General features: G+C 40.0%; 4 protein-coding genes across 4 annotated transcripts in view; 2 read left to right on the top strand and 2 right to left on the bottom strand.

The window, feature by feature from the left end:
• yipf4 (Yip1 domain family, member 4) overlaps window positions 1–1,992 on the bottom strand; it is a 6,394-nt gene extending 4,402 nt beyond the window's left edge. The window contains exon 1 of the mRNA XM_071543476.1: window positions 1,772–1,992. Within this exon, the coding sequence (XP_071399577.1) occupies window positions 1,772–1,829 (58 nt within the window). The 5' untranslated portion in view covers window positions 1,830–1,992. The remainder of the gene's footprint in view (window positions 1–1,771) is intronic.
• A 945-nt stretch (window positions 1,993–2,937) lies between these two features.
• Window positions 2,938–18,751, top strand: exo1 (exonuclease 1). Its single transcript, XM_071543477.1, has 14 exons — window positions 2,938–2,978; window positions 3,879–4,069; window positions 4,214–4,333; window positions 4,699–4,822; window positions 5,734–5,871; window positions 6,820–7,032; window positions 7,136–7,323; window positions 8,498–8,600; window positions 9,534–9,759; window positions 12,954–13,149; window positions 13,934–14,507; window positions 14,627–14,716; window positions 16,579–16,775; window positions 18,613–18,751. Exons 2-14 carry the CDS (start codon window positions 3,909–3,911, stop codon window positions 18,728–18,730), a joined length of 2,448 nt encoding a protein of 815 aa, XP_071399578.1. The 5' UTR covers window positions 2,938–2,978; window positions 3,879–3,908; the 3' UTR covers window positions 18,731–18,751.
• Window positions 18,752–40,367: 21,616 nt separating this feature from the next.
• Window positions 40,368–48,457, top strand: LOC139664585 (neuroblast differentiation-associated protein AHNAK). The gene is made up of 4 exons (XM_071543473.1): window positions 40,368–40,392; window positions 40,594–40,712; window positions 41,618–41,793; window positions 43,167–48,457. The coding sequence occupies exons 3-4, from the start codon at window positions 41,713–41,715 to the stop codon at window positions 48,054–48,056; spliced, it is 4,971 nt and encodes a 1,656-aa protein (XP_071399574.1). The 5' UTR covers window positions 40,368–40,392; window positions 40,594–40,712; window positions 41,618–41,712; the 3' UTR covers window positions 48,057–48,457.
• Window positions 48,458–48,569: 112 nt separating this feature from the next.
• On the bottom strand, window positions 48,570–61,870 carry edaradd (EDAR-associated death domain). Its single transcript, XM_071543474.1, has 7 exons — window positions 61,696–61,870; window positions 54,903–54,961; window positions 54,405–54,447; window positions 52,648–52,718; window positions 51,377–51,422; window positions 51,214–51,216; window positions 48,570–49,944 (listed from the first exon to the last, which is right to left on the bottom strand). The coding sequence occupies exons 1-7, from the start codon at window positions 61,727–61,729 to the stop codon at window positions 49,559–49,561; spliced, it is 642 nt and encodes a 213-aa protein (XP_071399575.1). The 5' UTR covers window positions 61,730–61,870; the 3' UTR covers window positions 48,570–49,558.
• Window positions 61,871–72,089: the final 10,219 nt, after the last annotated feature.

Below are 72,089 nucleotides of genomic sequence, written 5' to 3'. Positions count from 1 at the left end.
TGTAAATATACTGTAGGTCTTTTTGGAACTCTGAAGAACTGGTCCCCACTGACTTCAGTTGTTTTGGAGAAGGCTGCTATGGAGTTGTGCTGGCAGCCTCCCTGTGTGTTATATGGACAAACTTCACCTGTGTTTCAACTGGCATGAGGGGGAGGAGATGAGGACAGAATTTTCATTTTTGGGTGAACTATTCCTTTAAGAGGCAACTCGAAAGCTACAATTTTCATACCTTGTAAACATCACCGTACCATTTTGGGTGGAAAGAAAAACATGACCTTTTCAATGTAACCCTTGCAGGCAGAGGTAAATACTTATCTTGTTTCTAGGTAACAACATAGTCAACTGTACTGCAGCTTGCTGAAGGATAGCCCCGATGAGTAACTTTCTTTTGTATGGCGAGAAAGTATCAAATCATAATGGTCTACTCCAGTGATTCTCAACCTTTGTCATAACAAGGACCCCTAACTTAGTACTCATTAGGGAAACGGACCCCCATTTGATGAGATTTTTTTCTCTTGGACTCAAATCTGAGAATATTTTTATTGTTAGATATGAATTTGTCCAGAATTCCATGACTATCTGTATTGTAGGTAGAGAGATAACAGTGAAACAATGATCAAAACAGTCATTCTTCTACATTCTCTAATTGTGTTAACTTCTTGTAAATGAAATAAATGGAGAAGTTTAAAAATTCATCAATTTGCTGGGGATCCCCTGGAATCCCCTCAAGGACCCCTGGTGGTCCCCGGACCCCACGTTGAGAACCACTGGCCTACTCAAATTCAAATCTCCTTTATTGGCATGACAGAGAAAGGATCTACTGTATGTTGCCAAAGCATTTGCAAAAAAATTATACAGATTCTGCTCATATCAACAATAGCACGTGAAAGCTTATAAAAGCAATACATTCAGTATAATTGAAGTCAATGTATAACAATATAGGACACTGGGAGGGACAAGACAACATTTACAAGATCATTCCCAATATTGTTTTGTATGTATTTTATCCCGTATTGGCGACATTTGGACACAGACTTTTCAGCAAGATTGATAGATTTTTTTTCCCCCTTTTCTCCCAATAACACCTTGCGCTTTTCTTTCTCAGTCAGTAAATGACATGTTGACTGGCAGAGAAGTGTACACCTCTGACTTCCTCGTATTATTTACAGGACAGCAGGAAGCAACTATGTTTCTATCACTCTCTGCAAGTTGATGTAAGGATCTAGTCTTCAATTCGACATCCAATAAACCAAGCACTACTTTTTTCAATTAAAAAACAACAACTTTTGCATTTGCTTTGCCTGTCATTCTCACTATCCTCATCCGCCACACAGCACAACAATTGTTGAAAAGTTGAAATTTGGTTGAAATAAACTGCTGCTAGTTGGATTATATGTAAACCGAATTGAAGAGTGGCTCCTAACGATTAAGATAAGGTCTTTAGTCATATTTTATATCACTTGTATCTTTTCCAGTAAACAAAAAAAACTTTAAACTGCTAAATTTTCATTGGAGTGTGGTGCTACGTTTGCTCCTTGCGCGAGTTATCGGGCTTGCTAAATGATAGCCTGTGTTGTATGACAGCTAATTTGAATAGCACAGTTTGAGCTGACGTAATGCTACTTTTAGTAGAGTGGTTACATTTATGGATACAATCTGATCACAGTCAGGATCAATAACATTGTGACAAATACCATGAATCACGTAAGCATGTAAGTTTGGCTATTCTGAGGCCTACTAGCTGGAAAGCTATCCGGGGCATTACTGTTACCTTCAGCTTCTGTCGAAGAGACGAACGTGAAATCTCCATTGGTGGGAGAGAACTGCATTGTTGTTGTTATTGCAACACGCCTCAAGTCCTAGAAAATGACATTTAAATGAGCGGTCGCTCTAATTTGATGGCAAAGCGTAGAAATAACGCTGTCATTGACGCCAGTTCGCCTATTAAGTAAAAAAACTATTCCATTTTGTTTTCGTTGCGTCTGTCACTGCTGCGGTGGAAAGCAGGAAGTGCAGAGGAAGCTGGGAAAAAAGGAGACACGTCTTATGCCGCATTCAAGTAGTGTAAGAAAAGTGGTAGATACGAACTGCCTACTACAGTCGAGGTTAACTATATTTTCTAGCAACTAGAAAATATAGTTAACCTCTGCTTTCAGGTGGCAAACAGACTGTGTAGGGAACGTTTATTTCCATTTCAAAAGAAACCAACAACATGAACGCTTTATATCGCATAAGTTATTTTGTTATCACAACTATAAAATAAAATAAAATAAAATAAAATAATAATGGCGAGACACAACTGTTTGATGGATTTTTTTTGTTTGTAGTTGACATTACAATGTTTGGTATGCTGTTAAACACAAGTGTATCACTCACAAGGTGGATGTGTCTTAAGTGAGACACAGCTGATCAGTTTACAGAAAACTCCAATCATGGCGTCTTGAAGGATACAAACCATACAAACGAGTCTGAAAGTTTGGGCAGTTCCAAGTCGTTGCTTTTACTGTAGCTGTTTAGTTGTGGCGACGATTTTGCATATGACTTGAATGCAGCAAAATCCCAACACGACAGAGGGACAACTGTGGATCACAGCCATTCTATCTCAATGGCTTTGCTATGGATGAAGCCCCGCCATCTAGTGAACGTATGATGTAACGTTCAATGAACAACATGGATGCATTTGTTTTGTTAATATTTCAAATGTGAAATCTATTGGCTATTTTATAACCAAAAGTGTTGACGACCCATGCAGTTGCTGATATATTGTGTCCTTGATAAAAATGACGTTTATCCGCGCACGAATTTACTTATGTGCAAAAGAACTCTTTCCCTTTAACACGGACCCGCCTCCTCTGTCTATCTAGCCAATCCTAACAGCTCGTGTTCAGCCTCCACTTTTGCCGCTAAAAACAAAGTCGCTGCTGCTTTGCTCTGTCAGACAGACCGCATTTATGAAATAAACACTACAAGCAACCCCGGTGAGTATTAATTTCACATTCAGTAAGATTTAGTTGACTTGTATTTGATTAACTTGTGCTGGCTCTGTGTTCTTTCAGACTGAACGGGGCAAGCGTAATTTGTAGTAACGTTACCGTTAACTAGCTTGTTGTATGTGAGCTAAAAAAAAATGTCCACCTCAATACATGGACAAGGGCGAACTGGGTCTAAAAAAATTTGCATTTTGGAAGTACTTATGCAATTTGTAAACAACCTACTTTCCGTTGAAAAAGAAACGAGAACTCGAAGACGATTGTTATTTCAGTTTGTCAACGGTTGAAAACGCCATTCAATTTAATGTTGCCTTATCGGCAAACTTACACAGGCCGTACAACGTGACTTCAGACCTTGTACGAATCGTTAAGGTTCTCTGCTAAATTCGGCATATGGACGGCCTGCCAATCGGTCCTTTATTTCAATAAAATCTCAACTTTTAGAATTTCTTCGCAATGCTTGCTACCGCCCTCCACTGTGTGAGAATTGTGGGAATAAGAGGCGAGCCACTCCTAAAAAGTTAATCATTTATTGAAATATGTGCTTCTTGTTGTGTTGGATGGGTTCCGAATTGAAGAGGAGATCCTAGCGATTCTTAATGGGCCTTAAAGTGATGTTCTACCAAGTATGAACGTTTGCCACTGAGTATGGCAACACAAAATTGACAGATTTTTAAATGCAGTTTGGCTCAATGTCTCTCCTGGTTGAAGATGATAAGAGAGAGAATGGAACGAGTAACGTAAGTCAACGGTTCGGTACTGAAACTCCGTGGGAAACTGCCACCATCAAATGCAATCTTTGGGCGGTGGCCAAACCTTGACTAACAAGTAGATCTTTATTATTGCAAGTCAATGTGTTTAATATTAACTTCACATTTTCCTGTACAGGTCTGGAATCATTCTGAATCAAAACCAAAAATGGGAATCCCTGGATTGCTGCAGTTCATCAAAGATGCATCAGAGCCCATCAGTGTGAGAAAATACAAAGGACAAACTGTGGCTGTGGACACTTACTGCTGGCTGCATAAAGGAGCGTTTTCATGTGCTGAGAAGCTTGCCAAGGGGGAACCGACCGATCAGTAAGTATTATCAGTCAATATTTTAGCTGAATAGCACTTGAGATGGTGGTTGGGAGCCGCTGAAGCTGTAGTATGTAGTTTAGCTGCTTGTAATGAGTGTTGCATGTCAGTGACAATGCTGTTTTTTAATTCTTCCAATCCTAGGTATGTCTGGTACTGTATGAAATTTGTGGACATGCTGTTGTCCTTTAATGTGAAACCAGTTCTGGTGTTTGACGGACGCAATCTGCCTTCGAAAAAAGAAGTGGAAAAGGCTCGCAGAGAGTGAGTATTATTATTATTATTATTATATTCACAGGCTTTCACTGGTTTACTGTGTGTATGTGTGTTTGAGTGTGTGGAGATCCTCGGAAAAGTCTAAATATGTCTGTGAATACTGTTGAATACAGCCTTTAAGTGCGCAGTTCAGTTTCACAAATCTTAAAAATGCTCTTTTAAAACCAGTCCAGTCATGCATTTTGTTTTTCCATGTTCATCTCATTGGCAAAATCTTGTATTTTATTCTAACTGCCATTGAAAAGTCTTACATCTACCTTGATGGCAGATCCAGACAGTCTGGATCTGGGATGTGTTCGTCCTGATTATGACCGATGTAGCGCGTGTGTAATAAGTCTAATTTTCCTTTCCAGGCGTCGACAAGCCAACCTTCAGAAAGGCAAGCAGCTGCTGCGTGAAGGAAAGCTCTCCGAGGCCAGAGACTGTTTCACCCGCTGCGTCAACGTCACCCCGGCCATGGCTCACGAGGTCATCAAGGTCAGGACTTCTCCTCTCAAGGCAGGGTGTCCCCAGGTCCTTCAGCAATTAATTTCCCGGTGGCCTTTTTCCTATTCTCAGGGTTCCTACGCAGGTCTGGAAAAGTATTAAAAATGAATTTGATCATTTCCAGGTCTTGAATAGTTTGGGAATTTGAAAAAATGTCTGGAAAAGTATGGAAAATGTTGCGGTTCAGGTCCGATACACACATCATTCTAGCTTTTATGTTGTTGTAGAGCCACTTTGAGTCCACAGTTTTTGTTGATGTGAAGAATAATGTTCAGATAGAGGGACGCTCTTATTACCCAGCCGCTGTCAGCATGCATTATATCAAATACCCACCAAAATCAAATCCAGTCAAGAACATAGGGTCTGGGAAAAATCTGGAATTTTAAAATGGAAAGCGTGTAGGAACCCTGCCAATCATCTCACATATTGTGATATTTGTCGCTGTGAAGAACAATCTTAATCTATACAGTGATATGACCTAGGGGCAAGATGTCTATCTGCGTAAATCATATTGAACACCCGACAAAATCTTCAAAACAAATCAAGGTCTGGAAAAAGTATGGAATTTTTTAAATTGAAAATGTGTAGGAACCCTGTATTCTGCCTATTTATAGTTTCAGAAGATTCATTAGCTAAGTTCAATCTCAGAAACAGGCTGGTCTTTTGAACTAGGCCACCTTCATCAAATGCCTTCACACAGCAAAACCCAATAGAAGCCCCCTCTATCCTCTTCTTATCCAGGCAGCATTAAAAAGGTCTTTAAAATCTTAAATTTGGCAATCCTCCATCCTCCATCTTTCTGTGTCACTTTACTTTGTGCATGGTGGTTATGCCCGGCAGTGATGCGTTTTCGCTGAAGCTAGGCATGTGATACAAAATGATTGTGTGTTCTTTTCCATTAGGCTGCGAGGACCAGAGGGGTGGACTGTGTTGTGGCTCCATACGAGGCCGATGCCCAGCTAGCTTTCCTCAGTAAGTCTGGCTTGGTCCAGGCTGTCATTACGGAGGATTCTGACCTGCTGGCATTTGGCTGTAAAAAGGTAGGGTTCACCAGACCCATTTTACACACTCTAACCTTCAAATTCCACTAAATGTGTCACGTTGTCATCAGCATGTCTTCAGTGTACGGAGGGCTTTTATTTTGAAAGAGGACATTGATTTCAAACAGGGTGCCGATGGTCAATAAATTACTGTTTAATTGACACAAAAACAATCATTATAAACAATCATTCAATACCTTCATGCTGCCTGGACAATATTAGTGAAAATTCTGATAGAAAGAATTATACTAAATTGATGTAGCACACTTATTTTGATTGCTGATGTGTAATTTATTTATTTTACATAAATATTTTAATAAAAAATAACGCCATTTTTTTCAATAGCTTCCATGTAATGTGACCCAGTGACTCCAAATCAGTACCAGAAATTATTACTATACAGGCCACATCGGACACACCTCTTCATATTGGATTTTAGTGCTTCTTGTATTTTATATTAATATGTTTATGGAAAATTTATGATTTTTTTTCAATAGCTTCCATGTAATGTGATGCAGTGACTCCAAATCAATACCAGAAATGATTACTACACTGGACAAATAGGACACACCTCTTTATATTGGATTTTAGTGCTTCTTGAATTTTATATTAATATTTTTATGGAAAATTTGTGTTTTATTTCAATAGCTTCCATGTAATGTGATGCAGTGACTCTGAAGCACTAAAATCCAATATAAAGCGGTGTGTCCTGTTAGTAATAATTTCTGGTATTGATTCAGTCACCGCCTCACATTACATGGAAATTGTATTATGTATCCTTGAAAAGTCATGGAAAAGTTTTGAAATTTTATCCATGAAAATGTGTGGGAACCCTGTTCAAAGGAAGCATCCCCTCTGTGGCTGATGGCTGTAGTGGAGCTAGGGGGTTACCATGCCTATACATTGCCAGCAATTCAATAAACCAACCGTCTCACAAATCACACACAGGTCATCCTTAAAATGGACAAGCAGGGCAACGGGCTGGAGATAGACCAGAGCCACCTGGGCCGCTGTCGATCTCTGGGGGACGTGTTCACCGAGGAGAAGTTCCGCTACATGTGCATCCTGTCCGGCTGCGACTACCTGGCCTCGCTGCACGGCATCGGGCTGGGCAAGGCCTGCAAGCTGCTGAAGATCGCCAACAACCCCGACATCCTCAAGGTGAGGCCCGGGGTCAAACCCCCGCGTCATGGATGTTTCACGCATTCTGTAACGTCCCCGTAGAAGACCGTTTCGTGTGAGCTGTCCTCGTCCCTTTCGTCAGGTGATCAGGAAGATGGGCCAGTACCTGAAGATGAACGTGGTGGTGCCGGAGGAGTACGTCGAGGGCTTCGTCAAGGCCAACAACACCTTCCTCTATCAGCTGGTCTTCGATCCCGTCAGGAGGAAGGTCGCGCCCCTCAACCCGTACCCGGAGCACATCGACCCGGCCGCCCTCAGCTACGCCGGACAGTATCCTTCCACCTGACCTAGCTTCCTCTGTCCAGACTTACCGCCCGTCTGGAGGCTACAGTGATGTGCGGCACATCCATCCACACATCCTACTTAGCCCTGACCCACCTGCTGATAGGTCATTTTCATTTGTTAAAGGCGAAATGTGTGTCAAAATACCATTTTAAGTTATATTGTGGTGCTGCAGAGATGTCCTGGCCTACACCTCATATTCTACAGACTTAAGAAAACATCTTTGTTTGGTACAGATCCCTGCAAAAATCACGCCATAATCATTTTAAAACGTTTTTCAATGAAATTGAGAATAATGATGTAAAAATTATCATTCCCTCTAATATTGCAAATCATATCGCAATTGCAATATCAGTCAAAATAATCGCAATTAGATATTTTTTCAAAATCGTTCAGCCCTTGAGGAAGGCTGTACCTTGTCAGCATTCCCTGAATTGCTGCTAGATGCATGCAATGTTTAGTCTCCATTTGCAACCAGGACAAAAATACTATAATAAACATAATCATACTCTTTACTTGTATAGCACTCTTTTAAAGGGGCAATAAGTAAGATTTCTCCTCCCCCATAGCACAAAATGGCCATATCTGCTGGGGTTTGATAGGGTTGTTGATCAATACCAGCGACTTAATGATTACTTGGCCAGGTGCTGAGGTGCTTGGCTAGGCGCCCGTTTTTAAAGTAGTTAATGATGGAAGATGGTGCTATGAGCGAGCGACTGGCACCACCACACATTTCAGCTACAAAGGCTTAAAGGCCTTTGTTCTCAAGCCAAGAAAGCAAATGATAAAGCAGTATTATTATTCCAGTATTTAGCATGGTGATGTATTGCCTCTTCTTTGTTGAATCCCTGCTCTAATTGGCTGCCTTAAATGTGACTATTATTTATGTCAATTACAGACTACTGTAGCTCACGGGGATGGGCAGGGTGGAGATCAGTTCTGTCAGTGTTGTTGCAATTGCTATTGATCACCAATAGAGGGCGATCAAGTTCATAGATTACTTACTGCCCCTTTTAAAACAGAATTTATAAAAGTGCTGTAACAAATAAAAGCAGACATTGAACGGAATGTTTTGGGGTACAGTACTAATTTTGACATGAATATATTAAGATTTGATTTGGAAACTACTTGCAGAGTATGCCATCCTTGATTTTGATTCCAGTAATATAGGAGATGACAAAGGCTTGCAGATGGCCTTGGGGAACCTGGACCTCAACACCATGGAGAGGATAGACGACTTTAACCCCGACAAACCCATTAAACAGGTATGAGATCACATATTCAGGTAAAGGAAAAATCCACCCTTGGTTACTTAAACTGTTAGATATCATCAGTGTGTGACGGTCAATGCATTCCAAGGGTTATTTTGTGATAAAGTGTTCAGTGTTTCCCACACATAGGCTTTACCTGGGTGGGCCGCCCAAGTATATTAGCTGCAATCCAGGTCTCATATCTTGTTGCTGCATTGCATTCTGGTCTACTGAAGCTACGTTCGTGAAGAAATTGGTATCTCTGCCACTTCTACAATGGTGTCTTCCTGTGTTGAACGTTGGTGCAAAATGGCAGCTCTAGAAAAAAGCCCTTGCTCTTTGATTCTGATGGGCTGACACCAAAGCCTGATGTTTCACGCCATCAATCAAACTCCACTGTAGCTGTATTGGAAATATCCTGACATGACGTCATGTTGTCTACTAGTTATCCACAGGAATAAGTCAAATGCAGCAACAAACAGCAAAATGCACTCAAAAATGCAAGGTACATCGCTAATAGCTGTTTTTTAAGTGTTTTAGGGTGGATTTTTCCTTTTAAAATCTAGTTTTAAGTGTATTGAATTTGAATCAGAATGAGCATTTTTTTTTCAAACTTTATGTTTATTGGGCAAAGTTAAACAAATACACATTCCAGTTGTTTTTCCTTTTAAATTCTACTAAATAAAAATCCAAAACTTGTAATCTGTGTAGATTTCCTTTACTTCCCTGTCCCCATTTTCCGTCATTTCCCCAACCCCGTCAACTATTTATGCTCAACTCTGTCATCATTCAGTCTCTCGACCAACCAGTCTGCATGCCTCCTTCACCTCTACTTTCACCCACACACATATTCAAACACACACCCCTACACATGCACGTCTTCATCTCTACCCTCATCCCCTACCCAAAAACTCTGCATTTCTGACAACTTTGCCAATATCTTTTCAGCCGTCTAAGCCGCGCAGTCGCGGCTGGAACGACTCGCCGGCCTCCTCCCGGCTCTCCGCCGGGCCCAGTATCTGGAGTACAGGTTTCAGGCCGGGCGCCGCCGCCCCGCCCCGGCCGGCCGCCTCTCCGGACAGGCCTGCCTCTACCAGGGGGAAGGAGAGGGTCGTCAGCCTGCAGGGCCTCCGCTTTCCCAGCAGAGAGCTGCAGGTGAAGAGACCGAGAGAAGGTGAGCCGGTTAGATATCACTTTTTTTTGTTTTCTATGTTTTTATCCTTAATGCAGGGAAAGACGAGTAAGCTCAATGCTTTACATACATACAGTTACACCCATTGGCACACACCTTGAGCTGACCAGTACAACCACAGTCTTATAGTGTTGACCACTGAGCTTCACTGTAGCAGTCGTTGGGGTAACACTTTACAATAAGGGTCACAAGGTTAAGGGTTAGTTAATGCTTAATAAGGGTTAGTTAATGCTTAATGAATTAACAGTTAACTAATGTGTAATTTACTAATGGTGTTCATGTTAAGTAAGGTATTAATTTATACATTATTTAATAGTCATCTTATACATTATTTAATAGTTTATAAAGATGACTATTAAATAATGTATAAATTAATACCTTAGTTAACATGAACACCATTAGTAAATGATTACCAGACACATTAGTTAACTGTTAATCTTAATTAAACTCTTAATTAATGTACCCTTATTGTAAAGTGTTACCGTTGTAGGTTAAGTGCCTTCTGGTCACAAGCCTGCTTCCCTGACCTCAGTGCTCCCACCTAATATTCACACCAGTTTTTAAATTTAAGTCTTATGTCTTTTAAAATATTGTCATGATTATGGTCATGTCATATTGTTTCAATTTAGACAGTTACTCACTGACTAAAATGGCATGATTTCAGTCAACAAAAATTGGAATTGGAAGAATTAGTGGGAAAGTACCAGGATTTTTCCTGGCTCAAAAATAGGCGGCGGTGCCTCAGTGCAGCCGACCTGGCTTTGTCATCGCAGCCAATTGAATACCCAAACCCCTTCTATTCCAATGTTATGCTTTTATAGACACCAGCTTTCATGATGTCCATGTCTGTGTGATGAACAGCTAATTTCATCCGCTCCACAAAGGGTTAACTCACTCATGTTCCACCTCCTCTCAGAACAAAAATATTTTTTTTTTATGTATATATTTTCTCTCAACTCTGTTGCTGCAACAGACACAGGAGGGTTTACCGGCTAGAAAGTCCCAAAGCGTTAACACTTCCAGCATGACCTTGGCTTTATCGCCATCATGCACCACTCATTTCTTCAAAGGTGGAAAGAAGTTGTTGTTGTCCATAATAACACGACCTCTTCTAGACGCAGCTCACTTTGGCTCACTCCACCTGCGGCTCTATCCGGCTTCTTCTCCTTTCACTACCATGACAGGAGAGGAAGTACTATTGTCTTTTTTTTTTTTTTTTTTTACAGTCGATGGTCACTACTGACAGAACGCCATGTGCCCTCTGTCGGTGGAAAATTGAATCGCCACTCTTGCGTCTCTCTTAAACGGGGCTTATTTAAATGCAATTTCTGAGCCAATTAAAATTCACTTTAGGTTCCTCCTTTTCTTTAGGCGGCTCAGAATTACACTTAGGTGGCCCGCCCAAGATTTTACAACGCAGGAAAAACCTTGAGTACATAAGGAGAGTGTAGGGGAGACACAGTGGAGAAAACTCTGGCAGGATTTGATCCCAGGTCAGCGGTGGCTCATATATAGCATCAGAGCTGAAGGATGTAAACATTCGACTACTAAGTTGCAGAGAACTGGGAGGCTTTGAATGGCCAGGCCGAACTATTGTTCATGAAGCAAAAAAAAAAATTGGTGCTTTCACAAAATATTTACACAATGAGCTTTTTGTTAAATAATCATCAGTAATGTGGATATAATGACTAAGTGGGTAAAGGCAAATAATAGAACAGCTAGAACAGTCTGGTAAGTTCAGAAAATGACATCACTTTACTGTAATGCAGCCTTTAAAACCAGGAAAAGACACTTATGCCATATCACAATATTACCATATCCAAAATCTAAGACGATATCTAGTCTCATATCACGATATCGCTATAATATTGATATATTGCCCAGCCCTAACACACGGTCATTTAAAAAAAAAAAAAATTTTCCCAATACAATTTTATTGAATTTTAATACAATTACATTGACAGTAGAATCCCCATCACCCTTTCCCCCGCTCCCTCCCTCCCTCCCTCCCTTCCTCTCAAACATATAGAACATCACCCCCCACCAAACCCAAACAATCCTTGGGTCTACACTGAAAATAATGTTAATCATAATAAAAAATAATGATAAAAAAACAAACTAAATTCAAGTAGCTTACAGGGCATACATAGGACCAAATAGCCATTGGTAAAATGGACTAGTATTAATATAACAATTACAGAATGATAGATAAGAGATGTGAAAATAAAGAGATAAGTCAAAGCTCATGTACAGGCTACTTCTTAAGTTGCATACATGTAGGACACATCAACATTTAGCACACACACATATGCCACAGATCTTATATGACTTAATAGATGTGCAAAAAAGCCAATATGGGAACAACAAACTAGCGGTAAGTAAACAAAATGACAAGGACTAAAAGGGACAAAACAATAAAAAAAAAAAAAAGAATTAACAAATAAAATAAAATTAAATAAAATAGTACTAATAAATAATAAGTAAATAAACAATAATAATAAAAAAAATAAATTACTTGGGATGAAAAGTAATCATTAGGACATTATACTAGTAAGATAAGTAAGCTAGTTATGGCTGATCAATCAGAAGCCTTTTTAGATTGCTGAAATGTGATATTAAGGGTTGCCACCTGACATTTTTCTTTTAAACAAACAGTAACTGTTATAGTTCTTGTAATCCTCTCCCATAGTGTTGTTCATGTTGTCATATATAAAAAAATATTTTATTAAATACAATAATGTCTTCGATTGTCTCGGTATAGAAATTCTACTCGTCATAGTCACGGTTGACTAAATCAATACAAAAACAGTTTGTTTTATGAAAACCCTTTGGTAGGATTTGACTAAAACGGAAGCAGAACCTTTGCTCGTTCCTCCTCCTCCTATGAAACTTCTGCTGATTCTGTTGATCTTGATACAGTTATAGTGTGAGAAACACGTAGGCGTGAGAAAACTGAGAATATGAAAAGGGGGAAAACATTGTGAAGTTGCAGCATATGCTTTAGCAGGTCTATAGAAGGCCATACGGATGTGCGTTTGTCGTGAAATGTATTCACCTTACCAAATATATTCAGTTGATACTCCTGTTGATAAATGATTTACAGGACGTGCAGTTTTTGCATGTTTCCATCCTTTCTACGGACCTGATCTCGACTCCTCTTTTCCTCCCCCCCATAGATTGCGGCGTGTCAGACCAGGAGGTGCTGCAGCAGTACTCCTCCTCCGGTCCGAAGCGGTCCAGACCGGAGGAGCGGTCCGGACCGGAGGACAAGCCGACCCCGACCGCTCAGCCCTCGCCGCGCAACCGCTTCGCCACCTTGCTGCAGAGGAGGAACCAGGACGCCGAGGGAGACGGCCAGGCTACACGCAGCAGGTAAAATCAAATGGACATTGATGAGTTTATTTGAATGTGGTCACTAGTTAAAATATCATAATCCTATTAATATAATACATGCATAAAAGTTACGACCAAAGAACTTTTCCGTACATATTCATCCCCCTGTAGATGCGACACCAGACATGAAACCGAATGATGTCAGAATTATTTCGGTAACAGGGAAGGAGTTACTAGGATTATTGTAGGCAATTTTTTATCACACTGATGAGAAATGTATTATGTCAACAGGTTTATGACACTATTAGATGATTACATTATTATGTTAATGGAAAGTTATTACATTAACAGATGTAACATATGTGTTGTATGATGATCATATAAAGATTTACCTATATATTTGGCCATGTATCACTTTATGACAGCAGTCCATGTAAACTAATAGATTTGTATTTAATGTTTAGTTTTCACAGTAATATAACTTTTACTTCCTTTTATTAATTAGCTATTGCCCAGTAAAGAACATATAATATATAGAAAATGAGATTACCACAAAGTGATGTAGTGTGATAGTGTTCAGCTAAGAGGAGTGATGTAGTTCAATAGTGATTAGCTGTAGAAGAGTGTATTCCAATTTTCTCCTTTTATAGACACCAGTTTTTGGCATAGACTAACACGGTCCTAGTTGAGGCATTCTTAAGCTTTTTAAATCCATGTGTTCCTTTACCCCATACCGTATTGAGACTGATACAGTAGCCTATTGTAAAATACTGTCTAATAATATATTGGTTCTCATGTGGTTGATGTATCCTTCCCATCCCAGGTTCTTCAGCAGCTCCTGTGCGGCTGCCAGTCCCAGCGCTAAAGAGTCGGTCCAGGAGGATCTATCTCGGGATGTGGAGACCAGCAGTTTGAATCAAGCCGGCGAGTCCTCTCCCGGCACCCAGGCTGAAGACGGCGACGAACCCGAGGTCCCATCTCTGGACACCCCCAGCCCTCCTCCGTCACCCGGCTCCTCCCCCTCCCCCCGGCCGGCCGGTCGGGGCCTCGGGGCGTTCCGCTGGCCGGGCTCCTCCTCCCCCTCCGCCGAGCGGTCGGGAACCCCGACGCCGGCCTCGGGTTTGGCCGCCCTGCAGCGGTTTCAGCACAAGAAGCAGAGTGTCCCCCGGAGCGCGAAGGCCCAGGAGCCCCCCGGGGCCACGCCGCCCCCGACGCCGTCCTCCATCGGCAGGCAGCCAGAGGACGAGGACGGCCCCCCGGACTCGCCCCCCTCCCAGGACAGCGCCTACTTTTCCCAGTCCCAGCCTCGCCTCGCTTCCTGCCACGAAGAAGAAGTTTCCACCTCCTACTGCTTCCCCTCCCCTTCGTCACCAGCCCACAAGGAGGATGCCGTGTCTGTACGATATCATTTCCCCCTGACCTAATAAGTACATATGTGTCATTTGTGGGTGGGGTGTTTCTTGGTTTGGTGTTTGCATGTGTGATGCAGCCGCTTCTCTTTCATGTGCTTTCGCAGGAAATGAACTCGAGCAACGATTCAGGGCCAGGCCGGAGTCCTACACACTCCCCAGAAGCAGATAAGAAACCCAGTACAATGGGATCAATGGTATGTTTATCATTTGGCTGATGTTAGCCCTTTATTAAATATCAGATATCAGCCAGTCAGTGTCGTCCACCTCCGATATGATGGAGGTTCCTCTCTCACCACGGCTACAGAAAAACAGTCCGGGAAACCTGACATGAAATTTTATTTTCTTTGCACATTTTATTCATTTAATTGTTCGATTATGTATTTCGAAAGTTGATTCTTCACTTAAAGGCAGTAATGTATCCCAGAGTTTCCCTACCCATTGAATAGGTATAAATAGGTCACCTTGCCTTAAGGAGCTGCTAACCCTTTATGGATTTCATTAGTTTGAGTTTCAACAGAGAGTTTTAGTGAATAAATAAATACATTTAGTAATAAATGAGAATTCACTCATTTCCAGGTTTTGATGAGTTTAGAAATTCCACAAAGTTTGGGAGAGTTTGTAAAAATATAGTTGTCCTGCTCATTTTCTGTGATATTTGTCAAACAATGATCTTCATCTATAGAATGATGTGGTATAGTTAGTACGGGCAGGGTTAGGGTTAGATCAGATGAAGAAATTCGGGTCAAGGTCAAAACATTACGTATAGCAGGGTTCCTACGTAGGGTTGCAAAGGGGTGGAAAATTTCCGGTAAATTTCCGGAAAGTTTCCGGTAAATTTCCATGGGAAGTTAAGCTGGGGAATTTTGGAAATATTCCAAATTGGAAACTTTCCATGGGAATTATGGGAATTTATGGGAATTAATGGGAATTTATGGGAATTAACGGGAATTAACTGGGAATTGAGGGTAATTTAATGGAAAGGTATCATATCCAAGCATAAATATTTGTTTTGTTATAAGCAGACATCCGTCCAAAATAATACAATTAAAACAGATTTATTTGTAAGTAGAACTTTATCAAGTGTTAAATATTTTATTGAACAATCAATTCTTTCATTGAAGAACAAAAACATGAATGTTGAGTTGCATGTAGGGGGCGTGGCCTCAACAGCCCTGCAGTAAGCAGTGTGCTATGTGTGCATGTGATTGAGGAATAGCATAGATATTCAACTGTACTTGCATGATATCTGGTTGTTTTAGTCAGGATTATGCTAAAATATATTTTCCCCAACTATATTTAAGTTCCCTATTAAGAGCATACCTTCAATTTAGTAAATTCCTGGTTTATTCCCGTTTATTCCCATAAATTCCCGTTAATTCCCGTTAATTCCCATAAATTCCCGTTAATTCCCATGGAAAGTTTCCAACTTTGAAAATTCCCGGAATTTTGCAACCCTATTCCTACGCAGGTCTGGAAAAGTATTAAAAATGAACTTGATCATTTCCAGGTCTTGAATAGTTTGGGAATTTGAAAAAATGTCTGGAAAAGTATGGAAAATGTTGCGGTTCAGGTCCGATACACACATAATTCTAGCTTTTATGTTGCTGTAGAGCCACTCTGAGTCCACAGTTTTTGTTGATGTGAAGAATAATGTTCAGATAGAGGGACGCTCTTATTACCCAGCCGCTGTCAGCATGCATTATATCAAATACCCACCAAAATCAAATCCAGTCAAGAACATAGGGTCTGGGAAAAATCTGGAATTTTAAAATGGAAAGCGTGTAGGAACCCTGCCAATCATCTCACATATTGTGATATTTGTCTCTGTGAAGAACAATCTTCATCTATACAGTGATATGACCTAGTTAGCAGGGGCAAGATGTCTATCTGTGTAAATCATATTGAACACCAGACAAAATCTTCAAAACAAATCAAGGTCTGGAAAAAGAATTTTTTCATTGAAAACGTGTAGGAACCCTGGTATAGCTAGCGAAATGATAACTTTTGTTCATTTCCCTCTGTTTTCTCACTCCGTCTCCCCCCCCCCCCCCTCCAGGTGGCAGGTCTGCCGAGGCTGAAGCCCGGCAGCCGGGCTAAAGCGGCGAAGGGCCGAGCGCTGGGCCCGGCCAGGGCCAGCGGCCTGAGGAAGAAGCCTCCTGGCTCCGGGAAGAAAGCCGCCGCCGCCAATAACGAGAACAACCCGGGCCTACAGGCTACCATCAGCGGCCTCTGGAAGAACTTCGGCTTCAAAAAGTAAAAGAGAAAACACTCGCGTTACAGACTGCGGTGTCTACAGGTCCTTTAAAAAGTCAGGAGAAGGTCTTAGGTGGCTTTCACCCCTACATGGGTTAGGTGTGGACTTTGAACTTGGCGCTGAAACAGTCACTGCAGCAGCTGGTGTCACTGTTCCTCCTCTCTTTGGTTGAAGGTGAAATAGGGCTGGGCGATATGGACCAAAAATCATATCTCGGTATTTTTAGGCTGAATGGCGATACACGATATATATTTCTATATTTTCTGCGAAGTGGGCTAAATGTTCAGTTGTAAGTCAAAGCCACATGTGAGCCATGTTTTCTTCCCTGGTTTAGAACAGTCTGGTAAGTTCAGAAAATGACATCACTTTACTGTAATGCAGCCTTTAAAACCAGGAAAAGACACTTATGCCATATCACCATATTACCATATCCGAAATCTAAGACGATATCTAGTCTCATATCACGATATCGATATAATATTGATATATCGCCCAGCCCTAAGGTGAAATCAGCTGCTGTAGCGATTGGTTGGAATGAAACCCCGCAGACTCTTGGGCCTCGATGGCACATGATCGAGAACCACTGCTCTTAAGTTCCTGTAGTCAAGCGCTCCAACCAGCAGGGGCAGCATCCCCAACATGTTAGAGCGGTGTGACTAAACGCTTACGTTGGGGGAGGGGGGGGGGAGGGGGGGAATAATTTCTTCTGCTAGATGTGGTTGACACTTGTTGAATGGAATGTCCTCTCTCTCTCTCTCTGTGACTCGGAAGCACCCACAGATCACGGTGGCATTTATCAGCAGGTACAATGATTTCACTGTGGTAAATCGGCGGCGCGATGAGGTGAGACATCGCTCAGCCTCTAACGGAACTTTGTCACCCTGTTTTCCAGAAAGGCCAGGTGCTTTTCGTCCGTCACGCGGGATTCCCACAGTCGTGAAAATTTTTTTTTTGGAAAAGTTACGGAATTTTGAAAGCTAAAATATCTCTAAACTTTGCAAAAGGCATGACGTTTTAAAAGAATCCTGCAACCGTTTATCACATCAAACTTGAAAATAAAGTTCACTGAATAATTTGGAAAAAGTTTTGGAGTGTGGGAACCCTGGTAAAGGGTCCGATTGTCCTTCTTTGTCAGGCATCTCAGACTCTCAATCCCCCAGTTTTTTTGAAAGTTTATGAGAAAACGGGGGGATTTCTGAGTTTTTATGTAACATTGTCCGCTTTCCCCTCAAGCACTTGCCATTTGTCACACTGTCCCGATCGGAGCGACATCCAGGCTTCCCACTGGTTATTGAATGCCTGGATAATATAGTGGAATTTTGTGAGGTTATATTTGACAAATTCTCTGGGGAGATGGGGGGAATATCAGGGAATTTTACAAATGGATTACAGGAATATAGCAGAATGTATTAAAATATTTCCATCAGAGCCATGGTGGGAACCCTGGATATCTCTTCATTGGTAACAACTGTTAACCAATATGTCTGGTAATAATTTACTAATGGTGTTCATGTTAACTAAGGTATTAATTTATACATTATTTAATAGTCATCTTTATTTATTAAATAATGTATAAATTAATACCTTAGTTAACATGAACACATTAGTAAATTATTAACAGACACATTAGTTAACTGTTAATTAAGGGTTAGTTAATGCTTATTAAGCATTAACTAACTCTTAATTAATGTACCCTTATTGTAAAGTGTTACCTCTTCATTCACAGCCACATTAAACCTGATGGCATCAGTCTGTTATGTTGCAGCTTCTCTGACTGTTTCGAGTGTTTTTGGGAAACTGCTCTAAAACCAAACCTTGTCGTTTTTTTTGTTGCAGAGAGAGTCAGAAAATGAACCCCTCCAAGAAAGGAGAGCCCATGTCTCCGGTGAAACAGAACCTGCCGGCCAACGCACCTCAGACAGACAACGGCATGAACTTTATCTCCAGCTTCTGAGTTAACGATGTGCATGTTTCACACAGTGCTGAGCACTTCGTGCGGGAGCTTTAGTTTTAAAACATACCGTGTATGTTAGATTTTCTCATGAATCAGTATTTCTAAATCCTGTAATGAATGAATTTTAGTTTGAATAAAACAACTTTATTACGAATGTTGTGTGACCTGTATGTGGTTTTGAGTTTAAGGGTAACACTTTACAATATGGGTCACTAAGTTAAGGGTTAGTTAATGCTTAATGAGCATTAACTAACCCTTAATTAACCATTAACTAATGTGTAATTTACTAATGGTGTTCATGTTAACTAAGGCATTAATTTATACATTATTTAATAGTTATTAGTAAATGATTACCAGACACATTAGTTAACTGTTAATTAAGGGTTAGTTAATGCTTATTAAGCATTAACTAACCCTTAACTTAGTGACCCTTATTGTAAAGTGTTACCAGTTTGGGTGGTAATCTGCAATATCCTTTTTTTTTTGGTTTGTTTTAAAATTTTGTCTGCATCTTTGGTGCTAAGCGCTCATTGCAGTGGTGTCTCTTCCCAGACATCACCTGTCAATCAAACAGTGTGGGCGGGGCTTGGATTTTGTTTGAGTTTCTATAGGTGGCGCTCATTTCTTTGTCTGTTCAGCCAAGGTAGCGATCACTGCTCCTGCTAACTACCCAGTTCTTCTTTTTCTGTTTATTCCAAACAAACCGGAAACATAAAACGCATCACTTCCTGTGCGCCAGAGTATTTGTCCCAGGAAAGAGCTACCAGACAGAAAAGCCTTCATGAACTGGATATAGGTTGAAGTCCTCCCTGAAATGTTTCATAACCATACACATGCTGTATAGATAGCGTCATGTTTGGTTATTGCTGTTGACAGGATGGCTTCAAAAGTAGTAGAAGAATGTGTCACCTGGTGAGATGGCTGAAAAATGAACAATGCATACTTGAGTGTTTACTCAAAATGGCCTACCTACATGTGTCTAGTGTCTCCAGCTCTACCTGCAGAGGGTTCTCTGTTGGTTCCGGAGTGTGGCGTTGAATTGATCCATGAGTCGTCAGGATTTCGGTGTCTAGTCTCACTTGTCTGTCATGCTGTGGCTGTTGTGATGGCACACCTTCCCTGTATGACATAGACTACACATTGTTTTGGAAGGAGAAAAATGCAATGCTGTCTTGTTACAGGTGTTTTTGTAATGCTGCTTGCAGGTTGATATATCACCTTCCACGCTCTGGGGCCGGATTCACCAATGTGTTCTTAAGATAGAGCTTAAGAAATGACATAAGACGAAATTTTAGGAAGTTCTTAAGAAGGCTCTTAAGTGCAATTCCTCAATATTTTCTTAGTAACAGTCTCATTTCTTATGAATTTCTTTAATTTTCCAACTTAAGAACTTCTCAAAATAGGGCCTGAATTAATTCTGGTTAATAAACTTTAGGCTTACTGCCATTGAGGCTAGGAGACAAGGCTAGGAGGCTAGGAGACAAGGCTAGGAGGCTAGGAGACAAGGCTAGGAGGCAACCCAAAGTGCTTCCATCTACAAAACAATTGGGGAAAAACCTATTTAGGGCAACTAGAGCAAAGATTTAAACATTGGTTGCTCTTGGTAACTGTAAAATTTGCTAGCTTAATTTCAATAAACATGAGACAGAGGCCTACCTGGCCCTACACCAAATAAAGCTTTACAATAAATGTTCCTCTTAATGTTAGGTGTAGGGGAACCTATGAAGACTTTGAACTATAACCTACTTGTCTAAAATGTGTTTAAATATATGATATTAGAGGCTTAGCTTTTCACTGTAGGAGTTTTAAGACAGGTGAAGGACTGTCTTAAAAAATCAAGAACAAATTTGAGAACATTAATTTCAAGAATACCATTTATTCGTAAGTTTTTTCTTAGGAAGAAACATGAGAAAAAAGTTAAGAAAATATATAAGAACTGTTTTTGAGAATAGCATTTTTTCCTATTTTTTTTCTTAAGACTAAAGTTAAGTAAAAAAATGGCACTCGAGAATTTTTTTTTTCTTTAGAGGGTTTTGTGAATCCGGCCCCTGGTCTGTAATAGCAATTAATGAGTTTATATCAAATCAAGTTGTCTTATACACAGAAAAATAAAGGTGCTGAAAATGGTTCTTTGGAGTGATGCCATAGAAGAACCATTTCTGGTTCCCCAAAGAACTTCTATAAAGAACCATTTCTGCTCTCCTTTATACATCTGCAGTGTGGTTTTGCTTATCTGCCCTTGTACAGCCTCATTTGCAATTGCACAATATATACTATGGAGGGGTGTGGTTATCTTCCACATTTATGCCATCACCCACCATCCAAGAACTAAGAATTAACAACCGGGATTCTTAATTCTTAGTTCTTGGATGGTACAGGAATATAGCAGAACGCATTTAAAACGTTCATTGTATCAGAAGGTTCTTGAAAGGTTCTTTGTGGAACCAGAAATGGTTCTTCTATGGCATCACTCTGAAGAACCATTTTCGGTCCCAGTTTGCACCTTTATTGTTCTGTGTGACTATCGCTGACAAGAAGCAATGATGTTGTGAAAAGTAAAAAGGTGGGTAAACTATGACCTCCTGTCAGTGATCATCAAACAATCAAAAATCAATTATATTATATAAAAAAAATGTTTTCCCCTCATAAGACCCTATCTACATTTACAGTTATTATGATGTAGAAAATGGCTTATTGTGGTAAACCAACTTGGTTTACCACAATAAAAAATTGGTGGAGCAGTTTTGCAAGTTAATCCTCGTCCTGCACTAGTGGAAGAGGCGGATGTGCATATGAATTTATCCGGTAACACTTTACAATAAGGGTCACCAAGTTAAGGGTTAGTAGTTAATGCTTAATAAGCATTAACTAACCCTTAATTAACAGTTAACTAATGTGTCTGGTAATCATTTACTAATGGTGTTCATGTTAACTAAGGTATTAATTTATACATTATTTAATAGTCATCTTAATAAACTATTAAATAATGTATAAATTAATACCTTAGTTAACATGAACACATTAGTAAATTACACATTAGTTAACTGTTAATTAAGGGTTAGTTAATGCTTATTAAGCATTAACTAACCATTATTAAGCATTAACTAAACCTTAACTTAGTGACCATTATTGTAAAGTGTTACAATTTATCCAATATACTTAACCTCATTAAGATTTCTGTCGGCCTCAAAACTCGAAACTTGCTAAGAGAGATGTGTATGGAGTGAAGTTTACGACATTAGTCATTCCTCGGCTTGGCTCTGGAGCAGAATACCTGAGCTAGTCCAGATACCAGGCATGCCTTCTTCTCACCCAGCCTTATTTATTGCACAAGGGACAGTGACCTCACCGCATTACTGACAGCTTCAGCCTTGACACTCCAGCTTCCTGTTCAGGACACGCTCTACAATACAAGAGGCAGTGTGAACAGACGGCGACAGTAATATTCATGTTTCGGATGAATTTTGTCATTACTCCGAGACACCGCCCGTATCGATTTTACCATTTCCCTTTTCGAGTAAGATTTCTCATTTTACGCCGTGCTGTCTCAAAGCATCACCCTGGTTTATGGGTATATTCATTTCACGTCAACAGTGCACTGTTGAGAATCAAAGTAGTCTATAACCCAGAGCTTCTGTATCAGCTGTGAATAAATGGCTAGAGATAGAACATGCTGCGCTCCACCTGCCTTTGTTTTCCTGCAATTAAAAGAGGAGTAAAACTTGTTGCTCCATTGCTGTCATCGTTGAAAATGTATTAGGCTATACAGGTTGACTGCAACTGGAAACTTGGAAACAAACATCAACATACTTCAGTCTTACACAATTTAGACACATGCATTCTAGCCCACTGTTATAAGAATACAACTCTGAAAATCATGTCATTATTCCATCTGTGATTTAAAACAACAACAACTAAAAAGCCCTATAGGTAGCTAAACACAAACCAATAATACTGCAGCTGAATGGGTGTTAATGTAATGTTAGTTCATTTAACATGCTTGTGCTGGTTTAATGCAGATACAATTTACTATTGGCCAGTTTGTGATGCAATGCTAATGGCGACCAAATCTGTACTCTGTAATGTTAGTTAAGTACAACAATTACTGTACATACTAACTAAAATTGCATACTTAAATAAAATTCCAGACTAAAATACTCAAGTATAAGTGCAAAAAAAGCTACTCAACTACAGTAAATGTAATTGGTTACTTCAACCTGCAAACCTATACACAGGATATTTGTACCAACAATGTAAGTCTAAGCTGTGTAAGAGTTTAAGTATTGTCTGAATGCATCCCCAGCCTGGCAGCTTGACTAGGATGTAAAAGACAGTGTGGTGAGAATGCAGCTTGACAGCATTCCCTCAGGAGGACTTGACGCGACCAGAGACTGTATCAAGATTCGCCTAATTGACTGACACAAAGTAGGCCTAGATAACAAAGTGCAAGTCAAACATTTAACAGCAGCAATCCAAGATCAATCATACAATCAGTACAGGTCACTTACCAAGAACTTTTAGAAGGCCCGAGGCTGTACAATATGTCAAATCGTATTTATTTTTTCATAACATAATTTTTTAGAGTGCAGTTGTTTTGCAAAAACTCTTCATGAGCCTAAAAGATGACTCCATTAAATACCTGAATTCAGGACATGCACAGAGGGGAATGTGAGCAGCCTATTTCCGTAAACAGGTTTTTTTTTTATATGTGATTGACTTAAGTGCAAACACACGAGTTCACCTTCACTCGAAAGCCTAGGATTGAGTCAGAAAAAAGGTTATTCCAGGGTTTGAAGCAAATTCAGGAGTCGGCACAGCGATTGTATGAAGCCAATTGAATCTTCTGGCCCTTTTTACACAAGATCAACTATTAAACCTAAAACTAGAGCAGAAGTGCTGCTCAGCAGTCAATCTCAATCGCAGAAATCTGCCCAGTAGTCCAGTTAGTCCAGGAAACCAGTCCAGATGGAAAATGATATTGCTCTTCTGTAATGTTTACCATTGTCTTCTGACGTTATTTGTTTTAACAAAACCGGCTTAAAGCAATTGATATTGTTGTAGAGTCCATGTCCAATTTAATATCACACTTGTATTTCAGTGTTCGGAAGCATTTCATCTTCCATGCATGAACTTTTACGTGTTAAAATAAAGGGATTGGTGGTCCAGCTGAAAGTTAAATTCTATCTGTAATTGCTATAAATCTATTCGAGATCATCTTCTATTTGTAATGTTTATTGTGTAATGGTATTGTGTGTTTGTAAAGGATGTAAGTAGTCTGTATCTGTCTTCGTTGCAGTCAACTTTAGTTAGCTGGCTGCCATCATCAACACAACACAGAGACTCTTGGCTGCTACCACTATCAATCTTATATGTAATCAGGGGTCTCATGAACTATTGAGAAGAGAGACTGAGGCATTTTAATTGAGTAAAAACATCCACTTACCTATGCAAAAAAACAAATGTTAGATAAATGCAGTGTGAGAAAAAGTAAAGTTAAGATATTTGTTTAGAAATGCATTGGATGGTATTGCTGGAGTAAACATATTTAGTTGATCATCTAACGACATCTTGTCTGCAAGGAAGTTTTCTTATCACCTATTTACCACATCCTCAATGTTAGACGTGGGGGGGGGCATCAGGATGCGTTTGCTGGTCGACGTTTCCTGTACGAAACCTTGTTGATTTTTCACTGGCTGGTTACTTACCTGACTGACTAATCAGAATACATCAGTGCTTAATGTTAGTAAGGGTGGAAGTAATGAATTACAATTACTCCTCTTAGTGTAACTGAGTAACAAGACGTTGACATTTTTGTGTACTTTTTTAAGTAATTTTACTTTTATTTATGCACTATTGACTGAAATATTTGCTTTACAGTTCATATTGCAGCCATTACAGAGTACATTGCAGAGTGTATTGATATCTTTCCACCCCTGAATAATCAGGTGAGGAGGAGTTAAGAAATTGTGAGCGTTTAGTGTCTGGATGGCTGGTCATACAGCTCTTGAAACAGAGCTGTTGAGGAGGCGGGTGGTCTTGGATTTAAAGGGATACACCAGGTTTTTGGTAGATTGTCCAGTTGGTCAACTTAAACAATAAGTGATGAGAACATTGACACCAAAATCATCCATGTGTCACCAATAGATCATTGGCTCCAGTACTCCATGCTAACATACACTATGTTGAGTGATAGTAGGCTCCATGCTAACACTGAGACAATGCAGTGTACACCCAAGGAGGTTTTAGATGGTTTTCACACCTGCATTGTTTAGTGTGGACTTTAGGACCAAAAATTGCTGGTCTCGGTCCTCTTCCATTTGGACTGTGGTATGGATCATTTCTGGTGGAAAACAATTTCCGTAAAGTCTAACCTCAAGAGAAGAAATGACCATATTTGCACAATGTTTTGTTGGTTTGCGGCGGGTCAATCTCGGAACCCATCGTCTATTGGTCTGACGACGATTAGACTCTGGGGGCGACGGCCAATATTTCGGGGTTTCCGGTGTAGCCAGTGGACATCCGGGCCAAGACTGTTCCGTGCACCGGTCATTGTTTACAGTCCGATTAGCAACTTGAGACACGAGAATGGATTTGGAGTTGAGAGACGATGTCTCATATGCAGATATCTGTTTATAGAGATTAGCCGAAATGTCGTCTGGACCTAAAACACCTACAAAAAGTATCAATGTTTGTGTATTGTGTGGAGAAACGTTCGACTCTCGATGTCCGCTGGCTACACCGGAAACCCCGAAATATTGGCCATCGCCCCCAGAGTCTAATCGTCGTCAGACCGGTAGACAATGGGTTCTGAGATTGACGGCGCGTTTTTTGTGTTGTTTTTACCCAAATTACAACAAAGAAGAAAGCAGCTAGGGAATTTCATCCCCAACCTGGCTGAGAAGAACAAGCCTCTGAGAGACTTGATTCAAAGAAAAAACAGTGGTACTGGGGACCTGAGAACATTCCCCAGTCTCAAGATTGAACTCTCCTCTACACCAGTCCTCCAGCAGTATGACCCTAACAAGGAGCTGAAGATATCTGCGGATGCATCACCCTATAGACTGGGGGCTGTGATGCTTCAAGACCATGGAGACAATTGGTCAACAGTGCCGTATGCTTCCAGATCACTGACAAGGTGGAATAGGAAACACTAGCCTTAACCTGGGCATGTGAGAGGTTCACTGACTTCATCCTAGATCTACACTTTGAGCTCAAGACGGACCACAAAACCTGCGTTAGCCTAGTGGGAGGACAAGCACCTTGACTCTCTGCCACCAAAAATACAGAGATTCTGGATGAGGCTCATGAGGTATTCCTACACGTCTTACCATAGCCGTCACTCTGTCCCGCTCACCACTGAAAGGGGGTGGCACCAAAAGCCAACAGTGAGCTGTTGATGGAGGAACATACATGTCAACTTAGTACTGAAAAACGTACCCGCAAGCAGCCATTACCTAACTGAGCTTTGAGAGCAGCTGAGCACTGAAAATGTATGCTCAAGTAATGAAATACTACATGGAAGGTTGGCCAGACCGGTGCCAATCTCGGAACCCATCGTCTATCGGCCTGACGACGATTAGACTCTGGGGGCGACGGCCAATATTTCGGGGTTTCCGGTGTAGCCAGCGGACATCCGGGCCAAGACTTCCTCTTCCGTGCGCCAGTCATTGTTTACAGTCCGATTAGCAACTTGAGACGCGAGAATGGAGTTGGAGTTGAGCCGAAATGTCATCTGGACTTAAAAAACTTGTGAAACAATCCAGTCGTAGACGTCGTCTCTCAACTCCAACTCCATTCTTGCGTCTCAAGTTGCTAATCGAAAGTGAAAGTAAATATTTACTCATAGTGGACTACTCTAGATATGTAGAGGTAGCCCAGATTAGCCCAACAAGGGCTACAGACTACTACGGTTTTGACCATGTGACTTGTAGCTCCAAACTCCCTCAGTCAAAAACCTGCTAATGAAAACGACAGACCCTTATTGTGCTTTGTGCAGTGCTTAAGGGCTGTCATCTTCGTACCACCTGATGTACATTTCCAGTGATGTTGGAGCTAGCTCTTACTGACCTGAGGATAGTCGAGCTCAAAGACAGGATAAGGAGGTGGATGGATTCTCAACACTCTGACCAGAAACACGGGGTGAGATTTTATCTGATCAGTGGACCACAAGACACTCAAGAGGAACCAACATCATCTAGTGCCAATGCCCGCACCACAGCACTGAGGTGGAAACCAACAGGAATACCTGAGGTCGACACTCCTACTCCAACAGCAAACACAGAGACTGTCACCTACAATAAACTCTGCCACTGTGAGAACAAGGTCAGGCAGAGAAGTTATCAAACCAAAGAGACTTTATCTGTGAAGAGAGAGAAAAAGGGAAAAAGAGACTAATAATAGCTGAAGTAGTCTTTATTGTCTCAACACAACAGTAACAACCTAGCAAACTCTGGTTCAGACTTTGAAAGGACTATTATAATGTGACACCCTTATAGTAGATCTCTGTACACCATCCCATTGTTGTATGACTCATCATGACTGGGATGATTCCAGGTCAGTTTTTATTTAATGTATGGTTTGTTTCTTTTTTCTATGAAGTAATACCACTATGAGCAAAGCTTTCTTGGCATGGTTTCTCCTTTCTGTACCATGCCCACCACATGTTCCGAAACAACCCAATGGACAGAATATCCATACACATATCCATTTTCTCATGGATCAGTCTAGTGCATGCTAAAGTGTTAGCATGGAGCTTACTATCACTCAACATAGTGTATGCTAAAGTGTTAGCACGGTGCCTACTATCACTCAAAATTGTGTATGCTAAGCATGGAGCCTACTATCACTCAACATAGTGTATGCTAAAGTGTTAGCATGGAGCCTACTATCACTTTAGCATAGTGTATGCTAAAGTGTTAGCATGGAGCCTACTATCACTCAACATAGTGTATGCTAAAGTGTTAGCATGGAGCCTACTATCTCTTTAGCATAGTGTATGCTAAAGTGTTAGCATGGAGCCTACTATCACTTAACATAGTGTATGCTAAAGTGTTAGCATGGAGCCTACTATCACTTTAGCATAGTGTATGCTAAAGTGTTAGCATGGAGCCTACTATCACTCAACAAAGTGTATGCTAAAGTGTTAGCATGGAGCCTACTATCACTCAACAAAGTGTATGCTAAAGTGTTAGCATGGAGCCTACTATCACTTTAGCATAGTGTATGCTAAAGTGTTAGCATGGAGCCTACTATCACTCAACATAGTGTATGCTAAAGTGTTAGCATGGAGCCTACTATCACTTTAGCATAGTGTATGCTAAAGTGTTAGCATGGAGCCTACTATCACTCAACATAGTGTATGCTAAAGTGTTAGCATGGAGCCTACTATCACTTTAGCATAGTGTATGCTAAAGTGTTAGCATGGAGCCCACTCAACATGGTGCTTAAATGTAAACACTGATCAACGATTTACCAGGGACACATGGATGATTTTAGCATCTATGTTCTTACTGCTTAACAGCTAAGTTGACCAATGGGACAATCAACCAAAAATGTTGCATATTAACAGACTGGTTCTGGTTCTGTCTTTCAGAGGAAAGTTTGAGGAAGCGATGGATGCCTGGGTGGGCCAGGTTGGCGGCAATCCTTCCTGCCTGACAGCGGCAAAGCTAACCGCTAATGATCCAAACAGAGGGAGCGTAACCCTTGGCACACTTCAGAGCTTGAATGGCTTCATCATCATGTAAGTGTCGGTGTTAGCATGGAGCAGCATGGAGCCGTGAAGAAAGCTCACCTTCTTCCCCATGCTCTAGATTCCTTTCCTCACTATGGGTACCACTTAGCAGATCGCAATAACCGGATTGACAATGTCTAACCACTCACCCGTCAACACAGACAAATACACTACCCCGACCCCCCCCCCCCCCCCCCCCCCCGCTTGCTGCAGCATTCGCTCACTGCGAAACGAAGAATTTCGCTTTGAACTTAAAGGAGGGCCAGGTATGAGGGGAATGCTGCTAGGTGGCGGGACACAAAATCCTCTACTACAAAGTTTCCAATATGTTTTTTTTTTTTTTTTTTTTTTTTTTTTTGTGAATTAAGGTGACTGATGGAAACATAACATTTGTGGCGTGTACTGTTCAGGCCTGCAACAGTAGAGGAGGTCTGTGTGTGTTTATGTGTGTGCCTTTGTTTTACAGGCCCCCGCTCACCTGACACCATTTCATAGGCCTTCATTAAAAGGTACAAGTTTAGACCTGAAGTCAAGACAGTGAATGAAACATGAATCAAGGAGCCATGTGTTTTTTTTCTCTCTCTCTCTCTCTCTCTCTCTCTCTCTCTCTCTCGTCTGATTCCAGGAGAAGCCTCCCTGCAGGCGAAGCCATTTGGACTCGGCTTCTGGACGTGTACGAACAAATTCACCATAAACCCCCATCCCCCACTTGCAATGATGTGAACATCTGGTTATTTTGTACATACAGTGTTTCTTTGGTCATTTGATATTGAATATTCCTCAGCATTTGGTTGTGGAGGTTTGAAACTGAAATTGAATAATCAAAAGTTGTCGGTGGCATGATGTTGCCACAGCCTGCCCAGTCCCTGCTGGGGTTAAGGTTAAGGCCAGGCACCATGAAATATATGTTGAATATGGACACAAATACAATACACTTTTTTGCATTATGACATTTATTTTTCTTATTAACTTATTCCAATTAGCTAATATTTCATCAAAATATCAGATGGATCTCAGTGGATAAAGTCAAAGTGCATTTTCCAATTTCATTCTGATAAATAAAAAGTAAGTCATTTAAAGAGGGATTTCTAGGAATGTTTTTTTTTTTATGAATTATTTACAAAATGCTATGTATATGGCAAAAGATGACAAAAGATATCATACAAGGAATATGTTATTTTGAGAAAATGGGGGAAAAATAGCTAATTTTGTGCTTGGTATACTTGACTAAGTCAGTACAAAAATGTATACATTTGTTTTGGGATATTTTATTAAACTATTGAACTACTTAATTCATTCATTCATTCAGAGGGGCTGGAGTCTATCCCAGCATGCATTGGGGGAGGGCAGAGAGACACCCTGAACAGGTCAAAATGAAAGGTATAAAACACAGAATCAAAAATATTTTAATATCTCAAAATTGACCAAATCCAACCTGAATCCACAGAATAAAATGCTGTTTGTTTAAGATTTTTTTTTTTTTTGCTTCTTTTGACTCAATATTTTTTTCTAAGCCTCATAGGGTTTTATGTGTCACCTGCAAAATCTCTATTTTTATCTCTTCTTTACCTCTTCTTTCTGTGTTTTATCATTTTTATATGTGTAAATAAATAAACCTGATGGAATATGAGTAACCTAAAAACTTACTAAACTTTTACTTGTGGAATAACCCAGAAAGTCGGTTAAAAAGGGGGAATTTTTTTTTTTTTTCTGTTTAATTTTTGCTGGAGAAAAAGGCTTGAAAGCTCCTGCTGTTTATGAATAGAGCTCCTTAGCATTCATTCACTCGCTGAACAGCTCACATCCATTGAAGACTGCTCAGTGCTGTAAACACAGAGCCGACAGCTAACAAATACCTTTAGAGGAATTCCAGAAATGAGGCCTTGTAAAACTACTGTCCTCATGTCTGAATCACTGTGTGTCCGCATTGCTGCCAACAAAAAATAACCATTATGGTGTTGCGGCCAGCCGTATATTAACCAGACTCTCATAAAAACAGTGCCTAGCGTCTAGAATCACTGATCTGGTGTAGTAGCATGGGTTTATAAGGGATTTATTCATGGGTTGATTCACAGGGACACTAGAAATTAAGGGATTTTTCATGCCTTTTGTGCAGGTTTACAGGTTGTTAAGTGGAAATTAATGGAAAAGTTCCTGTGTCCCTGAATTTCACATTAAATTACAAAGTAAGCAGTCAAACATTAAGGTGTTTAAGGTGGTTTTGATGGGGTCTCCTCCATTAATAACTCCCTTAACTAATTTTAAGGGGATTTTGCATGAATTCAGGGGTGAATTTGTGTAAATATGAGGTTATCTTAAGGGATTACTGGTGCCTAGTGTCTAGAATCACTGATCTGGTGTAAATAACCCCAAATGAGATGCTTTTGGAGTGGTGGATCACATTACACAGTGTGCATTCAATTCAAGGTTAAGGGAAAGCGGCTTACACCAGTATAATGAAGTATTATTTCATTTCCCTGTCTCTACGAACCAGTAATCCCTTAAAATAACCTTATATTTACACAAATTCACCCCTTTAATTCATGCAAAATCCCCTTATAATGAGTTAAGGGAGTTATTAATGGAGGAGACCCCATCAAAAACCACCTTAAACACCCCTTAATGTTTGACTGCTTACTTTGCAATTTAATGTGAAATTCAGGGAGACAGGAACTTTTCCATTCTTTTCCACTTAACAACCTGTAAACCTGCACAAAAGGCATGAAAAATCCCTTGATTTCTAGTGTCCCTGTGAATCAACCCATGAATAAATCCCTTCTAAACCCATGATACTAACCTTACTTTTTAAAAGCCATGTTATTTTTAAATTGATAATTCATTAAACATTAATTATCCATTAAAAATAACATTGCTTAATAGTGGAGAAATTTCTGACATTTCAGGGATAAAATGAAGGGGTTTGGTTTTGTAGTTCTTCATTTAGCAGCCGGTCCAATGAGTATAGAGAAAGTGCATATTCTGATGTTAGATTTCACTCTCCCCATTATTGTAATATATATATGAATATGAAAATATTCATAACGGTACCATCTAATACCTCACTAATTGCTGACTGGTTGGCAAAACTGACTCAACTTTTCGGCTTCGAGGTGCCAACCACACAGCAGGCGAAACCACTTCAGTGTCACAGTGCCTTGCAATGTAGCGTATCTGGGTGCTGCCCCATACAGTTCTTATCAAGAGCAGGTATGTGTCACAGCTTTAGTTTCTTACAATAACAAGCAATCAGTGTTGAATATCTCCACGGTCAGCAGTGCAACACCGGTGCATTCCTAACACTGAAGTGGTCCGCCTGGGGGACTGGGAGGACAGAAACTGCACTTTACAAATGACTCAAATTCATTTACCCATCAAAGGACCCCCGGGCATACACATGCAAATCGGGGCCTCACCAAACCCCCCAGTAACAGTGTCTTATGAAAAGAGTAGGGTTGAATGACAACAAAAAAAAAGACAAATTTAGATCTGAATGCAAACAGATTGGAGTTTTAGTTCTACAAGCGTTTCTTGAAGGCTGAAATAATCTCACTGGTTGAGTTAAACCTCGATGGGCGGAGCCAGAAAGTTTGGTAAGTTAGCTAATTGGCAAATCTGAATGGCAAAGAAGGAACTCTGGTCAATTTATTATATAAATGGCAATGACTTTTTTCATTCATTCATGACCATGGAATGAATGTTGGAATGTTGGAAGGTCAGCAGGTTTGTTAACTAGCTTACCCAGATAGCTATAGGCTTGTATGCAGTGGTGGAAGAAGTACTCTGATCCTTTACTTCAGTAAAAGTACCAATACAGCAATGTAAAAATACTCCATTACAAGTAAAAGTCCTGCATGAAAAATCCTACTTAAGTAAAAGTACATAAGTATTAGCAGCAAAATGTAGTTAAAGTATTAAAGTAAAAGTAGTGGTTTGGTCCCTCTGACTGATATTTTATTATATATGACATCATTAGATTATTAATACTGAAGCATCAGTGTGTAAGCGGCATGTTACTGTTGTAGCTGCTGGAGGTGGAGCTAGTTTGAACTACTTTATATACAGTTAGCTAGTTTAGTCCAGTGGTTCCCAACCTAGGGGTCGGGCCCCTCCAAAGGGTCACCAGAGAAATCGGAGGGGTCGTGAGATGATTAATGGGAGAGGAAAGAAGAAAAAACAAAGTTCTGATACACAAATCTGTTTTCAGTTTTTGGACTTTTTCTCTAATCTTTGATTTTTGCTGAAATATTGGATCATTTGAACATTTATTGAAATGAAACCATGTGAGGTTTAGAGGGAAAAATCACTATTTGGTGGAGCTGTTAACAACTCATAGACATCTGAAATGTGACCCGACTACACACTGCTTTTTGTAAGACGTCAAAAGCCAAAAAGGTTGGAAACCTCTGGTTTCATCTTTAACAATGTGTTGTATTTTAAAAGCTTGTTATATTATCCATTGTGTCAAATCTCCATCTGAAAAGTAACTAAAGCTGTCAAATAAATGTAGTGGAGTAGAAAGTACAATATTTCCCTCTGAAATGTAGTGGAGTGGAAGTATAAAGTAGCATCAAATGGAAATACTCAAGTAAAGTACAAGTACCTCAAAATTGTACTTAAGTACAGTACTTAGTAAATGTACTTAGTTACTTTCCACCACTGCTAGTATGGCTAGTTTGAATTTGGAAGGTCAGCTAGCTAACTAGCTAACCTAGATAACTTAGATAACAGTTATCAGCAAGAGCACTAGGCTTCATAATATCAGCTTCCTCCTGTCTTACCTCTGGTCTTTTTCATTGGGCCTCAGTCTGTTACTTAGCCACAAACACTGTGGTTCACCCACTGAGGTTTAAGTCAACCAGTTTTTGAGTTTATTTCTGTCAGAGAAGCTATGACTCTGAGAAATGTTGGTTAGCAGGCTACCTTCCAACATCATGAATGTCATGCTCATTGACATGATATATATGTATAGGCTATATACTGTATATTGACCAGAGTTCCTACTTTGCCGTTTAGATATGCCAATTAGCTAACTTAGTCAAACTTTTTGGCTCTGCCCGTCCACCTCAACTCAACCAATGAGATTATTTGTGCCTCCAGAGCAGCTCTGCCTCTGAGAAATGTTTGTAGAACTAAAACTCCAATCTGCAACACCATTGACGCGGTAAATATATATATATATAAAAATATAAACGCAACACTTTTGGTTTTGCTCCCATTTTTCATGAGTTGAAATAAAAGATCTAAGACTTTTTCTATGCACACAAAGGGCTTATTTCTCTCAAATTTCGTTCACAAATTTGTTTCAATCCGTGCATTATCATGCTGCAACGTGAGCTCTGGTGGACATTCCTGCAGTCACAACTTGCGACATCTGTGGCATTGTGTTGTGTGGTAAAAACTGCACACGAGGCAACGCCTGTGCAATAATCATGCTGTTTAATTAGCATCTTGATATGCCACACCTGTCAGGTGGATGGATTATCTTGGCAAAGGAGAAGCGCTCACTAACACGGATTGAAACAAATTTGTGAACAAAATGTGAGAGAAATAAGCCTTTTGTGTGCATAGAAAAAGTCTTAGATCTTTTATTTCAACTTTTTTGGGGTTTTTTTTGGTTTTGCTCCCATTTTGGAGCAAAACCAAAAAAAACCCCAAAAAAAGTGTTGCGTTTATATTTTTGTTCAGTAGATAAGGGTAAACAACAAGGAGGATGCTCTCTGGGTTATGCAATGCACTATTGCGGTCTATTATATCCTCCAGCTCCTAAAGGGAGTGAAAGGATAGGCTTAATATGTAGATACTAAGCATCCTGGTGCTGGCAAAGGCACTTAACATGAACTCAGTGCAGTTTGTCCGGGGATATTATCTTAAACGGAAGGAAGGCTCCCATATGCCGACTGACTTCAGTTTCATAATTGTGAATTCTTTCGTAAACTGAGTTTCTATTGCTCATCCGTTTGCTATCGCCTTACACTGACAACACCCAGCCAGGGAGGGAGGGAGGGAGGGAGGGAGGGAGGGAAGCCACCAGTCCATCTTTAATACACTGTCAGTCTCTCCTGTACACAGTCATCACATGGTGTTTAATCGGTGTGTTACGGGTTGGGCAGTGACTCATCCCGCATAGCTCGGTGTGCATCATATTAGTAAGGAGAATGTTGAAGTGATATTATCTGCGTTCTTGTTGACTATCAGTCCAACAATGCGACGCTGTGAAAACACAAATCAAAAGCACAATTAAAGTGAATATGAGTATGACGATGATAACGGCAGGCCATGCCAACGATGATGAGGAGAACATGGGAAGCATCAGTTGCACAAATGTGAAGACGATGCCCTCCGAAACCGAATCCCTTAATTTTATCCCTTAAATGTCCTTCATTTCTCATTACGTAAACATGAATTATCCATTAAAAATAACATAGCTTTAAAAAAAATGAATAGAGATTTATTCATGAGACACTAGTGATTAAGGGTTTTGTCATGCCTTTTGTGCAGGTTTACAGGTTATTAATGAGTTATTATTATTTTACATTATTATTATTTACATTACATCAGAAAGCAAGGAGTCAAACATTAAGGTGGAGTTTAAGGAGGTTTTAATGGGGTCTCCTCCATTAATAACTCCCTTAAGGAGATTTTGCATGAATTAACGGGTGAATTAATTGAAATGTAAGGATGCTGAGTCATCAACAGTGGGACAGGCAAAAATCAACCCAAAAAAGAACACAAATTTTAAAATATGATATTTTATGGTAAAATATGATATATAAATTCATACTAAAACAGCTTGAAATGATATCAGAAAGATATTTAGGTCTTGATTTCACAAAACCATGGCCTTCAGTGTTGGTGCAGGCTGCCGTATCAACATCTATCCAACATCTGGGCATCCTGGTGGCTAAGTTGCATACTGTATACCAGTGGTTCTCAATGTGGGGTCTGGGGGCCATTCCAGGGGGTCCCCAGCAAATTGATGAATTGTTAAATTTCATTATTTCATTCACAAGAACAATTAGAGAATATAGAAGAATGACTGTTTTGACCATAGTTTCACTGTACCTCTCTACTTACAATACAGATAGTCATAGAATTCTGGACAAAATCATATCTAACAATAAAAATATTCTCAGATTTGGGTTCGAGAGACAAAATCTCATCAAATGGGGGTCCATGGCCCTAATGTGGACTAAATTAGGGTCTTTGATGTGAAAAAGGTTGACAACCACTGCTGTATACCTATGACTTCCTGGATTCAAATTTGGCACAGGACCTTTGTCACATGTCATTCCCGTCTCTCTTCCCAATCATTCCTGTCTCTAGTTGGGGGGGGGGGAAGGGGGAATATATTCATGCTTAGCAGTGCCACTGCTGTGGACTATCAAATAAAGCAAAAAAAATGCGAGAAAAAAAACAAAACCACAACAATTTATTCAACATCCAACTCTGCTGGGAAATCACAGATGGTCGGTGGTCGGAATAGAAACCCAATGTAGTGTGTGAGTGTAAGAAAGTGTGTGTGTGTGTGTGTGTGTGTGAGACAATATGAGACAATGTTGCTAGGTGTTTGCTTGGCCTCTGTTTCTTCGTAAACCTGGTCAAGCCTGTTAACAAGGAGTGGTGTGTACCTCTCTCTCTCTCTCTCTCTCTCTCTCTCTCCTCTCTCTCTATCTCTACCTCTCTCGCTCTTCCTGGGCAGGTTTCGGCTGTCAAAAAAAAAAGCCTCGGCGTGTCTCTGTGATTGGGGCTCGGAGTCGAGGTGTGTGCACGCGTGTTTGTGTGTGTGTGTGTGTGTGTGAGGGAAAAGGGGGGGGGGGGGGCACCACTGGGAGAGGCGGTGCTGATGTGGCCTAACCTGTTCTCCAGGCTTAGGCATTTAACTGGCAGGTCCATCCCATCCTGTCCGACAGAGCAGGAGTGGTACACGGCGGAGAGGAGACATCGCTATCTTGGGCTTTTTCCTCAGGTGGCATCGCAGGTGAGTCTGTCCCCAACGGTCGAGATGAACTAGGAGGCAAAAACTGCTGATTGATGAAAAAAAACGGGAAAAAAAAAAAAAAAATGGAATAAAGGTTAGAGTCCGCGCACTGGAAAGCTGGTGCCAAGGCGGATAAATTTACTTTCGAGATCAGAGTTTGATAAATATAAATTAAAAAAAACAAATGCACTGATGCATATCTTAATGCAAGGATATTGATTTGGCATGAATATTAATATGTTAAAGGTTATCTAGGTCTGTACGGTTTGCATGCTTTGGACTAAAAAAAAAATAGCTGTGCATTGATTTGCAATGGGATGAAATGTATTTATTTGGATTTATGTAAGTCTAGGTATTCCAGATTTAGACTGCAGCTGGTTTTCAAATCAGGTCTGATTAATTGAGAGTGATACTTGGGTACAACAGAGGCCAACGGTGAAGTCAAGAGCTTTGGAAAGATATTGGAATACTTGATGGCACATTAACACTCAGTTAAACCTCTCAAAGCGACTGCTGCTGTCATGATTAGGAGCCGAGTTGAGAGTTGTGAACCTGTTTCCTGTAGTGTGTTTTTTTTAATATTAGAGGATACACATATTTACCACACAGCTCTCAGCTTGGGTGTGTTTTGGTGCAATTTCCTGAGCCTACATGTGATCGAGCTGTCAGTCTTGAGCTCAAATGCGCATCGAGGACTATGGGTAGGCTGTGTGGTTTCAGTCAAGAGTACAGAGCCACTCCATCCACTCCATGTTGACTGTCAATGTCTTTTTGTTTTTTTTGAATTCCTGCTATTTTTCTGCTTCTGGGAATTATGCATAGTGGTTGAATCTTGCCTGCCAGCCAGGTCATCAGAATATATTATGACTGACTTTTCACCATCATCTGCACCCTGTTGGATTTTAACGCTATGGAGATGTGCCTCAGCTCTTAATGTACACCTTTAGAAAAAAAAGGCACTACATTGGCTGTGGAATCTAGAAAGATATTGTTCAATCCTCATCATACGCAGCAAATTTTCCAGTGTGAACAAATGAGAATGGAGTGTTGCTTGTCCATCCATAGAGCTGATCTGGCTCTGGGGCGGCTGGCCAAAACTATCTAAAGTGTTAAATTGACTCTGATGGGTGTGGACTGGTAGAGACACTGGCCGAGTTAAATTAATACTGAAGATTTTGTTGTGTAACATTAGTGGACTAATGAGATTTTCCTTGACAGTATCATAAAAAAAAAAAAATCCCCACATTTTTTTGTGTTTCAAAGCCAATATACAACCCAGTATTACCATGCTTACAACCTTTTCTCTATCTCCGCACCTTTGCACATCCCAATGCAAATGAAGCGCATTACCATTTATATATGAAGGTAGCGGGGTGTGGCTGGAGGGAGGGCTCTGTGGCGGTGGGATGAGTGGCGCGGCACGTCAGCTTCCATGCATCTAAACCGACTGGTTTGTGGCACATTCCCCCCCGAGCAAACCTGGCAGAGGCCTTGGATTCCTGAAGTGTGAGGTGGTGTTTTTTTTGCGTGGGTGTCACTGTCACCCTGTCAGTCAGCCAGACAGCAGAAATGTAAAGAGTTCTTCGAAGTCAGGGTTTTGCCTCGAAAACTGATTAAGAACGTTGTGAGCATAGGCATGGAGTTGGGGACCACCATGTCCTTCTCAATAGGAGAGGGATGCAGCACAGTTGAAGTTGAGTGAGACACATTATGGGATTGGCTTTGGTACCAAGCGCAAACACACCTTACTCTTTCAAAATATGGAGGCCTAGCCCTTTTAAGAAAGTTGGCAGAGCTGGTAGGGAGGCAGAGAGAAGAATCTAAAATCTAAAAACCTGTGTGGTGCTAACAAGGTTATTATCGTTACCGAAAACTAACGAAATAACGAAAACTAGGTGTGAAAAAACATTTTCGTGAACTGAAATAAAAATAAAAACGAGGCTTTACAAAAAAACAATAACTAACTGAAACTGTATTGTGTGTTTACAAAACTAACTAAGATAAACTAAAATTATAGAGAAAATGTCTTTAGTCAATTTATTTACATAATACATACATAAGCCTAGTATTTTGGGTGGATATGAAATCTATCTTCCAATTTTTGTTTTTTCAAATTTTGTTTTACCTTTTTGAATCTCGCCCCTGACAAATACCCCATATTACAAAAAAAGGCTAAAACTAACACTGAAACGAATTAAAACTAAACTAAAACTAAGCATTTTCAAAACATAAAAACTAAACTAAACTAGCAAACCCGCTTTAAAACTATAATAACCTTGGGTGCTACAACAATGTTTGCTAGTTAACATTGAAGCTGGCGCTAGCTACACGTACACTCGTAAAAATGACTATTTTAGCGAACTTTTTTTCGAGCCAGCTACACGAGAGAATGATTATTTTAACGTTTACTTTAGCTAGAGCTAGCTACACGTTAACTGCTACACATTAACTTGTGAGAATGATTATTTTACCAACTTTTATTTTAGCAGAGCCAGCTACATGTGAGAATGATTATTTTAGCTAATGTTTACTTTAGCTGGAGCTAGCTACATGTGAGAAGCTTAAAACAATTTAGCCAGTGCTATGTAGAGCTATACAGTATATTTGTGTTGTATAGGCCTATGTCATGTTGTTGTGATTTTCAATGGAAGTAGGTGTTTTTTTTTCTTCACTTTTTTGTTCTGTCCTATGGGGTCAAAATCAGAATCAGCTTTATTTAGTAACATACAAGGAATTTGACTTGGTGGGTTGCTCATTTAGCTCACATTTATCATAAAAAACTACACAAAATTTTTAAAAGTATATATAAAAAAGTGACCGATGAAATGTAGGGAACAGTATAGGCTATAAAATAATATACTTTTTTTTTTAATTTATCATGATTTTTCCTGTTTCGCAAATCAAATCAAGCTGTACAGTGATTCTCAACGAGGCCATTGGCTGACTGGTCTATTGTCAGCACTCAGAACCTCAGAACACGAGTGGCTGATACCAGTTCCCCCACATTCCCGGAGGTTTTTTGACATTAATATACAGTATCCTCCCTTGTTTGATGATCTAAACTTCAGTAACAGATTAACAGCATCACCACCATAATATTCGCTATGTTCCTGATGAGCAGTGGCGTGTCCAGGCCATTTTGACTGGGAAGGATGTAGGCAGGTCCCAGGTCAGAATTCTGAATTCCGAGTCAGAATTCTGACTTTAAACTCAGAATTCTGACTTTATTGTCAGAAATCTGAGATTAATCTCAGAATTGAAATACATTGGCGTGTTTCTTGGAACTCAAGGAGCATAGTTTTGGAAAAAGAAATTAACTGGCTTGATGGTCCCACCTCTAACATGGCCATCAGCCAGTCATAACCTTGGCCACCCCCTAGACACGCCCCTGCTGATGAGGAGTTGGAGGAATGAATGCAATGAGGAATAGTTTTTCTGAACAATGATGTGGGTATTTTAGTTTTGACTGCCAACACATTTAACCACTAATCTGTTTCCTGCAAAGTTCAAATGTTGATTTAAACGAATAGCAGTCATGCCAATGCACATTTATTGACTTGGGAAAAGACTTTGGCATGTTTACTTCAATGATTCAAATTCTGCATTAATTTCCCTGCAGCTTGATCCTGCATAACATAAAAACTGGTGGTGTGTTATTGATTAAAGTTATGCATTAGTGTGTGTGTGTGTGTGTGTGTCTGTGTGGCTTGTTGTAGCTTAACAAACATAATAATTCACACTCATGTTAGAAAATAGCCATATCCCTAAGAACTCACCATCTTTGCGAGAGAAAATATTCTTAAGAGATTGTGTAATTATCAAATAAAATGTGTAACCACTTGTTTTTCTGCTGTTTTACAGATTATCTGAGGTTTCTGTAGTTTCTATGGTTTCCTGTGGTTTTCTATAATTTCCATGATATGCGGATGTAAATACACCTAAGACATCATGGTAAGTAAATCAACAACCAACAAAAACCCCCACCTAATTGTTATACTTCATAGCACTTGTGTAAATCCAGACATTTATCATCCATATATTTGAGTTTGAAAAGTTGCATTGTGAACTGAGCAACAAATGACATGGTGCAGAGTCGATGTCTGGGATTGTCTGACACGTGTGTATTGTAAACAACTATTCATCCAAAACCAGGACAGTCGGAGCGGAAGTATCTCAGAAGGGCCTGGTCCTGGATGACTCTGAGAAAGGAGGAGTTGTCATCACAGGAGTCACAGATGACAGAGTCACTGCAAGGAGTGGCCTGAAAAAAGGTAAGGTATTCAAAGAAAACCACAGGAGTTTTGAAATGAATATGTTATTCCTGTAGTAGGACAGTTCATCAGTAGAGAAGGAATTGGGGGGGGAAAGGTGTAAATATGACTGTAAGCACACCAGGGTGATTTTCTGGGGATAAGATAAAAATATATTTTGAGTTTGATATATTACTTTGCCATGTTGTTTTATTAAAGGCTTCATGTAGTTTATAAATCTGAATTTGTAAAATAGTGTCACTATGACCATTAGAAATGTATCAGTTGTTTTAAGTATTGTTTGTTAGTTTCTTCTATAGCAGTGGTTCTCAATGTGGGGTCCGGGGACCACCAGGGGTCCTTGAGGGGTTTCCAGGGGGTCCCCAACAAATTGATGAATTGTTAAACTTCAGCATTATTTCATTTACAGGAACGTGAAACCAATAGAGAATGTAGAAGAATGACTGTTTTGATCATAGGTTCTCTGTTATCTCTCTACCTACAATACAGATAGTCATGGAATTCTGGACAAAATCATATCTGACAATAAAAATATTCTCCGATTTGGGTCTGAGAGACGAAATCTCATCAAATGGGGTTCTGTGGCTCTAATGTGGACTAACTTAGGGGTCCTTGATATGAAAAAGGCTGAGAATCACTGCTCTACAGCACTTCTCTACCGTAAAGTTACAAAGTAACTATAAAATAATAACATAATAATAAAAATAAACTGTGTTTTAATACTACTACTACTACTACTACTACTAATAATAATAATAATAGTAATTATTTTCCCAGGTTGAGAACTGGCAACACAACTATAAATTATAGCTCATTTGGGAATGAAAACCGAAACAAACATTCTGTGGGTCTACTGTAATATTCACCTCAATCCGTTTAAATTGATAATGTCTTTCTTGTTATAGGAGATGAAATTGTGGCGGCCACCATACACCTTGACCACCTCAAGAAAGAAGAAGTGCTGAAAATCCTGAAGGTCTTAGAGCCATATGATGACAACATGAAGGTTGTGACAAAGCAGGAGCTGAAAGCCAGTGCTGGCCTTGGATCTCTGGGAGCGAGTCTCAGAGACCCTACAGAGGTAAACTTCGAAATCCAACCCAAGGCAGAATTCATATTAATACTGTTGAACACCTCGTAACTCCAATGTTGGCTGTTTTTCATGTGCTTTCAAGAACTTAATGTGTTTCAGTGGAGAGTTTTAGTGTCCCATGACTGTCTAAATACTGTTTCAGAGGATTTTCAACCCTGCCAAGAATACAATTCAGGGGTAACACTGGCATGAAAATGGAAATATTGAATATTGAATATTGGCACAAAATATTGGCTATCGACAGCTTCAGTTCAAAAATATTGGTAGCGGCTTTCAAAAACACGTCGGTCGAACCCTACTAAAGACCCATGAAACGCATGAAAAACACATTGCCTAAGTCTTGTCAATCTAAAAAGTTTTTTCCCTATATTTTCCACACACTACTCTTGTACAATGTACACAATTATTTTACTTACTAATGTTTCAGTCCAGTGTGCAGTCTACACACCTGCACAAGATTGGAACATATTTTCAAAATATATTATATCTATGGTCTTGGACAATCTGCTCAAAATTAGTGTACAGGAACAAGTCTCTCCCAAAGCCAGAAAACAGAGAGCCAAGACTCAAATCTGGGGTGTCATCAACTGACACTGTTAAGGACTGCTGCATTGACATTAACTAGGGAACAAACTTTGTACAGACAGTGATATTAGAGTTAGTTAGCAGTCCATTCCTACTACAGTCCATTCAATATATTGTAACTGAAAGATGAACAAGTTGCTTATGTGTATCACAAGTTGAAAATGTTTGTTACAGTGTGGAAATGTGTATTGTGGTGTTTATAGCCACACTATAATTGGCAAAAATCCAAGTTGTAACATGTACCTGTAATTTGAATATGAGTACCAAAGCAGAAAGAAAATCAGTCTGCAAATAATAGTTTCAAATACCCAACCAACTTGCTTTCAGGTTTTAAAAAAAACCCAAAACAGTATATATACTTTGAAGTGTTCTTAGGATATTTTCGGAAAAACAACTATTACCTGAAATTCATCATTCACTATCCCTAAAATATAGAGCATTCAAGTCTTTAAAATTATTATAATTTTCATTTGGTTGAGACATAAATTACCTACCATCCTCCAAGATGTACCACAATCATTCTGTACACTCACTTTAAATTGTAGATATCTCATTCTGGAATAAAGTAGCTCATTTATTTCAAACTGCTAATATACCACTGAAATAATAAAATAAGGATACAGGCAATAAGATAACAGCTTAAATCCTGTTTGATTATAGAACTTCAAAAGACTGACAAAAATGACACAATGACTGTTGTAATTTCTGTTGTAATTTTAGTTGATAGAGTTGCAGCGTCTTTTAACCCAATTTGTTTACCACTTGATTATCTACAGATGCTCACTGCTAGTTACAGCCAAAAGAGGGAGCTGCCAATGGATGCATCAGCGGAAGCACCAGTTCTTGCACTTGATGGCCTAAATGGGGGGTTGGGGGATGAAATCAGTGGTCCCACTCTCAACGGAGACCTGCCCAGTCTTACTCTAAACACACCTTCAGCTGACGGTGGTGCCAAGTTCACAATGCCCACCATAGGAATGACTGGACCGAATGTAAAAGGAACAGGTCTGGATGGCACCCTCAGAGCACCTGATGTCAGTGTCTCATCTCCACAGCTCAACACTCCCGATGCCTCACTTGAAATTGAGAAACCAGAAGTCAAGACAGGCACATTGAAATACAAGGCCCCAAAATTCAAGATGCCACACTTCAATCTGCCTCACATAAAACCCAAAGCACCAACCGGCGAAATTGATGTTGATTCCCCTGCTCTCAGTGGAAATCTAGAGACACCAGACCTCAAACTCTCAGCTCCTAGAGTAGACATGACAAATGCAGATGTGGATTTGAATGGTCCCAATGTGGATTTGAATGGTCCCAACGTGGATTTGAAAACCCCTGATGCTGATATAGAGGCTCACACAGGAAAAATCAAGTGGCCACATCTCAAATGGAAAAGTCCCAAGGTTAAAGGAACAGATGTGGACATAAATACTGACCTGTCTGCACCTGATGTAAGCCTTTCTACACCAAAGATTGATGGCGACCTAAGCACACCGGATGTAGGCCTTAATCTGCCCGAAGCTGACCTTAAAGGCCCCGATGTAGATGTTCAAACCCCAGATATTGACATTGATTCTCCATCAGGTAAAATCAATTGGCCTCATTTGAAGTGGAAGAAACCGAAACTTCATGGTCAAAGACCTGACATGGACATAGATGCAGACCTGAACGCACCAAATGTAAATCTCTCAGCTCCAAAGATTGAGGGTGAGATAAATGCACCGGATGCTGAATTGAATCTCCCAAAAGCTGATCTTAAAGGCCCCAATGTAGATGTTCAGGCCCCAGATATTGACATTGATGCTCATCCAGGGAAAATCAACTGGCCTCATTTGAAGTGGAAGAAACCCAAAGTTCACAGCCCAAAAGCAGACATAGATGCAGACCTAAATGCACCAAATCTGAATCTCTCAGCTCCAAAGATTGATGGTGAGATAAATGCACCTGATGTTGACATTAATGCCCCATCTGGCAATATTAAGTTCCCAACACTCAAAAAGCCCAAATTCCGGCTTCCTGGGCATAAGATAACAGCCCCAGATGTTGACCTTGACGCAGATGTGAATGCACCTGACCTCAGTCTCTCTCCTCCTCAAATTGGAGCATCACTTGATGGACCTGATGTGGATCTTGATTTGCCTGGTGCACATGTTGACCACCCTGAGGTGGATTTGGACACTCCAAATATAGACATTGATGCTCCAACTGGCAAGTTCAAATGGCCCACTCTTAAAAAGCCAAAATGGGCACTGTCAGGTCCTAAGGTTAAAGGACCAGATTTAGATATAGATGCTGACGTTTCAGCACCTGATTTGAGTCTCTCCACTCCAAAGATTGATGGAGAGATAAGTGCACCAGCTGTAGATCTAGAATTACCAAAAGCCGACCTGGAAGGCCCAAAAGTAGACATTGATGCTCCAAATGTTGATATTGATGCTCCATCTGGAAAATTCAAATGGTTAAACCTAAAGAAACCCAAATTTGGCACACTGAAAGGACCAAAGGTTGATGCTGATGTGAATACGCCAGACTTGGATCTCAAAGGGCCTGATATGGACATGAGTGTACCAGATCTTAACCTTTCTGCACCGAAAATTGAGGGTGGCATTGATACTCCAGATCTTGATATCAGCTTGCCTAATGCTGATATCAAAAGTCCAGATGTGGATCTTGATCCACCCTCTGGTAAGCTGAAGTTGCCTAAATTTAAACTACCAAAAATCAAAGGGCCAAAAGTAAAAGGTCCTGATGTGGATGCTGATTTAAAGGCACCAGACATTGATGCCAGTGTTGATGTGGATACACCTAATGTGGACCTAAAAGCACCAGATTTCTCCCTGTCCATGCCAAAAATTGAAGGAGGTATTGATGCTCCAGATCTTGATCTCAAGGGCCCTGATGTGGACCTCCAATCTCCAGAAGTTGATGCCCCAAAATTCAAGCTCCCTAAATTGAAATTGCCAACGTTTGGCTTATCAGGGCCAAGGGTGAAAGGACCTAATCTTGATGTTGATACTGACCTCAAGACCCCAGAGTTGGATGTCTCTGTTCCTGATGTAGATGTGAAGCTGCCTAAAGCAGATATAACAGCACCTGATGTTAATCTAAAAGCACCAGACCTGAATCTTACAGGCCCCCAAATTGAAGGTGACCTTGCTGCTCCAGATTTGAGTCTCAGCCTGCCTAAAACAGACCTAAAAGGACCAGATGTAAGTCTTAAAACACCAGATATTGACACTGATGCGTCTTCTGGAAAAATAAAGTTGCCAAAATTCAAACTGCCAAAATTTAACATAGGATCAAAGACTCAGGCACCAGAAGTTGATCTTGATGTTAAGGTCCCAGATGTTCCTGATGTAGATGTCAGATTGCCAACAACAGATGTGAAAGCCCCTGCAGCTGAACTAAGTACACCTGACTTAAACCTCTCCACCCCCACAATTAAAGGAGATCTCAGTACTCCAAATCTAGATCTGACTCTGCCAGAAACAGATATCTCGGGTCCTGAAGTAGACCAAGATGTTGATGGAAAACTTAAATTTCCATCTCTTAAATTGCCCAAATGGATGTCTGGAGCCAAAGTAAAAGGCCCTGACCTTGATGCTGATGGTGACCTTTCGGTTCCTAACACTGACATCAATTTACCAAAATCAGACCTCCAGGGGCCTGATCTTGAGCTGCCAGGCCTCAATATTTCTGCCCCAGAGATAGAGGGAGACATACCTACTCCAGCTCTGGACATGAATTTGCCCAAAGCTGAAGTCAAGGGAGCCGATGTGGATCTTCAAGCACCTGATGTAGGTTCAAAAATCAAATGGCCTAAAATTAATCTGCCCAAATTTGGTTCATCAAAACCCAAAGTGGAGGGACCTGATCTAGATTTTAGTGCTGACCTAGATGCTCCAAAGTTGGACATTTCGGTTCCTGGTGCAGATCTCCAGGGGCCTGATCTGGACCTGAAAGCACCAGACCTAAATGTATTGGCTCCAAAAACTGACAGTGACCTTTCGATGACGGACCTCAGTTTGAATTTGCCTACTGCTGACCTAAAAGCCCCTGATGCTGAGTTGAGAATGCCTGAACTGAATCTTGCAACACCAAATGTAGAGGCAAATGTATCTACTCCAGCTGCAGATATCAATTTGCCCAAAGCTGAACTAAAAGGACCAGATGTGGATCTTCAGGCACCTAATGCTGATCTTGATACATCTGGAAACTTCAAGCTGCCTACATTTGGACTATCCAAACCAAAACTGGAAGGATTAGATCTCCAGGGACCAGACCTCAACCTTTCTTCACCAAAAATTGAAGGAGACCTCTCAACACCAGATGTAAATGGGAAGTTGCCAGCAGCTGAAGTAGAAGCACCTGATGTCACACTGAATCTCGCCACTCCAGATATTAAAGGAGATATCTCTGCTCCAGAAGTGGATATCAACATGGCCAAAGCGGACCTCAAAGGGCCTGACATACAATTAAAAACTCCAGATGTAGATACTAATGGTGAATTCAAAATGCCTCATTTTAAGCTTCCAAAACTTGGTCTTTCAAGTCCTCAAGTAGAAGGTCCCAGTGTTGATATTGATACATCAGATCTAAGTGTTCATCCTTCAGTTGAGACAGGGATAGAGGCACCTAATGTAAATGTAGATGGTCCTACAGTAGATGCCAACATCTCCGTACCTGAGGTGGACTCGAGTGTTCCTGACAATCTATCTGCCCCAAAGTTGGAGGGAGATGCTGACATCAGCTTAAGTTTGCCTCATATCAAAGGGCCTGAAGTAGATGTGACAGCTCCAAATGTAGATACTGTTGCTGAAACCTCAAAACTGCCACATTTCAAGGTGCCAAAGTTTGGCCTTTCAGGGCCCAGAATAAAAGCCTCAGAGGTTGATGCTAGTGCAGATCTGAATGTGTCACCTGATGTGAAGGTCAATGCTCCCAATGTTGAAGGAGAGATCAGTTCATCTGATGTCAGTGTCTCTGCCCCTGAAGTTGAGGGAAGTTTCAACAAGCCTGAACTGGGTATCACAGCTGAGGGAGATGCTGAAGTTAAAGATTCTCCAAAAAGTAAGCTGAGATGGCCCTTCAAATGGGGATTGAGGTCCGGTTCAAGTACTGAGGATGAAGGAAGTGGGGTTGACTCTGAAACTGACTTGTCTAATGTTGAGGTGGAGGTTCCAATATTCAAACTCCACAAACTACCCAGGAACAGCATTGACGATGTTGGAGGATTCGGTGATAGTATTGGCATACCAAAAATTGATGGAAGCTTAAATACGCAGGAAAAGGATTATATCATTAGCAAGGGGATTCGCTTGCCACAACTAAATGTAACATCAAATGCTGGAGAGAAGATTGACGTTATGGAGAGATTGAAAATGGCCAAGGAAAAAACACCCACAGTTAATGCCTCACCAGCCGAAATAAAAGGTGATGTTGGTCTGAAAGGGGAGCTCACTGTCCCAAGTCTTGATGTGAGCACCTCTACAGAATCGGGTGACCCCACTTTAGTGAGAGGAGGCACTTTCAAAGTTGCAAAGCCTGAGACTGGACTAGGCCTGGAGCACCCTGTAGTTGCTTCATCAGAGGAAAATGACAAATTGTCACTAAGCCTCTCTAATATGCTTGGTCTAAATATCAAAGATCCAGCCACTGATTAGTTCTTCCTTGTGAACACTATAAATGAAGCATCAATGCAACAACTTTGTAAATAAATGTAAGTAAACTAATTCAACCCCTTGGTTTGTGACTATATATGGAGAATAGACATAATTGTGTTTCATTTATGTTTGCCTCAGATTTCTGCAGTTATTGCAAGCTACAATATCCATCTTCTGAAATGACATGAGGTAGCCTACTGAAGGAAAATGTTTTTATAAACTATGTGTATAATCCTGATATTTATATAAGGTTTTTTCTAAATGTTGTTGATTTGGAAGTATGTTAAATAATTGTCTCAGTATTGCATATGATAATATTCAGCTGTTTTACTTTGAAGTAGAAGTTAATTAGAAGTGTATTACTTCAATTTAAAATTTTTAAGTGAGCGAATTGTAATGTATGTATTTGTTAATTATTTGTTCAATAAATAACTCAATACAATCAACATGATTGTTATTCTTTACTATTATAAAAGAAGCAAATTAGTAAAAAGGATAACTTGTTGGTTCGTACACATATTTCATTAGATGTGCATGACTGTGCATGAAGGTATGCAGATGAATAAGAATAAAAACATTGATCAATATATTATGAGTGAATCCCAATTAAATACAAAAAGGCTGTAGCAATTGTGTCTGTATATAAGAGACATGTGCCAGTCTGCTGTTGATATGGCAAATGACATCTCTATTTTTTGTCAAAAATCTATTGGAGAATTTTTAGACATATTCATTTATTTCATACTGAGAAAACACGGACACTAAAGACAAAAAATGCTATTGTTACTACAAACTAAAAAACCTGAACAAAATAATATTGAAACCAGCACAGATAAAAGTCTACAACTGTAGTTTTGGATCAAATGTAACTTTTTGTTGGACATTTTGTCTGGTTAGTCCAAAGTCAAGAGAAATCAAGACAACTATTATACTTGTTGATCTATTTTTTCATCAGTCTTGATCCTTCCCACATAGTTCTTTTCCATATAATATACAATAACAATGACAATTGTCTTGATAATTACACAAAGGTTGTGTAAAAATGTTATCATTGGACATATTTTAACAAGTCATTTACTTTTAGAAATTCAGAGCATAAAAATGATCTCCAAAAATCGATTGTACCTTGTATTTGATCGCCAGACATTGAACATAAGTGCTTTATATAATAAAATACTCAACACAACTTTACCCTTAATTGAAAGCCAATATGCTGTTTGATCTGTAAAGAAGTGCTCATATAAGAGATACTATTTAAAGCACCCAGTGATGCTGACATTCTCTCATTAATCATGCTTTTCACTTCAGTAATTCTTACACCAGGCCTAATTCCGGAAATCACTTGCCAAAGTGACTAACATTGAACCCAATTTTGTCAAATTCATCAGTGCTTATGTAGGATAAAACACCCAGACAGTTACCACCATGACAGAAAGAAAAAAAAATGAGACAGGAGAAATATATATATACAGTTCCTAGAGTCAAACTGTGGGTGCTGCTGGTTAATGAGTCTGTTGCCAGCGTGAGGGCCAGTCCTTCTCTATCCAACTTTGCAGCAGTCGCAGAACATCGATGCGCTGGTAGATCCTGCAAAGTTCGGTGAGCTCAGTGACCGTCTTCTGGTTGTAGCGTAGCAGGAACTCCTGGGTGGGGCTGTGGGACACGGAGCCCTGGGTCCGGTGCTCCAGCAAGGTCAGTTCATCGTAGCTCATTCCCCAGCGACTGGCAAAGTTCTTCCAGTTCTTGATGGTGCAGTGGTTTGGGTCCAGTTTGAGTCGCAGTAAGTCCAGGAGATCTTTGTCGTTCATAAGGTCGCTGATCTTGGGAGGAGGAGCTGGGCAGCAACACTTTTCACAGGAGCTGTTGAGGAACTGCAGCTCTTTGGGAAGTCTAAGCTCAAAGACAGACAATGAAAATGGAATCAGCCCTTACAGCAAGAAAATGTGTGCATTATACAGGTTTTTAGATGTGAAGCACCTCATGGATCCAGAAAGAAACTCACTCTCAATCATATTCAATCATTCATTCATTCTTGCACACTTGATCCAGTTAAGGGCTACACATTTTCATGACACCTCAGTTTGTTCAGGTGTACAAGAGTAGAGCTGGAGCAAAATCTTGCAGGACAGGTGGGCCTTGAGGACTGGGTTGGTTCAGCATACACTATGTTGAGTGATAGTAGACTCCATGCTAACACTGTTGCATACATTATGTTGAGTAATAGTAGGCAAATGGTATTATCCAAAGTAGGAAGACTTTTAGTAATAAGAAGTTGTTTTTATTATATGGCCTACCACCTTCACTTCCTATGGAAACAGGCAAAGTAGGCCCTAGTTCAGTACACAACAGTACATTATTTTTTATAAATATTACCAACCTATGCAAAACTGCGAGACTTGGTCTCATATCATTTAAGATTACATCATCATCATCGATCATTAAATAATTTACCTTTAGAGCTGCTACAAGTTTTCATTTTGTCACTTTTGAGAGAATGCTAGTGGCCTACTATCACTCAGCATAGTGTATGCTAAAGTGTTAGCATGGAGCCTACTATCCAGTTTTGCCAACTGTTTTCCAAGCAAAGTAGCTATTGTCACCAGAAGTCACCAGAACATATATGCTAATTTGTATATCCATATATTTGCTTCAGTCCCTGGTCTCAGCAGAGGGAGGGAGGCTACACTGTCTAAGGGAAGCGCTGTAATCATCAGACCTCTGTGGATTAGACACGCAAGTAGCACAAATCAGCATCAGCAGGACAAACGTATCACTAAATACTTTAGGAGTCCAAACATTAATATTGCTCCCCATGGTTGGAAAAAGTCGCTAAATTTGTTGCTAGTTGCTTTTGAGAAATAGTCTCCATGGGGTCTAGTGAAAATCTAGTCAAAATCTAGTGACAAAGTCAGAGCCTACTATCACTCAACACAGTGTATGGTAATGTGTTAGCATGGAGCCTACTACCACTCAACACAGTGTATGGTAATGTGTTAGCATGGAGCCTACTACCACTCAACACAGTGTATGGTAATGTGTTAGCATGGAGCCTACTACCACTCAACACAGTGTATGGTAATGTGTTAGCATGGAGCCTACTACCACTCAACACAGTGTATGCTAAAGCATTAGCATGGAGCCTACCATCACTCAACATTATCTAAGGTATCTATGTTCTCATCACTTAACGAGTATGTTGACCAATGGGACAATCAACCAAAAACTTTGTGTATTCCTTCAATCATTTAATAGTCAAGAATGCATTTTTTCGTGGAATAATGATTTTTCTATGATTATAAGAATGAAAAAATGTGATATACCTGGTGAAATAGATGTGTATATGCATTCTTCGCCATCTTCCACTGGCTACAACATGTGGGGAGAAATACAAAGCATCACTGTCATTAACGTTATTTTAACAGTCCATTCCATCCACTTTTATTTTAAGACTATAAAGCAGACTCATTGTTCACAGCAGGGTCAGCTTTCCCATTGGCCTAAGGATTGAGACCGATGATTTATCAGTTCTGGTGTTGTGGGTTTAAATGTACGTGTGGTGGAGTGTAAGTGAAGTATAGATCGGTGTAATTCCGATTCTCAAAATGAAGACCACATTTCCCATAAATCCTGTTGCTTCCTGCCCCCCCCCCCCCCCCCCCCTGCTCTGGCGTCTCTGGCTTTACTGAAGAGGATAAACATGTTCAAAGTGATTTTTCCATCGGACTTACACTCCTTCCACCATCTGCCACTGAGTATGTTTACATGTACGCTACACCAATACCGCAATTACTTGGAGTAATCAGCTTAAGGCAATATTTTGAATATGTTTACATGGTTCAAAGTAAAACCCGGTTTACATGGATTCCTTTAATTATCGGCCTACCGCTTGTCACTCCACTGCACCGCACCATGTTGTATGCTTTGTAAGTACAACATCCATCTTTAGCTCAGTTTGCACCCTCTTCCTGTTTTGTGCCATAAAGCAATACGACAGATTTCCCGCCAAATCCGACGTAGTGTCACACAATATAAAATGCAGTGTAGAGGCTGCCAATCTTCTCAGTGATGGTCTCATTTGTTTACAGTATTATATTGTCTCAAAATGAATGTGCTAATGATTTATTGATGGTGAAATGCTACACGTAGCACCTTTAAGAAATGCAAGAACATGAAGTGTAACTATACTATCCAATTCACTGCACATGGTTTTACCAGGTCAAAGCAAGTTGTAAATCTTTTCATGATATGAATGTATATGAGGATATTGAGTGTTTTAAAGTTATTGCTCTGAAACCATGAGAGGCAAGTCAGCAGTCATTTTGGTATGATCAACAAAAATTGATGTTTTTTTAGAGCACTGATTGAACACTTTCAATTAATATGGTAAATTTGCCATGTTGACATTGTGCTACTTTATTTTAATATATTTTGAGTGCGAGAAGATTTAGATATTTGATTTATGGATTGCCTCTATTGCACCTACCACCTAGTCATGGTTTGATTTGACATATAAATGAGACAACAATGTAATAAGAATGTGTAGGAGACCATTGTGAACCAACCAACATTGTAAACAGCTTGTCATACGGACCTGCCTTATTCGGTCTGAGGAGGGAGTCAGGTATCCAGGGGGCATGGAGCTCAGATGGAGTGTCACTGCATCTGGTGGAGACACACATTACTGACTATATAAGAGAATAGGCTAACACAACTGCATTCTGATAAAACCCTGTTTTGTGAATACATGCATTTAAAGGATCAGTTTGGCAATTTTAGACATATATATAATTTGTCCCCCTTTCAGAAAAACCACATGAATTTCACATGTGGAAAATCCCATGTGAAACAGATCACATCACATGAGCAATATGTGGAACACATGGGCTTTATACATTGGAAATGTGTGGTTTTGGAACATTTTCTGGTGCTCCATATGTGGTCTTGGAACATTTTCATGTGCTCCACATGTTACATGTGATAACATTTCCCATGTGATAACATGTTTTTCCACATGTGTACACATGTGGAAAAACATGTTATTGCATGGGAAATTCATGTGGTTTTTCTATATAGCTGTAGCACTTGGACCCACAGAGAATATTGGCTCCAGAGTCAGCTGTCAGTTGACATAGCGAGCTCTGTTGCCTCTTGCTGCTAATGATGAGTCCAAATGGGGTTTGTCAAAATATCTCCAAAAAAGCCAGTCTGTGTAAACGATATAGCGACCAACCAATGTATACTGTATATCCACAGCATGGAAAGTCATCAGCACTGCACCATTTCCACTCAGTGGATATTCTTCTACCAAATTCCTGACCACAAAACTAGATCACACGGTATTGCACTTTTAGCCCACAGCAGTCTGTGCTGAGGCAGAGAAAAATAGTTCTGTGATTTATTGATTAGTGAAAGTGAGCCTACAAATGGCTTTTTCCCAAGGCACAGCCGAGTGCATCACTGGCCAAATTCAGGTCAGGCAGGCAGTCAGTCAGTCAGTCAGTCAGTCAGTCAGTCAATCAGTCAGGTAACGCTTAATGAGATGATGCGCTTTGTCAGATGGCCTCTAGAGGGCGTTTTTGACTGTGAGATGCAGTGTTTCCCATACAGAGGCACAAAATCAAAAGTTGGTCAGTGTATAGAAATGGATCTAAATCGATCACTAATGCGCCTGATGTCACATCATGTCTGTAATTTGGAGATGCACAGACAGCAGACCAGCAGCACTGAACTCAAAAGTGAAACTTAACATTCCAGTCAGTAACGGGGATTAGCAGACAGTAACTCGTCTTCGCTGCCCTACAGACTTTAATGGTAGGTGACGTCATCTTGTGGTATTTAAGAAACGTTAGTGGAATAAGGTAATTTAACCGTGTCGCGGTGCTTTAGTGCATAGAATTTAACACACGTGCCGTGGGTCTGTACAGGATCTGTGCTTGTTTAGAGATATTTTGACAAACCCCATTTGGCCTCACTGTTAGCAGCAAGAGGCCTAGCAACAGAGCTCACCGTTTCAACTGACAGCCGACTCAGGAGTCAATATTCTTGGAGGGTCCAAGTTCTACACGTATGTAAGAGACAAATTATATAAGTCAAAAATTGACAAACTTATCCTTTAAGTTTGTTATTTAAGAATATACTGAAGCACCTTCACGGTATGAGTGAATAGTCTAACATCAGAGTATGCTGATAAAAAATATGATTTATAAAAAGATGCATTGAAGTTTGACCTTCAAAAAGAGTAACAGTATGCCAGAATGCATTACTGACTGTAGGTGTGGATTGTTAAAAATAAGAGTGTGCTGATACATGCTTTGTGAAAAGGGGCATTGAAGTTGACTGCTAATTTACCATGAGGATCTGTCACTTGGACTGGATAGTTGGCCTCCAAGGACTGAGGGAGAGAGAGGGAGAGACAAATAATATAATATTGGTGAAAAGTAACACGAATAAAGCCAATAAAGAGAAACCTGAGAAACACAAGTTCTTCAGCTTTGCCGGCTTTGCATTCAGTCTCTGTCCATGAGACAGAGAGCACATTTAAGGTTTCGAGGCTGTAACTGTGGAAGAAAATTACACTGTTTGAATAAAGGGGGGAGCAGCTTGCTACAACTTGTTCCTCAATGAGCCCTCAGGCGCTAGAAATCACAGCACATTGTGCTCAGTTATGGTACATTTCTTACCAGATTACTGTAAGACTCTTCTTTTTAAGGGCTGACAATGAGAAATCAGCACAAAGCAAACCATCTGTGTTGCTCAAGAGACAAGCAACCTCATTTTGCCAATAACGCCCTTTCACACAATTTAACAAATAAATGAATGAGCAAATGAATGAAAAAAGGCACTTACAATTTCTGCCATAAAGCTGCTGGTATCTGTGTCCTCCACGGGTTCAGAGGTTATTCTGTCTGTTACGAAAAAGGAAGAGGCATGAATACTCCGATGTGGTAACAAAAAACAGTACACTTCAGCGATAATAGCATAACGTGTTACCTCATTTGATCCTATTACCACATATCAACGTAAATATTTCTCTCTCCCGCTCTCTCTCTATGCATTGTATAAGCTGAGGCCGTGTTGGAAGTATCAACCACAGACATGCACATAAAACGCACTTCCTCAAAACTATGACGGGGTTAATACGTGTTAGTGTTAGTGTAGGCAGTAAAACTAGGTAGTAATGAATCATGATCAGTGGTGTATGGCAAACGGGCTAAATTATGGACGCAAATTATTTTTTCCTATTAAAGATTTTTACGTCACCTACATCAGCCTTGCCATTTGACAAATAGAAAGGTGGGCAAATTGACTTTAGGTGGGTTGTGTTTGCACTGCTGTTTCTGCTCGAGAGCCTTCTTGGCTGAAAAATGGCGAAAATAACGTTCGGCACCTGCATGGAAAGCTCTTCAATCAAACCTTATTGAATGTACTAAGCACTGAGAAGGCACGTTTTGAGCGCGCACATTCACGGATGAGTTGTAAGAGCAGCACAAAGGCAGCTTTTCAGCTCGACAAAATACCTGGACGAGGCCATGTGGGCCTTCGTCAGTCTACGTCACTGTGAAGCCATTGTATCCAAAGGGCTCCAAATAAAGAACTCGTCTGGCCTTTCTTGGGTTACACTCTATGACGATGAAACTTTAATTTGCATGGGAAACTGGGATTAGGATTAAGTGATCGAGTGTATCCAGAGCTTTTTCCTACATACAGCTTTCGAGATATTGTTGTGAATATGAGGCTGAGAATGTAAGGCGTTGAAAGGGAAACTAGCCTGTATGTCAGCCTATAAGTCATCAAAACACTGCCTCACTTCCTCAAACAATAAATAGCTCAGGCACAGTAGTGGCATCAACCCTGGTACAACCCTGCTGTAACTGAGAAACACATTAAAGGGGAAGTAAGTACGATTTTTACTCTCCCATATCACAATCTGACCATAATATATTTGTGAGGGTTGATCAATACCAATGATTCAACAATGATTTGACCAGCTGCTGAGATTTCAAGACACTCCCAATCGGTGCCATAAGCCAGTGGTTCTTAACGTGGGGTCCGGGGACCACTAGGGGTCCTTGAGAGGGTTCCAAGCGGTCCCCAGCAAATTAATGAACTGTTAAACTTCAGCGTTATTTAATTTACAAGAAGTTAACACAATTAGGGAAAGCAGAAGAACGACTATTTTTGTCATAGTATCACTCTTATCTCTCTACCTAAAATAGAGATAGTTATGGGATTCTGGACAAATTCGGATACACAAAATCTCATCAAATGGGGGTCTGTGGCCCTAATGTGGACTAAATTAGGGGTCCTTGACATGAAAAAGGTTGAGAATCACTGCCATAAGCAAGCGACAGACATTTCAGCACAAAGGCAAAAACACCTTGTTCTTAAGCCAGAAAAGCAAATGACAATGCAGTTTTATTATTCCATTATGTAGCATGGTGATGTATTGCCTCTTCACTAGATGTTTCTATTGGATTTCTGCTTGAGTTAGCTAGGTTACTCCTCTGTATGGAGAAAATAGTGTTTATATCAATTACTTTTGTAAGCTGTGCCAGAGACTTGTTGATATTTTTGCAATTCCTTGGTCCCGATAGAGGTCGATAAAAATCATAGAATACTTAATGCCCCCTTAAATCAAATATTTAAAGAGCAACTTAACACCAGACCCAAATCTGTGTAAAGCCTGACATCTAATGGTAAAAAGCATGCTGCTGAAATTGCCATCTGCTATTGGCTGATCTTCGGTGCCAGGTGATGTCACCACCTGTTGTACTCTGTAGAAGGTGACATCACCTGGCACCAAAGATCAGCCAATAGCAGATAGCAATTTCAGTAGCATGCTTTTTACCATTAGATGTCAGGCTTTACAAAGGTGTGGGTTTGGTGTTAAGTTACTCTTTTAATGTGCTATTTAGTAGAATGACCATGACTTCAACTAGACCAGTGGTTCTCAACGTGGGGTCCGGGGACCACCAGGGGTCCTTGAGGGGGTTCCAGGGGGTCCCCAGCAAATTGATGAATTGTTAAACTTCACCATTATTTCATTTACAAGAAGTTAACACAATTAGAGAATGTAGAAGAATGACTAATGACTGATCATAGTTTCTCTGTTATCTCTCTACCTACAATACAGATAGTCGTGGAATTCTGGACAAAATCATATCTAGCAATAAAAGATATTGTCAGATTTGGGTCTGAGACAAAATCTCATCAAATGGGGTCCGTGGCCCTAATGTGGAAATGTGTAAATTAGGGGTCCTTGATATGAAAAAGGTTGAGAATCACTGCACTAGACCATCAGACCTTGTAGATGGACACATAATTAAATAATTAAAGTATATGATGATGATTGTGACAATTATGACTACTATCATTCTATATATTATTCTTTCATGCCAGAAATCACTTAATGGGAGTAGCTAGGTGTTAGGACTTTCAAATGGTGGATGTGTCATTATGGAATTAAACTCTTCACTTGTTCTTTGTACTAGACAGAAGAGACAAATATAGGTCACACTCAGTGTAATCCACTAGAGGGGAAAACTTAGGTGAATCACCACAGTGGGCCACAGTGTCTGTTTATAGACCAGCCCACAGACTACTAGGAAATGTTTTAAAGAACACGCCACTTGCTTTTTCTGGAGGCAGTTGTACACCGATTGCACTCTACATAGTCTAACCCTCATTATTACTCTTTTCACGTCACTTTGGACCTACTACTGCTATTTCAAGATACACGTGGGATCTTGCTATTCCTGTGCACTCACTACATGCTTGAGCACAGAGCATAGCATTTTTTTTGGGGGGGACACATATTTTGCTATCTTGAAATCCTGGGGAAATAAACATTTGATCACAAAAAAAAAGGTAGGTAACCTATGAACTGATCATCATCTAACCCTAAGAAGCATCAATAAAAATTAATTCTGTTTTCAGAAAAGCATTCATGTATGTATTTTTCTTTTCTCCTTTTAAGACCCTATCTTCATGTAACTTACATCAGTTTGATATTACTTATGGTATATACCATGTATTTACCTAACAGGGATTTATCTGGGTGGGTAAAGTGAGGTTGGGTGGGTTTACCCTCCCTGATCACATCTGATGTCTGTCAATGTGTTTGAATGTGTATGTTCCTATACAAATACACCAAATATAAATCCACTGTAAAATAATATTAGTAATGTACTGAAACAGTTGTATTCTAACACTTAGAAACACAAGATCTTCTGTCATTAGTTATTCACTCCCATTCCACCTCCCTGCATACAGTCACTGTTGTACAAAATGGGGAAAAGGGAAAATGCCCAGTCAGATATTAAAAATAAGTTAAATATCATCAATGCATTCCAGGACTTATTTTGTGATGAAGTGTTGTAATATAGTTTTTGGTGTCCCCACTTTACCCCAACCTGCCTCATCTACTTCTATTTAAGTTAGTGATTTCCTGTGTTTTCCAAAAATGACGTTCATCACTTACTCAAAACGCAACATGTCTTGTGGCTGCATTGCATTCGGGTCAACTGTTGTTGGAGAAATCAGTATCTCTGCCTCTTCTACGATGGATTTCTCCCTGTATGACGGTTGAACGTCATTGCAAGATGGTACGTGTAAAAAAAAAAAAGAAAAGCCCTTGCTCTTTGATTCTGAGGAACTGGCACCAAAACCTGACGTCTACCGTTGATGTTTTAGATAGCTGAGGCATCTTCTTTTATCATTTTCTGCTGTCAACCTCCACTGTAGCTGCGCTGGAAATATCTGGATGTGTGGTCTACGCTTGGCCAATTATCCACAGGAATGAGTAAACACACCAAACAACAAAATGGACCCAGAAATGCGAGATACATCACAAACAGCTGTTTTTTTTGTGCTTTACAGTGGATTTTTCCTTTAAATACTGAGACGTACAGTAAGTATTAGGCCTTCTAGCCAGTCCAATTATCAAGTGTAAGTCTAACCCCCAGATCAGTTGTAGCATTGTTTCTCCCTTTCTGGGAATGCGAGGGCATGTAACTGCACGCTCTGGATAAAGTTCAAGAGATGAAATATAACCCACATCATAATACATTGCTTAGGGCCATAATTCCGCACAGGTGAACCTAGCTTTTCTCCGTTTTGACCACCCATGCCTCGTATGAAAGGATAAGCGCACTTTCTAAGTATTTCTAAGCAGACTGTGGAGCGGGGCGTTTGCTCTGTCATGATTTGGTTTCCACACATGGCTGGAGGTGAATGGCATGCTAATACCTGAGCCGGGGCACGCCGATGTCTAGACCGAGAGCTAAGATACACACGCACTTTGTACAAGCTGCCTCTGCTACATGTGCATTGGGTGGGTGATGGTGTGTCTGTCTCTTTCAGTGTGTGTGTGTGTGTGTGTGTGTTCCGGTTGGTGCCAGCCCGAGATCTGAATAGGGTTAGACTGAAACATGGTGGGGCCGATATTGGCCTTTTTATTAAATATCAGATATGAGCCGGTCAGTGTCGTCCACCTCCGATATGATGGAGGTTCCTCTCTGATCACAGCTACATAAAAACAGGCTGGAAAACCTGACATGACATTAGAATTGTTCAATAATGTTTTTTTGTAAATTAATTCTTCATTTAAAAGGCAGTAATGTATCCCAGAGTTTCCCTACCATTGAATAGGTTTTAGTGTCCCATGATGGTCTAAATGCTGTTTCAGAGGCTTTTCCACCCTGACAAGGATACAATTCTGGTCAAAATGGTCAAATTCAAAGATACTTAATATTGAACTTCAATACAAAAATACTGTGTACTAGTACACTAGTACACAGATCTAGTGTAAATGTTTACATGGCAGCTTACAGTTAAAGTAATAATCTACAACTTTTTCATATCAATAAATGTCTGTTTTGCTCCTCTCTAACCCTGACTGATACCAATACAATAGTGATTCAACCTATAGCCAAGTTTATGAACGCATTTACATTTGTTCAAACACCTATGAAGGGGTCCCTCTTTCCCATTTATGTTTGCGGTTTGTTTGGAATAAACAGAAGAAGAACTGGGTAGTTAGCATGAGCAGTGATAGCCACCGTGGCTGAACAGACAAAGAAAAGAGAAACCGCATCAACAGAAAATCCAAGGAAAAAAGGTGTGAGCAAAATCAGGAAAAACAAGAATCTGGCGGATTATCACTTTAAATAGGACTGGGTACCAACAGTTGGTGCTTTTTTTTCCCACCAACTAAATCATGTTGGTAGTACCGACTAGTAAAATATGTTAAGGTTAAGCTTACAGCATCTTTCATCCGATCACCAAACCTAAGTGACTGCTGATTGGCTGGCCAGGTAACTAAGTGCACAATGTGGCAGAAACAGTCCAAGAAAATATCTGTCAAGTCCATCAACACAAACGTAATGAGGCACTTAATGGCAACCAACATTGCTTTTTTAAAAGCCATGTTAAACTGCATTTTACATAATAGATAATTTACTAGCACTTGATATTCTTGAAATAGCCTGGTGAAGTACTGTTGAATCTGATTGCATTGTGAACAAATAAATACCCATAATTTGTTCGGAAGAACTTTTTTAATAGGGTTTTATAGTAGAAAAATAAATGCATAAAAATTCCACACTTAAGAGTTCAAGTGTTATTTCTTTTAGTTGGAACTAATGCCAAAAATGCCAAAAAAAAAATAGGTAATTGCATAACAAAATTAAAAAAATTTTCAACATAGGCTATGTATTTTAAAAAGTAAGTTCTGGTACTAGCCTATATCGAATTCAAGGAACCGGTATCGCTGCCGATTTTTTTCAAGGAACCGGTATCGGTACTGATTTTTTTCAAACTATACCTGGCCCTACAGTTAAACTACCCATTCAGTATAAAGCACGCTGACAATGAATGGGTGAGTGAGGTACAACACCAACACAAATTGGGACACTGTGATGCTGTTGTTTTCCAGGTGTCATTGCTTATCAGATAAAAAATGAACACCACCACCTCCTCAAGACCCGACAAGCATCTGCCCCGGTGCAGCACACTAGCCACTAAGCATTCATATGAATGAGGGAAAGGACAGTCTGTACTCTGATACCCGACTCATGAAATATTACATCCCACATGATATGACCCCTAGAAGACATGATTCCTTATTTGTGTTCTGTATCAATATGAGTGGTTCATAGATAGGCTAGTAGAAAGATTACAATTCAACCCACTTCCTATCAATCTCAAAACATGGATGGGGAAAGATTATTATTAATGTGTAGGCTCACTGAGCGACAAAATGAACTATGCCTAGGGTAACGGTGTTTCCATTCTTAGAGTTGGGGGGATTTTTAAAGTTACCATTATGGAAACTTCCTAGTTTGTGGTTGCAACTAGAAAGCATTTGCTGCTTTTTTTCCCCCCACCACACTGACAGTTAAATGTGTATTCACAAATTGAACCGTTAAAACAAACAAAACCACAAGTAAAACAAATATTTTCTCAAAATTTCCAGCCTGAAATGTTAATTGTCATGATGGAAACCGAATAAACGGCCGTCATAAAATACAACAACAAAAACAGCAAACTTTACAACACATAAAGCATTTAATATAGCCTCACCTTCATGACTAGCCTCTGTGATTTAAACACGACAAGCTAACAAGACATTTTTACTCACCAAATGGCTCCTTATACGCCCTCAAACTGGTCATTTTTGCAGTGCCGAACTCTCACATGCAGGGAAGAGTAACAGGATATGATAAATATAGTCTCTATAACCTAAAAAAAACACAAAACATACAATAATAATGCCACTCTAAGTTGATAAAGCTCGCCGATGCCAGCCCAGCGGCGGCAGGTCAGATGAGTAAGAGACGCTGCAGCGGTGAGTGGAAGACAGGATCAATGCTGCCTTCACGGTCTCCTCGTAAGCCCTCTCTTATTTCCAATTCGGAAGTCGTTAATACGATTCGTGGTGCGTTCAAGTGCTTTTGGTCGGAAATGATAACTAAATCGACCTGAGTCATGGCAAAAGTAGTTGTTTTGTTTTCGAAATCAAGCGGTAGGCTATAGAGCTATTTTGTACTGCAGAAAAAAATGTGCGTCATGCGTGAACATATGTTTTAAGTTAAAGAATGAATATGGAAACATATAACAATGCAAGTTTTGTTTACATAGAAATTGACATAAAATACATTAGTCTTTGACCATCAATTTTTATTTTTTGTCTCAAGACACGTCCCCTAAACATCTCAGTATGCATTCTTATGTCCTCCATGACTCGTGTGTAGGCTAATATCTAGCGGCTGAAGTAGGCTACAATCCCAAAACACAAGAGCACCGAGGATGGAGAACAGATTCAGAGGATGGAGAACAGAAGATCACAGAATTTTACTTGTCAGCCGAGAATGCATCAGATGATGACTTGGCCGATGAGAGCGAATGGGAAGTCCCAAGATAACACACCAACGTAAACTGTAGGCTCGTTTGACATGACTACCTGCTTGCCTGGGAAATAGACGAGAGTAGCCGAGTCAAGCCGAACACTCCCGACTGCACACTCACTGTTCCTCTTCTTCTTCAGTAGTTTTGTTTAACGGCGGTTGATAAACAACTTAAAAGGTGCATTACTGCCACCCACACTCACTGCTCTAACGACCCAGACCTTCAAGTTACTTATTTTTATTTTAACGTAAGCATTACAGGTGGCATTTACGGAAAATATTACATAGTGTTATAATAAAATGGTATACAGACGGCTCTTGGAATAGATAGGCTATAAAAACTTAACTCTCTTCATTTCACTGTGGGTGTGTGATACAACTGTGATGAACCAATCAACGCTCAGCTCGAGGCGTTTCGGAGAGCAGCTGCAGCGCCTCGCTCCCGCGCGATTCCCGTGGCTCGCGTAGTCGGGTCGTTCGGAGCAAGTCGGACAACTTTTTCTAACCATTATGCAACGGACCAAGCAAGTCGCTAGTCAAAACTGCGCAGGAGCTGGGAGAATGAACAGCTGCGTTTGACGGTGTGACGTCACGCACATAGCCCATCCGCGTTTTATTCGCTCGCTTTTCTTGAGAAGTTCTGAATTTCCCCAGTGTTTCCCAGTGTTATTTAACTACCACCCGACTCGTAATTGTGATATTTCCCACAGCACATGAAGGCAGCAGTGCCAAGGTGCTGCACAGCTAACCTGCTCGAGCAGTTCAAGGCCCGCCTCCGCGCCCAATCAGCTCTCTGGAAACATGGAGTCACTTATGAACATAACACATTGCATTCAAATGATACTGACAAGTAATAAAAAGACAGCGGGGACTGTACAGGGGAAACTGATACATTAACTGATAGTAGCCCAGGGCAACATGACGTGGACTTTATGAATATGAAAATATACAGTAGGCTAGTGATGACACACTGTATCAATGAGAAGAATCAAAAGTGTATCAGTGGCAGTGATAAGAATTTACGCATTTACAGTATTTGCAATTTTCCTCCAGCCTTGGCAGCAGCAACAATATTACATTTCACTTTGTTTTTTTAAATTATTATTCATCATGACGGTTTGTTCTTCTTGAGAGAAAGACACAAATGTTATCAATCTTTCCCCCCCCCCATACACACTTTTACAATCTACTTAAAGTGTTGGAATTGTTTACATAATCCCACAATTATTCAGTCTACTGTTTTATTATTTTATTATTTTCTACCAGTTTTATTGCTTCCTTTGACTTTCTGATTGTGTGCTTAAATGATATGATATGATCATATTACTCTTATTAATTACTACCTAATTTCCCAACAAAGCTTTTTTTTTTTTTTCAATAATTCTGTCCTTCTCATCTCATCAGTTGCCACCAGCCATTCTTCCAAAAAAAATAAAATAAATTATGAGTGCATGGTCAAAAACTGAGCAAGTGTGACACATTCAGTTCGGTTTCTTATGTTTTCATGTATTAAGTTTTATTTTTTTTATGTTTTATTTTTCAATAGAATTTTTTTCAATGCCAAGATTTTTTTTCAGTGCCAATGAATGCTATTTTCATTTAAAGTTTTTCCAATGCCAGTGTTTTTTGTTTCTTTTCCAGTTCAAGTTTGGTTTTCAATGCCAATGTCCTGTTTTTCAATGCCACTTTTCATTTGCAGAAAAGAGTTTAGCCTACCACCTTTTTAAGCTGACATAAAGCTTTATGATATGAAATTATGAGAAAATCACAGTAGGCCTAAGTAGTAGCCTATGTAACTGATGTAAGTTATAGGAAGAAAGGAATAGCCTAAACCAGTGATTCTCAACCTTTTTCATATCAAGGACCCCTGATTTAGTCCGCATCAGAGCCATGGACCCCCATTTGATGAGATTTCGTCTCTCGGAACCAAATCTGAAAATATTTTTATTGTTAGATATGATTTTGTCCAGAATTCCATGACTATCTGTATTGTAGGTAGAGAGATAACAGTGGAACTATGATCAAAACAGTCATTCTTCTACATTCTCTAATGGTGTTAACTTCTTGTAAATGAAATAATGGTGAATTTTAACAATTCATCAATTTGTTGGGGACCCCCTGGAAACTCCTCAAGGACCCCTGGTGGTCCCCGGACCCCACGTTGAGAACCACTGGCCTATGTAACTGATGTAAGTTATAGGAAGAAAGGAATAGCCTAAACTAACGGTTTTCTGAAGATATAGCCCAATTGTTTTTTGTTTATATTAGTCTGTATTTGCCTTATTGACCACTACATCAGTGGTTCTCAATGTGGGGTCCGGGGACCACCAGGGGTCCTTGAGGGGGTTCCAGGGGGTCCCCAGCAAATTGATGCATTCTCCATTATTTTTTAAATTTCTCCATTATTTAATTTACAAGAAGTTAACACAATGAGATAATGTAGAATAATGACTGTTTTGATCATAGTTTCATTGTTATCTACAGATAGTCATGGAATTCTGGACAAAATCATTATCTAACAAAAAAATATTTTCAGATTTGGGTCTGAGAGACAAAATCTCATCAAATGGGGGTCCGTGGCTCTAATGTGGACTAAATTAAGGGTCCGTATATGAAAAAGGTTGAGAATCACTGCTCTACATGACTGGTCTCAGGCTGCTACAGAGATAGAGATAGGGTAAATGGAAACAAGTCTAAGGCAATTTCTGCCAAAGCCTACAAATTCATTGCAAATAGGTCACAAATATCAGTTTGATTAAGTCACATGATTCATACATTAAAGTGATTGGCAAGTTCCTGTTTTGATGTGTTTCCTCCTGTACTTATGAGGAGTATATACTCTCCTGATGCAGTGATCTGTCATGTTTCCAGCAGAGATTTAGCTCAATAGCACCATCTTGCGGCAGCTTCACCTCTCAAACTCCAACTTTTGATGGTCAGAATGTTTTTTTTTTTTTTTTTTTAACTTTCTTTCTTCAGTTTAATTACATTGTGAACATGCAGTCGTTCAGATGCATTGAGTGGCACTTACTGAAATGGTTAGTCACATGTAAGATAGGCCTATGTTTACAGTAAACCTCTCACAATCAGGTAACAGCCCTTTTATTTACAATATATTTGTTTTTCCTAACACATTGAATATGCTTCACATTCCTATGGCCCCTTTTTATTTTAGCGTAATTATTTATTTTGTACTCTATTATTTTGATGTATTTTTTTTATATATACACACACACACATATATATATATATATATATATATATATATACATACACACACAGACATATATATATATATTTAAATGTATGAAGTGTGCTTTCTCAGGGCTTGTGGTCTGATTTCACTTTCACCTTTTAAGTCACTTCTTAAAACCTATTATTATACAAAGTCATTCTCTTGTTCCTTATTATTATTATTATTATTATTATTACTACAAGATCACATTTGGTCTCAATTAGGCTAAGGTATGGTGAGTACTAACAAAAACAGAAAATGGCCTGCACACAAGAAACTGGAAAAAGCAGAAAGATGTTTAAGATTGCAGTTGATTAAATGCAGATTTTTTATTTTTTATTTTTTTTATTTAAAAAAAAATACAAGCACAGACATAAAAAGAATATAGCCCAAGAGGCAATTGTAGGGGTCCAAGCACACTCTGAAAAGACAGACAGACAAAACACTATGGACAATCATGACAGACAGACACTTTACCTACTGAACCAAACACCTCTGTTAGTTTTCTTGAGGAAAAAATAACTAAATGGAGAAGTATTGTGTTACTGCCATCTATGATTGAAAGTGCTAACCACTCTCTAGAACTTTATAGTGCTTTCCATTAAAGAGTAAATCAATGCTACATCAAGTGGAGGTAGAACATTGCTGCTGCACTGCTCTCTGTGGATTGAAATGTTAAAGCATGTGGCACTTAGGGCCACGCCCCAAGCAGTGATGTCACATCAGGTGTTCTGCCTTTGACACATGATGCCAAACACCTGTGTTGACATCATTAGCTGCGTTGATATGGAGCCTTTTATTCCACTAGTAATCAGGGGTCGGATTCACAAAACCCTCTTAAGAAAAAAAATCTTCTCAAGTGCCATTTTTTCCTTAACTTTAGTCTTAAGAAAAAAAAAATGCTATTCTTAAAAACAGTGTTATGTTTTCTTAACTTTCTTCTTATGTTTCTTCTTAAGAAAAAACTTACGAATAAATGGTATTCTTGAAATGAAAGTTCTCAAATTTGTTCTTGATTTTTTTCTTAACTTTAAGACGGCCTTTCACCTGTCTTAAAACTCCTACAGTGAAAAGGTAAGCCTCTAATATCATATATTTAAACACATTTTAGACAAGTAGGTTATAGTTCAAAGTCTTCATAGGTTCCCCTACACCTAACATTAAGATGAACATTTATTGTAAAGCTTTATTTGGTGTAGGGCCAGGTAGGCCTCTGTCTCATGTCTGTTGAAAATAAGCTGCAAATTTTACAGTTACCAAGAGCAACCAATGTTTAAATCTTTGCCTTAAATAGGTTTTTCACCAATTGTTTTGTGGATGGAAGCACTTTGGGTTGCCTCCCAGCCTTGTCTCCTAGCCTCCTAGCCTTGTCTCCTAGCCTCCTAGCCTTGTCTCCTAGCCTCAATGGCAGTAAGCCTAAAGTTTATTAACCAGAATTAATTCAGGCCCTATTTTGAGAAGTTCTCAAGTAGGAAAATTAAAGAAATTCGTAAGAAATGAGACTGTTACTAAGAAAATATTGAGGAATTGCACTTAAGAGCCTTCTTAAGAACTTCCTAAAATTTCCTCTTATGTCATTTCTTAAGATCTATCTTAAGAACACATTGGTGAATCCGGCCCCTGAATAGCAGCCCAATCAGAACACAAATGCCTCATGTAACCACCTCAATCAGAATAAACTGTTTCATTCAGAATGAAATTTCATTCTGTTTGAGAGGGCTGGTATAACCCTTTTTATAATCCATTCGATGGATACAATGTCATCATATAAACGCTCATGACATCATTGACGAAATGATTAAGATTAAGATTTCACTCTATGGGTATATATTTTACACACTGCATGCAACATGTTACTGACACTTTTTTTGTTAGAAACATTGTGATATGTGGCAGCCGCAGTAAAGCTCATCCTGCGCTTGCCTTCTCCCGGTCAATAATAATAACAATAATGTAGTATGTTCTGATAAAACTGTTGCTTCACATATATGCCAAGCGCCCAACATGGACCATCCTTAAAAACTACATGTAAGCCCATGTTAGTGCTGGATTCTGTATTTTGCGCATGTCAGTAAATTTTATTCTGATTACATGTGTTGGAGCATGTAAGTGCACATCTTCTGTGATCATTTTATTTGATTTATTTCTCATGTAAACACTTGCGGTTTAGAGTATGTTTGTGTATCTCAGTCCCCTGAAGCTGTCTACCATGTTTGGCACAAATATTGCCTATTGGAAAAAAGTTTTGCATATTGCCTATTGGAATGTTTTTTTGCATAAAATACAAAGAGGCGGAAAATTAAAATAGCTGACATTGGCAGTCCCAATAGCAAAGGTGTAGATCTACAACACCCGGATGCATGTACAAAGTTTGGCGTGAATTGGAATTATAATGTGAGAGTTATGGAATCGGGAACATGTAAATACGTGCGCTATTAATAGCCCCACCATCTGGCAAATATGCGTAGGCTGCCTTGCGACTTCCACTTGCCACTATTGCTTGGCAGAATAATAACATGTAATTCTTATGCGATTACTATTGATTAAAAATAAAAAGATTTATTTAAAATTTCCTTTTTGCGTTTGCTTTTTTTTGTTCTTGGAGAATAAAACGTCTTTGGCAAATGATAACCCACCGACTTCTCAGCGTACAAACTTCTCTCGGTTACAGCAGATAGACCTTCTCCCACAGAGTAAGACTCATCTCTCATGACTAAGGACGAGGCTTTAAGAAATGCTGAATCACCCGGCCATTCAGCCTAGGAATGAGTACACTCAATCCGACTCTTGCAGTGATGTAGAGGCTCTATCTATAGCCTAATCCACATCAACACCATATTAAGGCTGCCTTGTTATGCTTCGCACTATGAGGGGGCAGTTGACAAGCAACACTTCCCTCCTCTTTTAAGACGGTGATGTGTGTGCCGTGATTCACAGTAGATTTAAGAGTCCCCGGTGCTTCAGTGGAGACAATGCACCATCAATCAAGCTCTGGATCGTCTCTTTCATGTCTGAAATCAGCATGAAGCCGAGCTTTTCTAGGTTTTTCCTGGCAAACACCCTGTGGTGGTCATAGCCATCTTGGTGTCAGCGGGTTGAAATCGCTGATGGCCGGGAAGGTACGACGCTTCGTGCTTTTGGTGCCCATGGGCGTATTCTAGACCACCTTGATAAACGGGATCCATGCAATCCATGTTAATTCTGAGCAGAGGCAGTTCCTCCTGGACTCTGAGAAGCAGGGAGAGAAATTAGGTCTTCTGTTCGATGTTTGATGGCGTGCTTTGACTTAATCCTCTTGGCCCCCATGGATCTCCACCTCATTCTCTTCTGCGCAATGGTCTTTGCTTCCTGCCAGGAGGTCCCCATGTTATTTAGCTCATCGAGCGTGGGCCGCCTCCAGTTGGTCTCCCTGGCTTCCTCTTTCCTTGTGGGTTGTAGTCCAGAGCCCGTCTTGCTATGTTGGTTGATTCCTTTCTGAGTGTATGTCCGATTCCATCTTGACTTTCTACTTTTGATTCAATTGTTGATTCGCTCCCAATCTCGGAACCCATCGTCTATCGGTCTGACGACGATTAGACTCTGGGGACGACGGCCAATGTTTCGGGGTTTCCGGTGTAGCCAGCAGACATCCGGGCCAAGACTTCCTCTTCCGTGCGTCGGTCATTGTTTACAGTCCGATTAGCAACTTGAGACGCGAGAATGGAGTCGGAGTTGAGAGACGACGTCTACGACCGGCTACACCGGAAACCCCGAAATATTGCCCGTCGCCCCCAGAGTCTAATCATCGTCAGACCGATAGACGATGGGTTCCCAGATTGATTCGCTCCTGGTTTGTCGGTTTCCACAGGTCTACATTTGTTATTTTGTTGGGCCACCATATCCTCAGTATGTATCAGAGGCAGTTGTTAATGAACACTTGCAGTTTATAGATGATTGTTTTTGTGGTTTTCCAGGTTCCACAGCCATAGAGTAGGACAGATTTTACATTTGAGTTAAAAATTCGGATTTTCGGTTTGATGGCATAATGGTCTGCTATCATGATGGTTTGGTAGCATACTTAGACCTTGTCACCCAAGGGTTTGAATGATGAGCTACTTCTTAATGTGATGTTATGAGATGTTTTCTGTGATGTTTCTGACATACCGTCTATTCTAGACTCATATTGAAGGAACCACTTTATTATAAGCTATGACTTTTGTTTTTGCTGTATTTCGTCTTCATTTGCTTCTTCATATATATATATATATATATATATGTATTTTTTCTCCTGTCTTTTTCTTGTCTTGGGACAGATTCTAGGAGACAGTTTTTTCAAGCTCCAACCAGATATTGAAAATATTGTTAATATTTATCTTGGTATGGTAGCTTTTTTTTATTATGTGCATTTTAAACTACGTATAATGTGCATTTTGTAAATTTCTGTCTATTTATATTGTCAGCCTATGGTGCCATGATGTGATTATGTATGATGCTTTATTCAATGAGTGATGTCAGTCTGTAGTGTGACCTGATTGGTCCACGTGGGTCAACCAACCTATTTAAGATGGTCTCTCCTTTTGTCTTGTAAAATAACCTGATAAAGGTCTGTGTACCGAAACGTTGTTCCCAATAAATCTTTTCTAATTGCAAGTGAAGTGGACAGTGTGCAGGAGTCCTTTGTTCTACTATAGTTGGCCCATGGTCTTCTCCATCCTGTCCATCTACAGGTGCGTAGTTCTGCTCCTTGGTTTGGTAGCATAACCTTACTCCTAACCCGTCCCCATACCTTAGCCACCCTGGCAGAAAAGAAAGGATATCAGCTGGGGTCCAGAATATGTAAATCTATCTTATGACTACAGACAGGAGGTATTTCAGGAGGATTCAAGGATCTTGTCTCTTTTTGAATCCAGAGAGGCATTAATGACCGTTACAATGAAGTCTCTATGCACCCAGATATAAGATGTAAAGACTCAAACCAAACTAATCAAGGATGCCAAGGCTCCGTCTTCATCAAGCCTTCCCCAGGTGTGTCAGGCTGTTGATGCCGAACGCTGTAGAGCAGTGGTTCTCAACGTGGGGTCCGGGGACCACCAGGGGTCCTTGAGGGGGTTCCAGGGGGTCCCCAGCAAATTGATGAATTGTTAAACTTCACCATTATTTAATTTACAAGAAGTTAACACAATTAGAGAATGTAGGTGACTGTTTTGATCATAGTTCCACTGTTATCTCTCTATCTACAATACAGATAGTCATGGAATTCTGGACAAAATCATACCTAGCAATAAAAATATTCTCAGATTTGGGTCCGAGAGACAAAATCTCATCAAATGGGGGTCCATGGCTCTAATGTGGACTAAATTAGGGGTCCTTGATAGAAAAAGGTTGAGAATCACTAACACTCTGCTGCTGTAGATCAAAAATCTGACCAGCCTGTTCAGAGAGGATCAGGCTTGATGTGGTTTAGTACTCCATCTAACTTCACCCAAGCGGCCAAACCTGCAGCACCTGACTGTTCCGGCATCAAAGCCACATCTGACCAAAACCACAGGAGGAGAGTTGGGATTGTGGCTGCTTCTCGTGGCTTTTTCCACATACTCAGAAAAGGGAAGAACAACAACCCATCAGATAATAATGATGAACTTACATTGTGGCACATCAGTGAAGAGGAGAATGCCCTGACTCCTTGAGCTGAAAAATAAGACAAAATAATGTCATTTGTACACTATCACACTTGTTACACTAACTGGCTACTACATCTATCAAAAAATAAATAAATCTTGGCAATAAGCAGCTACATAGTTGCATAAGTTGAAATGCTTAAAAAAATAAACGAAGATATGGTCACATGGGCGTCATTATCAATTAGATTTTTAAGGCTGCTGGCAAATCATAATGCATCTCTCATAAATGTAAATAGGCAGTTAGAAGTCGCTTCTGGGTCCTCGTTGTAGCTTAAAAAAAAGTTACTTCATGGATACATTCTGTTCTCTCGTATGGACGGAGAGAACGTCACGCCAGTCTTTGCCAGATCCGACGGGCAAATTGATGTTGTTTTAGGTATCGGCAAATGCACACATCTCGCAGAACATGATGTAAAGCCTTTTATGAATCAATGTCTTATTCTAGTAAATTCGGCATACAAGTGATCCACCAAGCAGCTCTTTATTTAGGTAAAAATCCCAATTTTGCGATTTGGTTCACACTTCGCGCCGTTCATTTTGGTGGACAAGGATTGCGGAAATAACAAGAGAACCAATTCCTAAAGTTGAAATTTCATTAAAATGAGTGCTGCTTGGGGTATTACATGTATGCCGAATTGAAGAGCGGCTCCCATCGGTTCAGCAACACCTTAAGTCATGTTCTACAAGGTATGTACGTTTGCCAATACGAATGGCCCCGTTAAATTGTCATTTT

This window comes from Centroberyx affinis, unplaced genomic scaffold, assembly GCF_046629955.1.
Source record: "Centroberyx affinis isolate AG114_WGS23_722 - 3 ecotype Tasmania unplaced genomic scaffold, CSIRO-AGI_Caff_v1 ptg004319l_1, whole genome shotgun sequence".
NCBI lineage: Eukaryota > Metazoa > Chordata > Actinopteri > Beryciformes > Berycidae > Centroberyx > Centroberyx affinis.
This window is presented reverse-complemented; position numbering and strand designations above follow the sequence as displayed.

What these genes read in the sequence shown, in the direction of transcription:
- exo1 (XM_071543477.1), top strand. Translation starts at nt 3,909, where the DNA reads ATGGGAATCCCTGGATTGCTGCAGTTCATCAAAGATGCATCAGAGCCC. An exon ending in GGTGAAGAGACCGAGAGAAG is followed by an intron (nt 9,760 to 12,953) that starts GTGAGCCGGTTA and finishes TCCCCCCCATAG; the next exon opens with ATTGCGGCGTGTCAGACCAG. An exon ending in GGCCAGGCTACACGCAGCAG is followed by an intron (nt 13,150 to 13,933) that starts GTAAAATCAAAT and finishes TTCCCATCCCAG; the next exon opens with GTTCTTCAGCAGCTCCTGTG.
- LOC139664585 (XM_071543473.1), top strand. Translation starts at nt 41,713, where the DNA reads ATGAAGGTTGTGACAAAGCAGGAGCTGAAAGCCAGTGCTGGCCTTGGA. An exon ending in GTCTCAGAGACCCTACAGAG is followed by an intron (nt 41,794 to 43,166) that starts GTAAACTTCGAA and finishes GATTATCTACAG; the next exon opens with ATGCTCACTGCTAGTTACAG.
- edaradd (XM_071543474.1), bottom strand. Translation starts at nt 61,729, where the DNA reads ATGACCAGTTTGAGGGCGTATAAGGAGCCATTTG. An exon ending in GCAGCTTTATGGCAGAAATT is followed by an intron (nt 54,448 to 54,902) that starts GTAAGTGCCTTT and finishes TCTCTCCCTCAG; the next exon opens with TCCTTGGAGGCCAACTATCC. An exon ending in CCTCAGACCGAATAAGGCAG is followed by an intron (nt 51,423 to 52,647) that starts GTCCGTATGACA and finishes CACATGTTGTAG; the next exon opens with CCAGTGGAAGATGGCGAAGA.